The sequence below is a fragment of the Benincasa hispida genome, chromosome 10, assembly GCF_027475165.1.
Source record: "Benincasa hispida cultivar pf3 chromosome 10, pf3_genome.v1.1, whole genome shotgun sequence".
Lineage (NCBI taxonomy): Eukaryota > Viridiplantae > Streptophyta > Magnoliopsida > Cucurbitales > Cucurbitaceae > Benincasa > Benincasa hispida.
This window is the reverse complement of record NC_143487.1, coordinates 21,839,154-21,911,242: the sequence shown is the minus strand read 5'-3', so window position 1 is coordinate 21,911,242 and position 72,089 is coordinate 21,839,154. Positions and strand designations below refer to the sequence as shown.

At 39.5% G+C, this 72,089-nt stretch overlaps 1 protein-coding gene across 1 annotated transcript; it reads left to right on the top strand.

The window, feature by feature from the left end:
* Positions 1–51,028: 51,028 nt before the first annotated feature.
* LOC150033189 (uncharacterized) lies at positions 51,029–54,773 on the top strand. Its single transcript, XM_090306311.1, has 5 exons — positions 51,029–51,233; positions 51,331–51,413; positions 51,525–51,735; positions 52,129–52,265; positions 54,345–54,773. The coding sequence occupies exons 1-5, from the start codon at positions 51,029–51,031 to the stop codon at positions 54,771–54,773; spliced, it is 1,065 nt and encodes a 354-aa protein (XP_090162437.1).
* The last annotated feature ends 17,316 nt before the right edge of the window (positions 54,774–72,089 follow it).

Here is a 72,089-nt window from a genome sequence, read left to right as displayed (position 1 = left end):
AAAAGGCAATCCGAAATAACATGTTACTCATTTCATCGAAACCTATGGAAATGTAGGAACTGTAGGAGACCAGCTAGTCAAGCAGTTCACTCATACCTTAAAAGGAAATGCCTTTGATTGGTATACTGATCTAGAGCCGGAAGCGATTGACAGCTAGGAACAGTTGGAAATAGAGTTCTTTAACCACTTTTATAGCATTAGGCATATCGTTAGCATAATGGAGTTGACAAGCACCAAGTAGTGAAAGGGAGAGTTGATTATCGACTACGTCAACCGATGGAGAGCTCTAAGTTTGGATTGCAAAGATAGACTCACTGAATTATCTGCAGTGGAGATGTGCACCCAAAGCATGCATTGGGAGTTTCTCTACATCCTACAAGGAATTAAACGTCATACATTTGAGGAGTTAGCGACATGCGCTCATGACATGGAGCTGAGCATCACCAACAGAGGAACTAAAGATTTCCTAGTCCTTAAAGGGAGAAAACACAAGAATGAAACTAAGAGCATTAAAAAGATCATGAATAGTGTCACCAAAGATTCTATGGTCATTCATGCAATCTTGCTGGAATTTTTCTCCAAAGGAAAAGAAACAAAATTTGAAAGAAAACATAATAAGGGCGAGAAGCGTCGCCTAACTCCTAAAAAAAGACAGGAAAAGGTTTATCCATTCCCTAACTCTGATGTTGCAGACATGTTGGAGCAACTATTAGAGAAAAAACTCATTTAATTGCTAGAATGCAAGCGACCAGAGCAGTTAGGAAAAATAGATGATCCTGACTACTGCAAATATCACTGGGTTGTTAGCCACCTAGTTGAGAAATGTTTCATGCTAAAGGAGCTAATTCTAAAGTTGACTCGTGAAAAGAAGATTGAGCTGGATATTGATGAAGTAGCACGGACAAATCATGTTGTAGTAGAGCTTGATGAAGTAGCTCAAACAAATCACACTGCAGTAGCGAAGATTTCAAGTGTTCCAATGCCGTCCGCATCTTATGATCAAAGAGAAAGCCTGATCCAGTTTGGAACCTTCGAGCCTATAGTTGTTCGGTTTCAACAAGAGATTCAAACCATATACTACCAAAAGAAAGATGATTCTGTTGAAGATAACGACAAAGGGTGGATCCTTGTGACTCGTTGAAAGAGAGGAAAGTTGAATTCCACCTAAAAGAAGTTGCGCTTCTATCAAAATTACAGAAGAGGAAGTAAGGCCAAGAGATAGAAAAGAAAAAAGAGGACATGGAAGCCTAAGCATGCTAAGGAAGAAGACGGGGACTTCCTTCAATGTCGATGACCAGTGACTTTGGCAGAATTATTCCCAAGGAGCTTCCTCGATAATCAGCTAGAGGAAGTGTTAAAAGTTATTGCATGTCATGCTGTCAGCACAGTGGAAGTCGACAACAATCATGTAATTGTTGAAGAAGTCGGTGACTCAAAAGAAACTAAGCAAAGAGCTTCTGTCTTCGATTGTATCAAACCTTCAACTATTCGATCTTTGGTCTTCCAAAGATTAAGTAGGGCCACAATAGAAGAAGGAAACCAACGTCCAACGTCTACTTCCACTCGAACTTTAGCTTTAAAAAATTAAGTATCTCCATATAAAAGAAAGATTGACTTCAACATTTGCTTTTGATCGTCTCAAGATGACAAACGATCAACATAAAAGGAAGATGAAAACCTTGAAGGCAAGGCCATTCCATGAAGAAAATAACGACAAAATGATTCACAGTCGTGCCCCTTCACACATGAGGAGGAAATTTTCTGTTGATATAAATACTTAAGGTTCCTTAATAATGAAGCCAAAACTCATCATATTGACAAATCCTACAAATGAATATGATGATTAAAGCATTGATGAAATAAGAGCTTCTGATGTTTAAATGTAGAAGCTCCTCATCACAAGAGCCTAAATTGCATGTTGCTCCTGACCTGCATGAGTTTAAAAGGTGAACGACCCAAAAAAAAAAAAAAAAAATCTTACGAACTACGTTATGACTTGATCCCTATTTATTATAAAGGGTACATAGGCAGCTTGAAGGAAACTTTAAGTTCAGTCCAAACAAAAAAAATTCTTTTCGAACTACGTTATGACTTGATCCTATTTATCATAAAGGGTACATAAGCAGCTTGAAGGAAACTTTAAGTTCAGTCCAAAAAAAAAAAAAAAAAAAAAACTCTCAGCGAACTACGTTATGACTTAATCCCTATTTATCATAAAGGGTACATAGGCAGCTTGAAGGAAACTTTAAGTTAAGTCCAAACAAAAAAATCTCTCTATGTACTAAGTCATGACTTGATCCATTTCTTCAAGGTTATGTAGGCAACTTCAAAAAATTTAAGTCCAGTCCATAAAAAGGGTGCAATAATCGCCCTACATGTGATGCTACACAACAAATTGAAGATGTTCATCCCTACTGAGGGCAACGCAACAAATTAAAGATGTATGTTGTCTGCATGATGCTACCCAGGTTGGATGTGTACAATAAGGTTCTCGCTAGAAAATTCAATCATCTTATCACTCACTTAAATAAATAAGCAGTGTTGGATGTTGCTTACTTCAAGTTTGAAGCATCACTCTTCTATAGATTGACTCTTCATCTTCAACTGTAGGTGTTCTTCAAGATCAAGTTTAGAAGTTTTGCCAATGCTTCTTTAAATTTAGGTTCAGTGGCTTTGCTAATGCTTCTTCAAATTTAAGTTCGAAATATTTGTCAATGCTTCATCAAATTTAATCTCAAATATTTCTTTGATGCTCCTTCATCTTCAAATTTAGAGGCTTTGTCGATGTTCCTCAATCTTCAAATTCAAAGGCTTTGTTGATGCCCCTCCAACTTCAAGTTCAGAGACTTCGACAATGCTCCTCCATCTTTACGTTCAGAGGCTTTGTTGATGCTCCTTCATCTTCAAGGTCAGAGGTTTCGTCGATGCTCCTCCATCATCAAGTTCAAAAGCTTTGTCGATGCCTCTCCATCTTCAAGTTTAGAGGCTTCGTTGATGCTCTTCCATCTTCAAGTTTAGAGGTTTTGTCGATGCTTCTCCATCTTCAAGTTTAGAGGCATTGAGGCTTTATCGATGCCCTTTGATAATGGGCAGAAATGCACGTTATCATAGTGCTAAATTCTTAAACAATGCTGGCTTGCATTGATAAAACATGTTAAATTGCGTCCAAAAAGCATCAAATTCATAATATTGCGGTCGCATGCGTTCATCGCGTAGGAACAGTTGATTTTAGTATTTTTGTGCAGAAAATGCGTTGCCGAAAGGCGGAAATTGCGATCATAGGAAATCATTGGTCGAGTGCAGCATTACCGCAAGGCTTTACGGTGATTGTGTTCGCAACATTTGCTCAAGAAGGATTGTCGTAACCTGGTTAACGTAACTTGGTGGGCGCATTTGGGTGAAAGGCATAATTAATCACGATGGGATAGAAAGCTGATGGCAGTCGAATCCGAATTAAGTTGATAGTCGCTAACGATAACAAGTACATTCAACTTTTCGGTGACAAATATTCGGCGCATTAGTCAGGGAATTAAAGCCGTCTCATCTGTGCAATCATGAGAGAGAAGCCGCCTTTCACCCTGGAAGTCCTATAAATACCAAAGGCATCCTTCAGAAAAGGGGTTCACCTATTCACGAATTTGAGAGCTTAGCTCGTCTTTGTCCATAGTGTTTCCTTTTTATTTTAAGGCGGAGCACGAGAAGAGTAAAGACGCCAGAGATCGCTCAGGGCAACTCGAGAGAGAACCTTGAGGTGTAGAAGTAGAGAGTGAGCCGACTCTCGCGAGAGCGAGATTATGTTTTGAACACGAGTAGAAAAACAGTGTAAAAGCCTGGGCAGCAAGAGATTGATACCAGACTCTTTATTCTATACTTGCATTGTTTTTTTGTACTTCATCTTTATATTTATATAATGGAAGTTCTTATTCTACATTTGTTCACTCTCTTAGCACGCATGAGTAGCTAAACTAGTCGAATAGGTTGAGAAGAACTAAGTTAACATGACCTAGGAAGTTCATTGCTCACGATTATCTTGTGTTATGCTGTGCCAAATACCCCTTTAGAGCTACTCGAGAGAGAGTTTGAAGAAATAACCTAAGACTCGAGAGAGCTAGGTTAGAATCTAGACTCGAGAGAGCAAGATTAGAACTACATAAACAAGAGATAGGGACTTAGAGATAAGCTCTGTTTGTCAACTTGCATCGCATGCATCCTAGAGATGGGAATGATATTATGTGGTCGCCTTATTTGTGTGTGTGTCATTTTGTCATCGCATAAATAAGAATAGAGGCTTATGTGTAGGTCCTATAGACTTAGCGCATATATCGCATGCGTTCTAGCCTTAGAAGCCGTGGCATTCGTACCGAGAGGTGGTTTACTGTTGTATACATGTTGTATGATCGCATAGCATGAACGCATCCTAGGAAGTGTTAGCCGAAACTTTTCTCATCCCGTTCACCGCATACTCATCGCATCTTCCATTTAATCAACTCTTTTCAAACTCCATCGCATTTATTTATTTTTCATCATCGCAATCAACAACAAACCCACAATTAATTGAGTTACCGATTACCGCAAAGTTTTCATAAAAATTACCATCGCAATCTGTTTTTCCAAGTCCCTGAGTTCGACCTTGGACTTACCAGAAAACTCAGTGGAGTTTACACTTGGATTCCGTTGAGGAAACTTGAGTGCTCAACACAATTTCATCATCGCATATCATCATTAATTTCATTTCATAAAATCAAGCATTAGCTGACATAGTCAACTATCTGGTATGCAGACAATTTTCGGAAGATTATATCTACCACCAATAGAGGAAGCTCAAACATGAATGCAAATATTATTACTGGGATGAGCCAAATCTGTATAAAAGAAGGGCAGACCAGATCCTGTGACTATGCGTACCAAATGCTGCTCAACAACGCATATTATTGCAATGCCACGACTCACCATATGGTGGGCACTTTGGAGGACAGCGCACCGCAGCCAAGGTTTTACAGAGTGGATTCTTTTGGCCAACATTGTTTAAGGATGCAACTGACTACGTAATGAAGTGTGATCGGTGCCAACGTATAGGTAACATTTCATGGAAACATGCAATGCTGATGAATACCATCCTGAAGTTTGAATTGTTTGACGTGTGGGGTATTGATTTCATGGGACCATTCCCTCCCTCGAATGGTAAACATTATATTTTATTAGCCGTCAACTATGTATCCAAGTGGGTAGAGGCAGTGGCGTGCGCTGCAAGCGATGCAACGGTAGTCTCTCAATTCCTGAAGAAGAACATTTTCACTCATTTTGGCACCCCACGTGCCATAATAAGTGATGAGAGGTCTCACTTTGTCAATCATACTGTTAAGGAGCTGCTGCGCAAATAGAACATTCTCCACAAAGTGGCCACCGCATACCATCTGCAGACGAATGGTCAGGCCGAGGTGTCCAATCGGGAGATTAAACTGATACTCGAGAAGGTAGTAAGGCCTTCGCGAAAAAATTAGGCAACAAAGCTCGACGATGCGTTGTGGGCATATCAGACTGCATTTAAAACACCCATAGGTATGTCCCCATATGCGTTGGTATTTGGTAAGGCATGCCATTTGCCTCTGAAGCTGGAATACAAGGCAATGTGGGCGGTGAAGAAACTGAATTTTGATTTGAAGAAAGCAGGAGAAGTGCGAAAAATGTAACTGGTCGAGCTAGAAGAATGGATGATTAACGCATATGAGAATGCAAAGATTTACAAAGAGCGCACCAAGCACTGGCACGAAAAATGCATATGCGATAAGAACCTCCAAGTCGGGCAGAGGGTCTTACTATTCAACTCACGTCTACGGCTCTTCCCAGGAAAATATAAACTCACGTTGGTCCGGACCATTCGTAATTACACAGGTATTCCTGCATGGCATGGTTGGATGATCAAATGATGACAGAATCAACATATTCAAAGTTAATGGGCAGCGAGTAAAGGCATATCATGGAGAAGGCTGGCATCGCCAAGTCGACTCCGTGGAACTAAGGAACTTTGAATAAAGAAGGAGGTAGGTGGTCCCTGCGTTATCAGACGATCGAAATCCATCAGGGACGCAAGTTTTGGGAATCATGGAATCTTCAATTCTTCTCTACTACTCAGAATTTTCAATTCACTATATCTTTTCAGTCTTTATCTATTCTTACTCTTATTATTATTTTTTTAAAATTTGCGGTAAATGAATGTTGTTTTGTTTAAACTTATTTGACCCTCTCTCTGTTTTTCTTGCAACGATCGAGGCCTTGGATTGCGGAGATGTTACATGAAGAAGCAACTTATCTTATTCCGTCAACGCAATCCAAAGAAGATAGATCGCTGCAAAGAAGGATGCATCAATAAACAATGCGGGCGACAACGCAAATTTGGGGATTGTATTCTTCCTTATCTTTATTTCAAATTTTGCACTATCGCATCGCATTTTAGTTTTAAAAGTTTTATCACTGCATCCTCTTTGATTACCGCAATCATTTGACATGGATAAATTTAGTAAGTTACCGCATGTTGTCTCTTTGCCAATTATGATTTCAATGATGAAAAACATGCTTCTATTTATTTCGTATATACTAGAGTCAACTTAACTTTACGATAGTCACCTCAGAAATATTTCTAGAAGTTAGGGTTTGCTAGCTTTCTTTCAAACTCTCTTTACAAAGCATTTTAAGAACATCGCATGACTTATTTCAATCTTTTGGCAATGAGGACATTGCCGCATTTTAATTTTGGGGGTGAGGTATTTTGAGGTATTTATTTTCGACCTTGCTATTTTGAATTTTTTTTTTTGAGAATAACAACTCCACTGTCAATGTAATGGGAAACCCATGTTGATAAGAGTTAAGTTGTGAAGGGCATTTACCCGTAGTTGGATGTTCGCATGACACACGTGGAGGCAAGCCAAAACGAAAGTAAGTTATTAGGATAAACGTATAAATAAATGACCATAACTTCGCTGCCAAGTAGGTATGAGTTTAGTCTGAGGAAGAGCGCATTACTCGTAGTTGGATGTCCGCATGACACACGTGGGGGCAGGCCAAAATGAAGGCAAGGCATTTGGATCAGCGCAAGGTCAGAAAAAAAATAACAATGTCAAGAAATATGCAAGGATAAAATCATTTGACACCCCGGTGGAAAAATTTTCTTTTTGAAATAAATCATGCGATGTCTCGGAAGTTAGTAAAGTCTTTTTGAAAGTTAAGCTTGTGGTCCCTAGGTCTTAGAAATATTTTAAGAGGAGACTTGAACAAGACTTAAGGAAATTTTGGTATATAGGATTTGAATGAAGTATCCTTCAGAAATCTAGGAAAAGAACATTGCGGTTGACTTGCTAAAGGAAATCTTTAGCATATGCTTGAGGACAAGCATTGTTTAAATTTGGGGGTGTGATAATGGGCAAAAATGCACGTTATCATAGTGCTAAGTTCTTAAACAATGCTGGCTTGTGTTGATAAAACATGTTAAATTGAGTCCAAAAAGCATCAAATTCATAATATTGCGGTCGCATGCGTTCATCGCATAGGAACAGTTGATTTTTGTATTTTTGTGCAGAAAATGCGTTGACACAAGGCGAAAATTGCGATCATAGGAAATCATTGGTCGAGCGCAGCATTACCGCAAGGCTTTGCGATGATTGTGTTCACAACATTTGCTCAAGAAGGATTGCCGCAACCTGGTCAGCGCATCTTGGTGTGCGCATCTGGGTGAAAGGAATAATTAATCACGATGGGACAGAAAGCTGATGGCAGTCGAATCCGAATTAAGTTGACAACCACTAACGATAATAAGTACATTCAACTTTTCGGTGACAAATATTCGGCGCATCAGTCAGGGAATTAAAGCCGTCCCATCTGTGCAATCATGAGAGAGAAGCCACCTTTCACCTTGGAAGTCCTATAAATACTAAAGGCATCCTTTAGAAAAGCAGTTCACCTGTTCACGAATTTGAAAGCTCAGCTCGTCTTTGTCCATAGTTTTTTCCTTTTTATTTTAAGGCGGAGCACGAGAAGAGTAAAGACGCCGGAGATTGCCTAGGGCAACTCGAGAGAGAACCTTGAGGCCTAGAAGCAGAGAGTGGGCCGACTCTCGCAAGAGCGAGATTATCTTTTGAATGCGAGTAGAAAAACATAAAAGCCTAGGTAGCAAGAGATTGCTACTAGGCTCTTTATTCTATATTTTCATTGTTATTTTGTACTTCATCTTTATATTTATATAGTGGAAGTTCTTATTCTATATCTTTTCACTCTCTTAGCACGCATGAGTAGCTAAACTAGTCGAATAGGTTGAGAAGAACTAAGCTAACATGACCTAGGAAGTTCATTGCTCGCGATTATCTTGTGTTATGCTGTGCCAAATACCCCTTTAGAGTTACTCGAGAGAGAGTCTGAAGAAATAACCGAAGACTCGAGAGAGCTAGGTTAGAATCTAGACTCGAGAGAGCAAGATTAGAACTGCATAAACAAGATATAGGGACTTAGAGATAAGCTATGTTTGTCAACCTGCATCGCATGCATCCTAGAGATGGGAATGATATTATGTGGTCGCCTTATTTGTGTGTGTGTCATTTTGTCATCGCATAAATAAGAATAGAGGCTTCTGTGTAGGTCCTATAGACTTATCGCATATATCGCATGCATTCTAGCCTTAGAAGTCGTGGCATTCACACCGAAAAGTGGTTTACTGTTGTATGCATGTTGCATGATCGCATAGCATGAACGCATTTTAGGAAGTGTTAGCCGAAACTTTTCTTAACCCATTCACCTCATACTCATTGCATCTTCCGTTTATTCAACTCTTTTCAAACTCCACCGCATTTGTTTATTTTTTCATTACCGCAAACAACAACCTGAACAACTATTGATTTATTTGGTTACCGCAAACTTTTCCTAAAAATTACCATCACAACCTGTTTTCACAAGTCCCTGAGTTTGACCCTGGACTTACCAGAAAACTCAGTGGAGTTTACACTTGGATTCCTCTGAGGAAACTTGAGTGCTCAACGCAATTTCACCATCGCATTTCATCCATATTTCCACATCATAAAATAACGCATTACCCCTCCAGCTTCAGGTTCAGAGACTTCATCAATGCTTCTCCATCTTCAAGTTCATAGGTTTCGTCGATGCTCCTCCATCTTCAAGTTCAAAGGCTTTGTCTATGCCCCTCCATATTCAAGTTCAGAGGCTTCGTTGATGCTCCTCCATCTTCAAGTTCAGAGGCTTCATCGATGCTCCTCCATCTTCAAATTTAGAGGTTTCATTGATGCTCCTCCATTTTCAAGTTCAAAGGCTTTGTCGATGCTCTTCCATCTTCAAGTTCAGAGGCTCTGCTAATGCTCTTCCATCTTTAAGTTTAGAGGCTTCGTCGATGCTTCTCCATCTTCAAGTTTAGAGGCTTCGTCAATGCTCTTCTATCTTCAAGTTTAGAGGCTTCATCGATGCTCTTCCATCTTCAAATTCGGAGGCTTAACCACTTCCTCTTTGAATTCAGCTTCGCTTCTTCCCTAAAACGTAGGTGCAACTTTGCTTCCTCTTCAAAGTATTGGTGCAGCTTCCTTCCTTCTCCAAAATGTTAGTGTAACTTCGCTCCCTCTTCAAAGATGTTGGTGAAACTTTGCTCATTCTCTAAAATGTTGGTACAACTTTGCTTGCTCTCCAAAAATATTGGTGTGGTTATGCCTCATATGCGAGATCAAGTTTGGTCTACCTGGCTCTATGTTATTCGCGAGATCAACTCTAGTCTGCCTGGCTCCACCTCATACGAGAGATAAACTCTGGTCCGCTTGGCTCTACCTCGTCTCCGTAAATCAAGTTTGGTCCGCTTGGCTCCGCCTCATATGTGAGATCAAGTCTGGTCCTGGCTCCGCCTCATACGTTGGATTTGTTGGGGTTGACGTCCTAAATCTCGTAGGGTTCTGTAGTTTTTAAACACATGTATGAACAAACCTTTGTGATTTATAATATATGATATTTTATTCACTTAAGTCTATGAAATATGAGATATTTTAGTTGCATTAACCACAAACCAATAAACTAAGATTCATGGTTATCATTGTTGAAGGAACTCTTATCAAAGAGTATCTTTGAGCGGAAGCAAGATCGTTCCAAATTTATTGTGATAGAATAAACGCATTCACAATCAAACAGGCTAGTTATGCAATAACAACAAATTACAGGCATGCTTTGAACTTTAATAACAACATGAGAATAAGAAACATACTAGTTGAAGAACCCTTATTCGCCTTAAATCTCGTTCTCGCCAAAAGACCGCTCTTCTCACTCTCGCTGAGAACGTCCAAGCAATCGTCCACCAAATAATTTACCAACGGACGACCTCTTCATGGACATGGCAGTAGGGAAGACACCACCACTTGGAATCCTCGGTATTCTCGGTGTGAAAATCCAAGAGGTGTGGGCTCTGTTGGATTTGGTAGAGGGAAGGAGGAAGAGAACAATCGTATACCACGACCAAGCAAGTGGGTGAAGGCAGAAGTCTATCATATAGACGATGCTTGATCGTTTAGTAAAAGGGCCGCGATCGTATAGACGATCGTTTAGTAAGACGCTCTGGTGTGCGATCTTTTAAAAAGAGCTAGAAGATTGTGTAGCAAATCCTATGCGATCGTTTAGTAAACCGTGCACGTGTATACGATCGTTTAGAAACGTTGAGCTGTCATGTATGCTCTCAGTTTGCTATGCGATAGGCAGTATACACAAAATGTGAATGAATTTCTGATTCGTAGCAAAATGAAAACTATTTTCATTTTATCCTTCAGTTACGAAAATTGAATGCAACCTCCCACTATCATTCGGTTACAGAGAAAAAGTCGGGCAATAATTATCCTATAATTGTCAAAATTAAATAATAAATATAATCATATTATATTCATTAACTTATAGTTTAATATCACATCAAATGCAACATATGACCATAGTCTTTTCTCCTCTACTAGATATAAATCATATTTATATCCATTTTCCTCCAAAAAATGTATCTCATACATAATGTCAATCATATCATATATAATTGACCCTTTCAATTATATCATATATAATCAAACTCCCTCTAGTCAATTTGAAAACTTCAAACTGACCCAAAAACTGATTCTCAACTTGAATCCATTGAGCTACCAAGGGGACCTTATGGACCTATGGCTCGAAGCTCCAACAGTACGTGAATAGCTGACTAAAATCTTTAGCCACGAGATCCACCATTCGTTAACTGCCAGAAATTCCACTAAAGACCGATAGCTGCACTTTTCTCACCATAGATATATTTCTGTGTCCATTGGATATAACCAATCAATAGTACAATAACCCTTCACAGATGCTCGTAAGTACAGTTGGGTCAATTTACTGTTTTGCCCCCGTAGTTACATCTATCTCCTTAAGTACCACTGATCCCTTTAATGAACAATACAACACAGTCCTACTATGTGTGGACACCTCTCGGGCCATGATCAGGTGTGTGGGGCCACATCGTTCAAGCCCCGAAATTAGCCCTTAAAGGATCAATCTATCTACTTACCCCTGCTTTGGGAAAGGAGTGAATTCCATTTTGTGTAGCTGAGTTCCCAACTCCCAAATCAGACGAACAAAGTAGTAGGTTTGAGTCGGTGATTTGGCCACTCGCACCCATGCAAATCAAATGGTCGCTCTCAAAAGCAGGAGTTTCCAACTCACTCAGGATTGAGGTCATGTTACCTATGGTCATCCTCAGGTAGGACATGTTCCGTAAAACCAATTATGCTCATACAACCAGTTACCAACGTTCATCGGTTGTAATCCCCAGGTAGGAGGTGTTATGTAGACCGTCAACTTAAGTACCCCCAGCCTTAGACAAGATTATATACCAGTTGAGTTTGTAACTTGAGTTTGATATGTTTTAACTATTTAAAATAGACGGTCAACCTATGTGAGCATGCAACTGTTTTTTATGGATTTTAAATGTCTAACCCAATTTTATAACAACTTATAAAACTTTAGACATGCTAAACATCCATAACATACATAAAGACATTCAATATTTAATATAACACTTATATTAAATCAAGAAACCCTAACATGCATATTATATATTATAACAGATTATAACATACTTCAAATGCATGTAACATGCTTCCTATGGTAGGATTTAAAATCTAAATGACATACTATATGCACATATAAGATTTATTTAATTATAACATACCTCAAATGCATAAATAATTAAACACAGACTGATATGGTTTTTAGTTTTGGCATAAACAAGCAAATAGAAGCCTAACTATTACAAACAGCTTCAAAACCGTCTTTGAATTGCTCGAACCGCTCCGAACTGAATCCATGCATCTTGAACCGGACTGGATAAGTCTGAACCAAACCAGCAAAGTCTGAATCGGTCCAGCCAAAAACTCTTTGAGGCTGAACCGGATTGGACTTCGAGAAAACCGGTCGAATCGGCTGCTCTTGGTTCAAACTCAAAACCTCGCTAAAGCTGATTGTGTAGCAGTGAAAGAAATCGTCTAACACCATCGCCTTGTGTTGATAAAAGGTACACAATCGCTTAGTGTCTTCTATCTATCGCATAGTGCAATCGCTTAGCTCTCGAGGAGAACTACACGATCACTTAACACCATCGCCTAGCGCTTCATGTCATCGTTTAGTGTCTGCCGCAGCTAAACGATCGCTTAGTTCCATCGCGTAGAACATCATCGCGTCATTCAGCACCATAGCTACACGATCGTTTAGTTCCATTCCATAGAACTTGAACGTATCGCTTAGCGCTGCAGCTAGATGATTGCTTAGCACTATCGCTTAGCATTTCATAGCTAGACGATCGCTTAACGTTAGAGGTTAGCACTTCATCGCATCGCTTAGCTCGCGCCGCAGCTACACGATCGTGTAGTGCCATCGTATAGCACCTCCAACGCATCGTTTAGTTCCCACGTAAAAGCTAAATGATCACGTTGTGCTATCGTATAGCATATCAACGCATCGTCTAGCAACCCTAGGTACACGATCTCTTAGCATCCAACATCACAACGATCAACACCTATTGCTATACGATCGTCTAGCTTTTCTTCACATTATGTAATGCCTGGAACTAAACAATCGTTTAGCAACTGAACCTCAACAACGATTTTGAGCAGAAGCTGAAAAACTGGTACAGCAGCTTGACCATCTTCACTTGTTTCTTCAATTTTAACTTAATTTCAACTCTAATAACTCCAAATAACTTACAGACTATTAAGAACACATATAAGCTTATCAAACAAGAGCTAATTACAAATTTAATTAGAAATCAAAGAGAAATTAAATGCCAAAACTCAAAAAACCATATAAGTACATCGGTTTCATCTAACTCATATAAAACACCCACCACACCAAAATTAAACTGAATTGAATGCTTATATAATGTTTTGATGCCAATTGCAGGATTGTATCAGCAATAGCGGAAGCAACAAGGATCATTAAGCACTATAATTTATTAATTTTGGCAAAATATAAAGCATGCTTTTGCAGAAACAAGTGAATTTCATAACATACCTTTGTAGAACTTCTTCAAAGCTCGATCTTCAGCTGCAATCTTCTTCGAATCTTGTTGCAGACCACCTCAAGATCTTCCCACTATTCTAGGGTTGGCAAAATTCCCCACGGGACAGGGAATCCCCAGTTTGACCAGGGATGGGGTTAAACCGGGGAATTTTTTTGGGGCCCCGTCTGGGGACGGGGATGGTATCCTCGCCCCGACCCCGACCCCGACCTCGACCCTGACCCCGATTAATCCCCAACCCTGATTTTATATAGTTATATTTTAATATTTTATAAATATATATATTTATAATATATAAAATAACTTATTTATATGTATGTTTATAATGTATACTATAGACTTATAGTGTTGTAAGCCCAATATTGAATATATAAATTCTAAATTTAAGCCCAAAAGTCAAGCCCAAACTTAAAAAATTAAAAGAAAAAAAATGAAAAATCCCCGCGGGGATCTAATAGGGGATTCCCCGTAGGGAAACGGGGAATGAGGCTCCGCGGGGACCCATTTCCCCGATGGGGAATCCCCATCCCCGTCCCTACCTTCAAATGGTGAGGAAGGGGGTGGGGATGGGGGGGAATTTCCCCCATGGGACCGGGGACGGGGGATCCTCCCCTGCCCCGGCTCGGCCCCGTTGCCAACCCTACACTATTCTCTTGGTGCTCTAGATTGAGTTATGGGACTCAAAACAAGCTTGAATAAAGGGATTATGGAGAAACGCTCACAACAATAATCTTGTTGAAGAACACTTTCTTCACCATGGATTTTTAGATAAAATTCTCTTGATTGCATGCCTCAAATTCTCTCCAATCTCTTCAATATATTGTAGACCATCATGCAAGGAAGAGAGCTACATGAGTTGCAGCTCATGCTTGGAGTCAATGAAGAAGAGGACATGGGTATTGTATGAGCATGAAAAAAAGATGGATAATGGAATATCTCAATATTCCATTTGTGCATTTCCAATTTTCCAATTTTATCTCAAAATCAAAAATTGAATTTTAAAATCTATTTTGATTTAAAAACTGAAAAATTTAATTTTTATAAAATTAATTTCATAAATTAATTTTTAAATAAAACTAATTAATTTAATATCAAGTATTAAATTAATTTTTACACATATCCATCTTCATATATTTAAATCATATTTAAATATAAATTCTCTTCTTCCGTTTAATTCTCAAATTAAACATGTAATTATATCTCATATAATTACTAATTCCTTTAATTCTAATTTGAACGTTTTAAATTAACTTATCACGCTACTCTAGAGCTAATCCATTACGAGCTAGTAAGGGGACCTCGCAGAACTACAGATCATGGGCTCCAACGATCCGAGATTAATTGGCTAAACTTATTAGACCAAATTAACCCTCTTTTGTTAACTAATGGGTCACTCCACTAAAGCCCATAGTTGTACTCCCCTTCACTGTAGATATATTATGTCCACATGATTTAACCATAATCAGGAAATCGACCATTCACAGGTTGTTCGTAATAACGGCTGGGTCAAATATATGTTTTATCCTCGAGATTACGTCTTATTCCTCAAGTTTCTACTAATCCTCTAATGAACAACTGGTTTGTGATCCAATCACTAAACCAAACTCTCTAAGCCCAGTGAGAGGGTGGGGTCCCTTGTTCAAAACCTGGATTCAGTACTTGAGAGAACAACCTTTCTTCTATCCCTTAAATCGGGTAGGCGTGAACTCATCTTGCTCCCTATGTCCTTAGCTGTATATTAGGTCTTACCCATGAAATGGGAGGCTTATTGAGCCAACCCTCACCTATTTAAATCTAAGGATAATCCCAAATAAAAAGAAGTTCATACTTAGCTCAGGATTAAGATTGAGTTACCTAGGTCATCTAAGCAAAATAGTTAGTCTTATACAGTTAACAACGTTATAAAGTAAGAGTGACTTATTTCTTAGTTCGATCTTATACAAACTCATTGCATAGGACGCCCCCATTCCTCATGTCATAGTATGTACGAATTAGGATCACATCGTATGTAGCACTTTACAACTCTTTGTAACAACTACAGAGTAGGCCACATCCAATAGTGTTACCAGAATAAGGTACCCAACTTTATTCATGTACTATAGATCATTTTGACTATTTACTCGAACCTGATCCACTCTTATGTCTCCACATAAAGTCCAAGTACTCATGTAATAGTCATGAGTCTTTTTTTATTGGATTTAGATTTCCATGTATACAATTTATAAAATGAATAATAACTTTATTAATTCTAGAAAATGTTTTTCATTTTACAAACAACGAGTTTTTAGGACATAAAACCCAACAGTACTCCCACTTGGACTAAAACTCCAGTGGGTCAATATATACAAATATATACAATGTTGAGTTTACATAGAGAGAATAAAATGTACAAATACAATAAACTAGGGCATTACAATACCCATAAATTCTCCTACTTACCCTAGTGATACAAAACTCGTAGACCTAGTCCTACTAGGTGACCGTCGAACTCTTTAGCCGAGAGGGCCTTTGTAAACGGATCAGCTAAGTTGTCTTGTGAAGCAATCTGGGTAACAGTTACGTCTCCCTTGTGTACAATCTCCCTGATGAGATGGTACTTTTGCTCGTGGTTCCTTTGAATTTGCAACTGCTCCCCTGTTGTCACAATAGAGAATGACAGGCAGGTGCATATTTGGAACTACTTCCAAATCCGCTAGGAACTTTCTGAGCCATACTGCTTCTTTTTCTCTTGACTTGCAGCTACATACTCAGCTTCCATAGTGGAGTTAGCAATACAACTCTGCTTGATGCTTCTCTATACAACTGCTCCTCCATTTAGAATGAATACTGACCCCAAAGTTGATTTTCTCGAATCAATATCGGTTTGAAAGTCAGAATCAGTGTATCCAATAAGGATCAGATCCTTAGCACCATACACGAGCATATAATCCCTCGTTCTTCGAAGATACCTGAGAATGTTCTTAACAACAGTCCAATGACCATATCCACGATTGGACTGAAATTTTGCTGACTATTCGTACGGCATAGCATATATCGGGATGAGTACACAACATTGCATACATTAAACTCCCTATTGCTGATGCATATGGAATTCGATTCATCTCCTCAACCCCTTGAGGTGTCTTAGGACTCTGTTCCTTAGACAGGTAAATTCCATGTCTGAAAGGTAATAATCCTATAATGACTCGACCCCCTAGGACTTAAGTTAGGCCGTTACTAAAATACATGCATGCATGGCATTTAAAACAACACTTCTTTATGTTGAAATAAATGCTGAATAGATAAGGAAGTTTAAAAGTTCTTTATTAAATGCAAACGTTAAAACATGAATATGGTACCCATAAATCATAAAGGTTAATAAATAAATATGAAAGAAAAAATTCTCACTAACAATTTTCAAACATCAAAACTAATATTAAGAGAAATATGAAAAGAAATTTAAATCTCATTATGTAGAAGCGTAAAAACTAGCTCTAGTGGCTCGATCACGAATTCCGCTTGTCCATCGCCGGTGCATCTCTACCTTTACCTAAAACAACAACATAAGAAAGAATGAATATAAAATACTCAGTAAGTAACCCCACTACTGGGGTCAGGCTGGGCATCTATGTCCTCTAGATACCCGCCTATGGAACATATACACATGAAACAAGAAGATGGCTGAGTCCTATCCTACTGTAGTTAAGCATGCCCCCACCTCTGGTGAACCCCGAAGGAGACAAAAACTGGTGAATCTTGAAGGAAACATAAACTGGTGAATCCTGAAGGAAACACGAATTGGTGAATCCCGAAGGAAACACAAACTGGTGAATGCCAAAGGAAACACAAACTGGTGAATCCCGAAGGAAACATAAACTGGTGAATCCCAAAGGAAACACAAACTGGTGAATCCAGAAGGAAACAAAAACTGGTGAATCCTGAAGGAAACACAAACTGGTGAGTACCGAAGGAAACACAAACTCGTGAATCCCGAAGGAAACACAAAGTCTAATGGGCATCTAACTAATCAGTAAGGATAGTCACACGGTCTCAACATCAAAATTATCACCATATGAATCTATGACATACATGAAATCCTCGATACCATGGCTTTACCACATACACATATACCTCAACAACATGTTCTATTGTAATTTATTTGTATACCTTGTTAATAGTCAATACATTCAGAGTATATATTCACTCCACTTTTTGCCTGTGCCTTTTTCTTTATCTTCCTTTGTATTATGCAAAACTTCAATGTCAGCGCAAGGGAAAACCTTAAAAATATTCCCAACCTGATAAGAGTTTAGTTGTGAAAGGAGCCTGCTCGTAGTTGGATGTTCGTATGACACCCGTAGGAGCAAGCCAAAACGAAGGTGGGTTTCCAAGAACAATGCAGTATGAAAAAAAAAAAAAAACAAGAAAGAAACAAAAACAAAAACAAAAGAATGCAAGAGACAACTCCTCTGATTATCATGAGTTAAAATTGAAATTGGCACACAACCGTAGTTGGATGTCCGCATGACACCCGTGGAGATAAGCCAAAACAAAGAGTGTAACCATGATCTACAGTCTCTAAGTGAATAAATGACGCAAAGTTTTGCTCACCGCATATAGACACATCAAGTTGTTTTGACAAAGAAGAGATAAACATTCTATTTTGAAAAATAGAAAAGCATCTTTGAGCAGAATTTTGTCATATAAAAGAACAAAGTAGGGCTTGCTAAGAATTAGCAAGGAAACTGCGATGTAAGGTAATGTGCCTAAGTGCAGCATTCGAAGCAACCAATCGTCGCAAAAATAGAGGATAGGAATTGAGCATGATTTCCTTAGTAGAAGATATGCTTGAGGACAAGCATATATCTAAATTTAGGGGTGTGATAACTTGTAGAAATACAAGTTATTTATGCCACCTTATCTAGATATTGCGGCCAAAAGTTAGTAAATATGCGCCGATTGTATGAAAATTAGCCTAGTATTACAATAATTATAAATGTTTGCAATTACATCCACTAACACCATAAAGATGGAAGACAAGCCGAATTTTACTCTGTTTTGCAGGAGACCAAGTCACCGCTTGCGCTCAAGGCTCACGAGAAACTGATCAACGCATCTCTGTCACATTGCGCCCATCAGTTAACAATGAAGAGACGATTACCGCGATGATTGCATAATGCGACAGTCGATCCAGAGCTGTGTGCAACTGCATGCGGTAATAAAAACAACACCGCATGCGAATCCATGATCGAAAGATGCTACTGAGCAACGCAAAAGTGAAGGATTGAGACACATGTACAACTAACGGTTGTGCAAAATTGACGGTCTGATTGCATAACAGAAGGAAAAATATCCCTCCATCTTTGGAATTACCATAACCATCAGTGGGGACCACAAGGTCAGAGTCAAAGACCTGCACCTATAAATACCCCATAGATTTCAGAGAAAATTAAGGCTACGGGATACGGGGTAAATGCTGCAAAACTGTTGAGAGAAAAGGTTGAGCTGAGTGCTTAAGTGAAGAAATCCGGGAAGAAGACGAGATAAGGCCTAGAGGTGAATCTTAGATCTAACCTGCCAAACACCTGATTGAAGGCTCTGTGCAAAGATCCCTGCTACCGGTGGAGCAAGCCTGAGAGGGAAGCTCTTCCTACCGTCAAATCCATCCTATCCGGTAAACAGATCTCCATCGAATCAGTGCCAAGACATTGACACCTATTTGTATCTGTTCTATCTCTTTCATCGTTGTATTTCATGTTTCCTTTATCTCTTCATTCACACACCATGTATCAAATGCTTAATAGCGATATTAAATGTTTCGATAGCTTTCATTTATCATTTTCTGTCTATTTTCGTTCACCCGTCAATCACTTTCTTCATGATGTCTTCTTAATTCCCTGATAAGCAATATGAATTAACCAAGTACTTAATCTGTGTTAAAGATATAAAATGCGTTTAGCTAAGGCATGATAGACGACATCTTCACCTATGAGAGCAGAAGTGAAGATGCCATTTTGATCTATCGAGAGAAGGTTAGAAGAATGCGTTAACCAAAGTGAGTAGTACTTCCAGACATGGAAGCAACCTTGCGTTCATTACGTTAGTCTTTGTTTCACCACAGACATGTGGGAGCGCGGCCGATCACTGAAAGGTGTACACTAAGAGAAGAGCGGAACAACATTTATAGCTTCAACGCAATTGAGAACTTGCGTTGTTTATATTATTTGTCTTTCTCTTTCTATTCTATTCATAAGACTTGCCTCCGCATTCCAAGCTTTCACAGCCAGCCTTGACCTCATCATCTTGTACATGAATCCTGTATCTTGTGTCATCTAACTTAAGTTTATTGTATTTCATTTTATTATCGCATCTTTACTGCTTTACTTTATTTTATCACAATTTATATACCTGCACAAACACATTTTTAAAGATTGAAAACCTGATCACATATATCATGAACATACCACAATAACCTAAATCAGTCCCATGTTCGACCTCGGATCACACCGATAAACTTGCGGTGGAATTACACTTGGTTCCATCGTAAGGAAACTTGTAACAACGCATGGCATACTACATGAACATCCATAATTAATGCATATTTAGAAGTAGTATCGCATCATTTCGAGCATAGAACATCATCAATCTTACCTATCAAAACCTGCGTTACAAGTTTATGGCGCCGTTGCCGGGGACTTGGTTAACGATTTATTATTTGAGTGTGTTTTTGGTATTTTGTAGGACAAATCTCATTGTACTGGCTGTTCAACGTGGAGAGCAGCCTGACGGTTTATGAGTCCTGGTGCTGAACCGAAATTCGTAACTGACCCTGAGATCGAGCGAACTTTTCGCGTAAGGGTACGTCAGAACCAAATTAGGCGAAAGATGGCAACCAGCATGGCGGACAATAACGATAACACGGTACCAGTTGTGAACCAAGGGGCTATTCGACCGACTTAGGATCCTGTCTTCCTGGCAGCTGATCACAACTTCCTGATGTGTAATTATGCGGCACCCAATTTGTATGATTTTTCGCCTGGAATCTCGAGGCCGACTGTGGAGGAGAACGCGCGTTTTGAGATTAAGCCGGTCATGTTGCAGATGATTCAAAATGCCGGGCAGTTCAGAGGTCTGCAAGGTAAAGACCCACATGCCCATCTGACCAGCTTTGTTGAGATGTGCAACAATTTTTCCTTACCTAGCGTGACCCTAGAAAATATAAGATTGTATCTGTTCCCTTACACCTTGAGGCACGAGGCTAAGAGGTGGGCTTACTCACTGGAGCCAAATAGGATCACTTCATGGGAGCAATTGGTGGAGCAGTTCATGAAGAAGTTCTTCCCACCTGCTATCAACGCAAGGTGATGAAAGGATATGTTGAACTTTGAACAGAAGGAGAATGAGACCCTGAGCACCGCCTGGGTGCGATTCAGGAGACTAGTGAAAAACTGCCCGCATATCGGGATTCTCGATGCATCTTTATGGAAACATTTTACAATGGCCTGAACAGAGTAACGCAGGCTGTTGCTGATGCCTCCACGGCAGGAGGTTTTATGGATAAGACATACATGGAGGCCAAAGTCATCCTTGACCGCATCTCGTTAAATATGGATGATTGGATCGATGATGGTTATGGAGGCCGAGGCGCCGATAGAAGGAAAATGAAACAACCATTGTCCCTGCGGAGATAATGACCATATTGGCCGCGTAGATGGCCACGGTGACCTTGATCCTTCAGTCAATGGCAATCAACCAAGGAGCCATTGCTCCACAATCAGCGCAACCCGCTGCACCGACTCAAGTGGCCGCAATCAGTTGCGTCAATTGTGAAGGGGCTCACGGAGCTGATGTGTGTCCATTGAACCTTCAACAAGTGTGTGCTATCCAGAACAACCCCTTCAGCAACACCTATAATTCGGGCTGGAGGAGCCATCCTAACTTTGGTTGGGGAGACAATCCCAACCTAGGGGGGCTAGTGAACCATCAAAGGGGCAGTAGAGGAAATCCCCCTTTTCACCACAACCAAGGGCAATCAAGATCGCATAACCAGCAACCATCATCGTCTAACACCTTGAGAGGCTCGTTAGAGACGCTGCTGAAGCAGTATATGGATAAAAATGATGCAGTGATGTAAGCACAAGTGTCCTTTATAAGGAATTTGGAGATCCAAGTGGGCCAGTTGGCCTCTGAGCTAAGAAGTTGAACACCGGGAACATTGCCCAACAATTCAGAAGCCCCGGGATCTACAGGGAAGGAGCAATGTCCTTAAGACATTGAGCATGCAAGCCTGACCGTCTGCAGAGATGTGGATTGCGATCACCCAGGACAACGCAATTTTTGGTCCATATCTCAATACTATGTTTATTGCTTTATTGAATTCCTGTCTCTTTAAATTCTGAGTTTTTTTTTCAATTCTTCATTTAATTCAATTTTGACTTTATGAATTTATTTCCTCATTCACTTCTCTGCATTTAATTTTGTCTCGTCTTTAATTCTTTGACTTTTTTTTTGTAATCAATGCGTCGTGCTTTAATTGGTAAATGATTGAGTAATAAAGAAAAATAACAACAAATATGCAAGGCAACAATGGATGCATATCAAACCAATCAGGAATGCTTTGCGTTCACCTAACTCAACTGTATTGAGTTGAGGGGTGTGTTGTGCTCGCATATGTCCTTTGCCCGTCCTTAGCCAAATGCACTATGTTGAGGTATCCTCCAAAAATGCGTTGGTTAAGGGGTGTGTGGTAGGGACATATGCGCTGTTGCCCGTCCTCTGCAAAGATACAATTGCATTGGTGAGCACAATGCGTTATTCTTTTTCATGCGTCCATTTAAATAAAATATTAAAGAAAAATTCGTTTGGCAATTTGGGAAGAAGTTCAATCGATTCGTATCCCCAAGCAATTATGACTTGGCAGACGAAAAGACACTTTTTCTGAAATTCCATAAATGAGGGAGGTGGAACGACGTGTCTGTTGAGCTGCTTGAGGCCAGTCGTCGAAAAAATCACGTTGGGCCCTACCACGACCCAACCTATAAATACGACCTCCTCCTTCATTGGAAACCCTTTACCTCACTTTGGCAAACTAGAAACCCTAAGCGTCTTGCATCCTAAACCTTTCTTTCTCCTCAGCAGCTCGAGTTTTTACCAGACCTTTCCAAGCTCGTATGCATGGTTGACCAAACCCCAAACCAATCGGCTTTACCTTCCACCCCTGATCAAGTAGCCATGCGAGAGGCAGCATTCCTAGCTACCAGTTGTAGGCTTGCCGCCCAAGCCCACACCATCCCCAGACTCATCGGAAGATCCTGAATAAATCCCTTGACCGTTAGGCCTCCTATGTTCAAGAGAGAAGAAAGCACCGAGAGCATGCCTACGCCAACACCTGCCGTTTCCACTGAAAGTGAAAGGAAGAGACGTGATGATACGGAGGTGTTTGGCAACATCCTAAGGACCTTGGAGCAAATAGGTGGACTGCCCGAGGCAAGGGTTGTAAGCCAACCACTGTGTACGGAGGAGAAGGCGACGGTAGTGGCGGATGAACCAGTGAAGGATGGAGTAGTGGTGGTGGAAGAAGTGGTGGTTGAAGAAGAAGAAAAGGAGAATGATGTTCTGGTCCCAGAGACTCAGGAGGCAACTGTCATCGCAGAAATTTATGACGAACCTCCAAGAAGAAAAGAAGAGGAAATTGCAATCAAGGAAAGAGACGCAGTCGAGGAGGCCAAGGAAGCGGAGGTTGCATTAGTGACCCCTGACATTGCGATGGAGGAGGTTGCAGGGGATGCGCAGTCAGAAGAGGCTGAGAAGGAAGATAAGAAGAGAGGGAAGTAGCCAGAAGAGGCTGAGAAGGAAGATAAGAAGAAGAAGAAGATCAAGGGAAAGAAGGCTGGAGGGGCGAAGTCTTCATGTCATCGCAAGGCTAGAAAGAACAAAGAGCAAAAGGATGATGATGAAGATGAAGAGGCCAAGAAGGAAAGGAAGAAGAAAGAGAAAGAGGAGAGAAGATTACGCCGACGTGAGAAGAGGCGCCTGAGAGAAAAAGTAGAAGCAAGGTAGAGGGCTACGAGCCCTGAGAAGGATGGAGAATCAACCTCCGTAAGGGAGGATGGGGGGGAAACGACATAGTTAATGGAATCGGCGCAACCCATACTAATGCAAATAGTTGCGACCGAAGAAGGAGAAAAAGTAGAGGGAACCCCTTTAATGCGGTGTCGCAGGGAGAATGCATCGCAAGGGTCCACAATTGTCCTTCAAAGATTAAATTTGGCATTGGAAGAGAAAGAGAGAAAAAGAAAAGAAGAGGAGGAGAAGCAAGAAAAGATGGAGAAGGGCAAGCTCATCATCGCAGAGGGGGATAGAAGAAGAAGATTGAAGTTTGAAAAAATACGACACAAGAATGAGCTTGCCAGATTTGAAGGGATCCGGAAGCGCGAGGAGGAACAACACCTGTTGCTGGCCTTTAAGCAATTCGAAGAAGAGTTTGCAAGAGAAGAAAGAGAAAAAGAAGAAGAAGAGAGAAGGAAGAATGAAAAAGAGGACAGATTATTGTTGGAGGAGAAGAGGAAGAAGTGCAAAACCAATAAGAAGCACTTATATAAGAGCAAGGGCAAAGAGCTTGCTGAGCGCAAGAAAGAAGAGCATAAGAGAGGGAAAAGAGAGAACGACAAGCAGCCCGCCTTGCATTGGCAAAAGGCAAGGCTATAGTAAAAAAAAGTGAACCCACGGCGGCTATGAAGCGATCATCAAAGAAAAAGGAGAACGATGATATGTTGATCGAGATGGGCTTCTATCCTATGCCGAATCCACTACCTGACCTCATCACGAGCGTAATTGTGGAGCATGGGTGGGACACATTCTTCCAGTGCCCATCCATCATAGTGCCTCAGGTAGTGCGAAGCTTTTACCGTGGGCGCTTACATGGAAATAGGGATGCAGTGACCTTTGAGGGAGAGACAATATCTTTCAACGCAAGGGACATCAACAAAATTTATCAAATGAAGGACAACCTTGATGCGCCAGGGAACAAGATTATTGATGATCCCACAGAAGAGCAGATGGAGGACGCATTGAAGATACTAATGCAAACGGGCACGAAGTGGTCGGTCTCGGTCAAAGGCATTCGCACCCTGGAGTCCAAGTCCTTGCTGCCGGAGGGAAGGCTCTGGGTTTATTTGGTTAAGAAGCGGCTGATCCCAACGACGCACGATAGAATTGTATCAAGGGATCGGGTCATGGCCGCATACTGCATAGCCCGCAGAATTCCTATCGATGTTGGGCAGTTGATTGCAAGGAAGATTAGAGCATTAGTGGGGCATGTTCGGGGGTAGTACTTCTTTCCGTGGATCGTTTCAAGTCTATGCCTGTCTATGGGTGTAGGCGTTGATGAGGAACCCATGCCAGAAGTCCATGACCTCATCAACATAAAAATCTTGAGAATGCTCCTAAAAAATTCTCCACACTGCCCCGAGCTGCCAGCAAAGAGGCCTGTGATCGATTTGAATGTACCATTGGAACCCAGACCAAAAAGAAGACGAAGAGAGGATAAGGGAAAAGAGAAGGTTCAGGAGTCACCAACGCAAAATCCTGAACCTATGGACCCTCTTCCCTTAGTCATCCAGCCTCCAAGCCCTTCAAGCGCTCCGAGCCTGCCAGCGCAACCCTCTTCCCCCTTACACGAGCATTTTACAAACCTTCTTCTTGTCCCCAACTCTCCTTTTTATCCAGCAGCCCTACCTTTACCATTAGTATCATCACCGTAACCCACCATTCCACCGCCGCAAGTTGATGGCCCACACGGTTTGGGTAAAGGCACCTCTGCCCAACCCCAAAACGATGCTGGCTAGACATCACAGGCACAATCCTCCATCACCTTCATGGCTGCTAGTTAGCAGAAATGAGATCCCTCTTCTTCTGACAATAACAACTCTTCTCTCAACAACAACACTTTTTCAACAAGCGATTTGAGGTAGTAATGGAGCACATTGATGATATGAACGTAGTGCCGCCACATCAAGAGAGGTGCTGATCAACATGCAGCACAACATCTATAAAATCCATATGCACTAGAGAATGATTGCGGAGCGTAATCAAGAGTATTTCAACTTTCTCACCGCATATCTTCATGGTCCAATGGTGTCCTTACATCTCTAGCAACACTTAAATTTCGAAGGAGCGCCTTCTGGACCACCTCAAAATCCATCTGATCCCCCTGCTCCTTAACCTTAATATTTACACTTTCTTCCAATATGATTTTTTATGCGGCCATTCTTTATTTTTATTCAATTCATTTATTATTTGTAACGTAATCAAATTCTTTTACTCTTGTACAGGCAATAGAAAATTTTGTAATACGTTCAATTGTAATTTATTTGTATACCTTGTTAATAGTCAATACAATCAGAGTATATATTCACTCCACTTTTTGCCTGTGTCTTTTTCTTTATTTTCCTTTGTCAATTTTTGTAATGTTCTAAATCTCTTCTTTTTACGATCTTGATTGCGTTGCTATGATGTATTACATGTTTATACTTAGAAACATTTCCTATACTTAGTAAATTCTGACTAACACTTAGTTAATTCTTAGTTTAGTAGTACTTTACCTTTTATCTTTCAAAGTTCTGCTCAAACTTTATTTTTGAAATTTTCTTCTAAATGTTTGTCTAGTCTATCCAAACAATGCAATGAGGACCTTGCTCATATTTAAATTTGGGGGTGGGGAAGGTCTGAGCATATGAGATCAAGATTATGTTGTAGTTAAGAAAATGTGTCCATTTTCAATTAAAAAAAAATTTATGCAAAACTCCAATGTCAGTGCAAGGGAAAACCTTAAAAATATTTCCAACCTGTTCAAACCCATCGTTCTTAAATAATAAAAATAAAACAAAACAATACGCGTCCATAAATTATCCCAACACCAACTTAGTGGGCATCCAAAATCTTTCAAGAAATCTAACCACCAAAATATATCTTACCAAAATCTAAAGAGTAAAGCTTCTGGAAGACGGCGCGGCACGCGACGGTCAGAAGGCTGGATCGGCGGTGGCGCACGGTGGTCAGGGGGCTGGAGTGACGGCGACGTTCGTGGCTAGGAGTGGCGGTGACTCAGACGACTCTCCGGCCATTAATTTTCAAATTGAATTTAAAAAAATTGAATAATTTTCACATCAACACTTAAATTCTCGCACTTATACTTCAAATCCAAAATTCCAAAAATGCCCTCCAACTAAGGACAATTACTAAATTTCCAAATAATAAAGTTACTGAAAATTACATTATTATTAAATAAAAATGTGCGAGGTGTTACAAATCCTTTCTTGGAATTTTGCATTTTATACCTAGACAACATCTTGTCTATATAAGATGTTTGAGATAATGATAATGTTCTGTTCTTGCGATTTCGAACTATTTGGATTCCAAGAACATACTGTGCTTCTCCCAAATCTTTCATTTGGAATTGCGAAGACAACCATCTCTTAACGCCATCTAGATATTCTACCTCATTCCCAACGAGTAGAATATCATCAACATACAACACCGAAAAAGCAATAGTTTTGTTAACGATTTTCTTGTATACACAGGGTTCGTCAACATTTTGTTCAAAGCCATAAGATTGATTGCAGTGTCAAATCTCATATTCCAGGATCTAGAAGCTTGTTTCAATCCATAAATGGATCGATTAAATTTGCAAACCTTTTGCTCTTGATCTTGCTGTATAATCCCTTCTAGTTGAGACATATAGATACTCTCTTCAAGATAGCAATTCAGAAAAGCTGTCTTGACATCCATTTGCCATATTTCATGATCATAAAATGTAGCTATGGACAAGACTATTCTAATTGACTTTATCATGGCAACTGGAGAGAAGGATTCTTCATAATCTACCCCCCTCTCTCTGGGTAAACCCTTTTATCACAAGTCTAGCTTTGAAGGTCTATACCTTACTAGCTTGGTCTCGTTTTCTTTTGTAGATCCATTTGCAACTGATGGGTTTTACCCCTTCAGGTTGATCCAAAAGATCCCAGACAAAATTGAAATACATAGATTCCATTTCAAGGTCCATGGCATTGATCCATTGGTCTTTGTCCACATCATTCATTGCTTGGTTAAAAGATAATGGATCCTCTAAACCATCATCTGGGATGATGACTTGAGCTTTAATTAAACCCATGTACCGGTCAGGCTATTGCACAACCCTCCCACTACGGTGAGACATTCTCAACTCTTGAGAAGGAAGTGAATTCCCAGTTTCATCAACAACTTTTGTTGATGGACCTGCTCTATCAACAACTCTTGTTGAAGGACCTACTCTATCAACAACTCTTGTTGATACATTTGTCGTTTCTCTGGACATTTCTTCTATTAGTAGCCTACTGTAAGGTTGATGATTCTTGACATAGTCTTCCTTCAGGAAGGTTGCATTTGTTGATACAAATACCTTATCTTCTTGAGGATCGTAAAAGAAACGACCTTTTGTTTCTTTTGGGTAGCCTACAAGTAGGCATACTTTTGAACGGTGTTTCAACTTTTTAGTATTATGCACCAACACATGTGCTGGACAACCCCAAATCCTGAAATGACTTAAATTTCCTTTACGTCCTTTCCAGAGCTCGTAAGGCATTTTAGAAACACTTTTCGAGGGAACCATGTTCAAAATATACACTACAGTCCCAACTGTGTCCCCAAAAAGAATTTGGTAATTGAGCATAACTCATCATGGAACGAACCATGTCCAATAATGTTCTATTTCTCCTTTCTGCCACACCGTTTTGCTGAGGTGTGCTAGGGGCTGTGAGTTGAGACTGAATTCCATGTTCTATCAAATAGTTCTGGAATTCTAAGTCCATATACTCACCACCTCAATTCAATTGAAGCGTTTTAATCTTTTTACCTAATTGGTTTTCAACCTCAGCCTTATACTCTTTGAACTTTTCAAAAGTTTCAGAATTTTGGTGCATTAGGTAAATATGCCCATACTTAGAATAATCATCTATAAAACCGAAATATTCATACCCTCCTCTTGCTCTAACATTTAGAGGCCCACAAAGGTCTGAATGAATTAGCTCTAGGGGTTCTTTGGCTCTAAGACCTTTTCTAGAAAAATATTTTTTTGTCATTTTACCCTAAAGACAGGACTCACATGGTGGTAGTGAACTGTTTTTCAACTTATTGAGATGACTGCTCTTAATTAATCTCTCAATCCTGTTAAGATTTATGTGACCTAGTCTCAAGTGCTAAAGATAGGCATTTGGAGAAATCTTCATTTTCTTATGAGTCACAGTAGTTTTAAACATCTCTATGTTCAATACGGCATTAACCTCATCTGGTTTTAACATATACAAGTTATTTTCTAATTTTGCGGAGCAAATCTGTTTACTTCTTGTATTGATGAACACTTCATCATTTTCGAAATAAACTTTATAATTTTGTTCTAGCAAAAAAGAAATAGATATTAGATTCCTTTTCATAGAAGGAATATAATATACATTTTTTAAATAATTATACTTATCTCTGATAAATAACCTCATATTTCCCACTGCTTTAGCTGAAACAACCTCCCCGGTCCCTACCTTAAAGATTGTTTCACCTTCTGTTAACTATCTCCAGGAACTTGTTTCCTGTGAGATAGTACAAACATGATTGGCGGTACCTGAATCAATTATCCGAATTTTATTATTTTCCACTAAACATGCTTCGATAACAAGTAAATCATATTTATCTTGTTGTTTGAATTCTGCACTCTTATCTATATAATTCAAAATTTTAGATGAGTTGGGAGATAGAGGATAATCCTCTGTTAAAACTCTTTTCATGTAATCAACCGCTAGTAATTTGTTTGTTGATTTGATTTTACTGTTATTTAATTCAGAAATGAGTATTCTAGAAGAATTCGACATGCTGATAAAATTCAAACAAATTCTTATTAGCAAATTGTAACTAAATCCAAAATCAAGTTTTAGCAAAAAGTAATAATATACCCATAACCATTATTTATTTGCAACGATACTTTAGTGAGTTAGAATACGTGCTACCGAGGGGCAGTCAGATACTCATTCACTAAAGCAAACAATTTTGACCAAACACTATCTCTGGAACAACTCTTATTCCTATTGTCTCTGGAATAACTCTTATTCCTATAGATGTTTAGTTATCATTTTCAGTCAAGATCTTTATTAAAAATTAGTAATTCTTGTAAGTGTGACTCGCCATTTTAAGATCTTATAGGACGATATGAATATACCTCCGAAATAGAAGACAATATCCAAGACGGAATTATAAGACCCTATTCATTTTACTGAAGCCTGGGTTGTTCCGAATCCTATGTTACAACCCTCCGAGGGGATAGCCATCGTTAAATGACTAGCAAGGGCCGTCTAAAGCAAACCAGAAGGTGCAACATAGGAATCTCATGGTTCAAACTAATGGAGGAGACCGTAGGACAATGTTGACACATTTCCTTCACCCACTTACTATGAATTAATTCCTCCGTTTACCTTGTTATTGACTCATACAAAATACTTTCCGAATGGAGGTCACTTCCAGGGTGACACAAAGCGTCATATGAATCTCATGGTGTAAACTATCATGGAGAAGTGGTAGTTAAAATATATATATCATATAATAGACTTTTATTTGAACAACTTCCCCTTATTCACTGCAATCTAGATTTAAGCTAAAAAAATACTTTTCGAATGGAGGTCACTTCTAGGGTGACACGAAGTACCGCTTAAATCCAGATTGTGAACTCTTAGGTACGCGAGAGCTAAGAATAACATATCATGTATATTATTAATCTTCCACTGAAGTTTTCTAATAACTCTATCATATAAGAGTTATTGAAATGCCACTGAAGTGTTCTATTAATTTGGTAAATTTATACTTGGGTTCTTTTAAGCTAATAAAACAACCCTAAGTCTATGTGGTTTATCCAAGTATAACGCTTATAATTGGATTTTTAACCTACGATGTCTACGTGATAAATCCTTTTATTACCTCACTGTGAGGATAAAAATTAATTGTTTTAGCATATGGACAATGTAAGGGATACGAATGGAGTGTTATGCTGTGTTATGTTTTGTATCGCTTATACACACTACTGATGGATGAATGTAATACAAGCTCATGTTGCCATAAACTTGTAACGGTGAAAATGGAATGTTATCTTTATCTATTGCGCTGATGAATGAATGAATGATGCTCTATATGCACTCACATGATTTGCGATAAGTAAATTTTATGCGATACTAAGTTCTAAGTGTATGTGTTGATAGTGATATGCTCGTAGAATGCGATGAAGTAATGCGTGTCTCAAGTTTCCTTATGCTGAAACCAAGTATAATTCCAACGAAAGTTTCTCAGAGTGATCCGAGGTCGAACACGGGGATTGTTGTCGTTAAATGTGATACTTATGTGATACATGTGACCAGTTGTAATAATGGATAAAGAATTTTAGTTTGTACAGAAATATAAATTTCGCTAAAAGTAAAAATGTGTTGTAAATAAAATGCGTTGATAAAGTAAAATCCTAGTCTACTATGATACATGATACATGATACAGGGGTCGAGGACTGGCTGTGAAGTTATACAAAAGAATCGATGAATGCGATGGCAAGTCTTATGAATGAAGCAGAAAGAGAAAGAGTAAAGAGTAAAAACATCGCAAGTTCATCAATCGTGTTAAGGATGCAACTAAGGTTCCGCTTTCCCTTGGCGTACACCTTTCAGTGATCGGCCGCGTTCCCATACGTCTATGGTGAACCAGAGATGAACGTGATGAACGCAAGGTTGTTTCCATCCGTGGAAATACTTCTCACTTTAGTTAACGCATTCTTCCAACATTCTCTTGATAGGCGGAATAACATCTTCACTTCTGCTCTCACAGGTGAAGATGCCGTCGAGAATGCTTTAGCTAAACTTAAGTGATTCCTTGACACAAATTAACTCACTCGCTTAATTCTCGCTATTTACACTGGGGATTAAGAACACATCATGGAGAAAATGGATGATAAATGTCACAGTAAAATTGATTCCTTATTAATGATCCATGCGTTAATGGACTCAATTCATACAATACTACTCCTAGATATGCATTATTAATGGATGCTCTTATAGTATGCTGTACGTTGTCACAAGTTTCCTTGCGTTGGAACCAAGTATAATTCCACCGCAAGTTTCTCGGTGTGATCCAAGGTCGAACACAGGGACTGTTTGAGGTTATTGTGTTAGGTTTATGATACACGCGACCAAGTTTTTTTTTTTCAATTTAATAAAAGTATTTGTATAAAAGTATATAAAGTTGCGATGAAGTAAAGGAAAGCAGTAAAAATGCAATAATAAAATAAAATGCAGTAAACCTAAGCTAAGATGGCATAAGATACATGCGACATGTTCTAAAATATTGAGGGCAAGGCTGGCTGTGAAGATTATACACAGATCATGTGATGCGATGGCAAGTCTTATGTATGAAGCAGGAAGAGCAAGACAACTAATATAAACATCACAAGTTCCTTAATTGCGTTAAAGTTATAAGTACGATAGCGTTTTTCCCTTAGCGTACACCTTTTAGTGATTAGCCGCGTTACCACATGTTTGTGGTGAAACAGAGATGAACGTATGAATGCAAGGTTGTTTCCATCTTTGGAAGTACTACCCGCTCTAGTTAACGCATTCTTCTAACCTTCTCTCGATAGATCAAAATGACATCTTCACTTCTGCTCTCACAGGTGAAGATGCCGTCTAGCATGCCTTAGCTAAATGCAATTATCTCTCTAACATAGATTAAGTACTCGTTTAATTCATATTGACTACCTGGGGATTAAGAACACTTCATGAAGAAAACGATAAACGGAGGAGCGAAAATAGATAGAGAAGGGGTAATGAAAACGATCGAGACATTCAATATATCTATTTAGCTTCTGATACATGGTGTGTGAATGAAGAGATAAAGAAGATGAGATACAATGATGAAAAGAAATAGAAACAAATACAAATAAGCGCCAACGTCTCAGCACCGTATTGGATGGAGATTTACTTGCCAGAATGGATGGATCGTGTGGACGGATGAGCTTCCCTTTTAGGCTTGCTCAACCGGTAGCAGGGATATGAGTATAGAGCTTTGCGGTGAGGATCTGGCAGATTAACACTGAGACTCACCTCTCGGCCTTGCCTCTTCTTCTTCTCGGTTTTCTTTAGTTAAACACCCAGCTTAGCCTCTTTCTCAATATAATAGCATCAATTAGCCCCGTATCGAGTAATCTCTTTTTCTGTGAATTCTATGGGGTATTTATAGGTGAAGATCTTTGACTCCGGCCTTGTGGTCCCCACTTGTTGTTATGGAAATTTCGAAGATGGAGGGATATTATTCCTTCTGTTATGTAATCAAACCGTCAAATCTGTACAACCGTTAGGCGTACACGTGGAAAAATCCTCCGCATTTGCGTTGCTCATCTGCATCTTTTGATCGGATGCTCGCATGTGGTGTTGTTTTTATTACCGCATGCGAGTGAAAGTCAGCTCTAGATCGATTGTCGCATTGTGCCGTCATTGCGTTAATCATCTTTTCATTGTTGATTGATGGGTGCAATGTGTCAAAGATACGTTGGTCAGTTTATCTTGAGCCTTAATCGCAAGCAGTGACTTGGTTTCCTGCAAAACAGAGTAGAAATCTCTTCTTCTTCCATCTTAATGATGTTAGTGGGTGTAATTGTGATAATTTAGAATTATTGTATTTCTAAGCTAATTTTCATACAATTGGCGCATATCTATTCTCTTTTGGCCGCAATATCTAGATAAGGCAGTATAAATAACTTGTATTTTTACAAGTTATCAATAAATGTATGGAAAGAGACAGAGAGATGATAACAATGACGATGATAATATTTAATTCTAAAACTAAGCGTTTGATACATGTTTGTGAATGAGAGATTAAAGAAGATAAACACAGAAGATGAATTAGATAATAGAAACAAATACGCAAAGAGTGTTAACGTCTTGACACAGATCCCAATCGGAGACTTGTGCTTGCCGGTGTATGAATGTGGTGGAGAGGAAAGCTTCCCTCTCAGGCTTGCTTTCTCGATAGAATTGATCTTTTTCATAGAACTTCAGCTTCGGGAATCGGAAGAATTCTTTGCTCGAAGACTCGCCTTTCGGTCTTGTCTCGTAGTTCTCCCGGATTTACTCTATAAAGTCGCTTCAGACTAGTCTCTCTCTCCTTTTTTAGTATCAGTATATCATGTGTGAATTTGAGGAAGCTATTTATAGGCGAGACCTTGGCTCTTTGAATTTGTGGTCCCCACTGTCTAATTATGGTAATTCGTGCAATGGCAGAATGAAAAATTCCTTTCTGTTCCACGATCAATCCGTCAGAATTGCACAACAGAAAGCTGCACACTTGTCAGAATCGCCCGCGAATGCGTTGCTCTTCACATTTTCGATCTATCGCCACATGTGGTGTTGTTTTTGATTATCGCATGCGGTTGAAATGCGTTAATCGCTAAAGCTCTTGATCTATTGTCGCATGCGCCGTCATTGCGTTGATCATCTCTTCATTCTTGATTGATGGGCGCATGCGATGTAGATGCGTTGTACATTTTGTCTTCGAGCCATTAACGCATGCGGTGACCTATTTCCTGCAAAACAGAGACTGAAACATTCTATTTCGCCATCGCAATGGTTTTAGTGGATGCGTTTACGATATTTCATAATTTTCGTATTTCTCAGCTAATTTTTATACTATCGACGCAACTTTCCATTCTTTTTGCCGCAATATCTAAATAAAACAGCATAAATAACTTGTATTTCTACAGGTTACCACACCCCCAAGTTGAGATATATGCTTGTCCTCAAGCATATCTTCAACTAAGGAAATTTCGCTCAATTCCTATCCTAACTTTGCGTCGATTGGTTGCTTCGAATGCTCCACCTCTACAACATTACTTAACAATGAATTTTCTTCTATTCTTTAACAATTCATCAACATGCTCTACTTTATTCTTTTATACAACAAACCTCTACTAAAAAATTCCCTTCTTGTTTTGAGAAGAATGTTTACCTCTTCTTGCAAAAAAAAACTAGGTGCGTCTTTATGTGGTGGTCTGTTTTGCGTCATTTTATTAGAGACTATTGATCATGGTTACACCCTTCGTTTTGGCTTGCTCCCACGGGTGTCATACGAGCATCCAACTATGGTTGTGTGCCAATCTCAACTTCAACTCTTGATTTTCAGCTAAGTTTTACTTTTGCTGGTCAGAGGAGTCATCTCTTGTATTCTTATTTTCTCTCTCTTTTTTTCTTTTCATATTGCGTCGATCTTGGAAACCTACCTTCGTTTTGACTTGCTCCTATGGGTGACATGCGAACATCCAACTACGAGTAGGTTCCTTTCACGACTTAACTCTTATCAGGTTGAGATTTTCCTTTGTGCTGACATTGGAGTTTTTATGATTTTTTTCTTTATTTTTTATTTTATTTTTTGATAATATAATGAATGCATTTTTCTGATAATGACCGCATCTGCTTGATCGCATCTGCTCAGACCTCTCTCACCCCCAAATTTAGAGATGCGTAAGGTCCTCATTGTGTTGTTTTGGACAGAAAAGACAAAACACTTAGTCAAAATTTTGAAAAGAAGGTTTGAGCAGAGTCTTGAAATAGAAATGGTAAAGCAATGCTATTGCTATGAATTATCTAAGAGTTAGTTAGAAAGTGCAAAGTATAAGAAATATTGCTAAGGGTATGCATATTACTTATCATGGCAGCGCAATTAATAACGCAAAATACAAGACAAGAAATATCACAATATTTGACAAAGGATGATAAGTAAAGAGGCTAACGCATATGGAAAGAATAGTTATTCAGTTGTATTAAAATTAACTAAGTATACAAAGAATTACAATTATCGCAACACAAAATTTAAGCATGTACAAAAAATCAAGGTATAACTTCTATATAAAAATAATGAAATGAATTTATACTTTGTATTTTATTCGGACGGGCGCAAGGTTAAAGATTAATGCAATGCATCCATTACCGCAAATGCATATTTGTAGAGGACGGGCAACAACGCATGCATTAGCGTAACACACCCCTCAACTCAGCGTATTTTTGGAGGACGGGCACACGATATTTCTATAGGCGCAACACTACCTCGACATAGTTCATTTTCGCTAAGGACGGGCGCAGAACACATACGCGCGTAACACACCCCTCAGCGCAATGCATTTTTGTAAGATGGATGCAAAGTGTATCTTGTCAGCGCAAGATGCACTCATCACGCAATGCACACCGAATGTTTATTAAAATTTATTATTATTAATATTTTATTATTATTATTATTATTTTATTTTTATTATTTTTTTGCATCAACAACGCAAGTCGCTAAGACTTTACGGTGTTCATTTTCTTTTAGTCAGTCATTCACAGAGATTTAAAAACAACGCAACTAATGCAGAAAAGTAAGTAAATTGAACAAGGTATGGAAATAACGCAATTGAATTAAATTGAAAATGAATTCATAAAGCAGTAAAGGCTATTTTAAGAAAGCAGTAAATAACGCAATACAGAAAATAGTAAAGGAAAGCTGTAAAGAAAGCAATTAAACATAGATTTTAGGGATGCTGATTGAAAGAAATTTCTCACGATTACCGCAATCCACACCCCTGCAGGCGGTCAAGCTTGCTTGCTCAATGTCATCAAGGACATTGTTCCTTCCCATGAGATTCAAGGGCTTTTGAGTTACTTGGCAGCGTTCCCGGTGTTCTGTTGCAAAGCTTGGCTGGCAATTGCCCGACTTGGATCTCCAAGTTCCTTATTGAAGACGCCTGCGACTGCATGATAGCATTGTTTTTCTCAATATACTGTTTCAGCAGGGACTCCAATGATGACAAATTTACAGAGGTGTTTGATGAGGACGGTTGGTTATGCGGTTGCCTTTGATGACTTTGATTCTGATTCTGGTGAAAAGATGGAGGATTTCCTCGATTCCCCGAATTGTTGTTCTGATGGTTACTTTGGCCCCCTTTGTTGTGATTCCCTCCCCAACTGATGTTAGGGTGATTCTGCCAACCTGGATTGTAAGTGTTGCTGTAAGTGTTGTTTTGGATAGCAAACACTGACTGCGGGTTCGATGGGCACATCTCTGTAGCATGGCCCTCTCCGCATTGGACACAACTTATTGTGGCTACTTGTGCTGGCGCATGGGGTTGCGCTGAACTTTGAGAGAGGGTACCTTGATTAATTTCCGTTGTTTGAAGAAGAGAGGTCACCGCGACCATTTGTGCGGCCAAGGTTGTCATTGTATCCGTTGGTACAATGGCGTTTTCAGTTCTTTTTCTCTCGGGGCCTCTTCCCCCATACCCGTCATCCACCCAGTCATCTGTGTTTCGAAAAATGCGATCAAGGATGACTGGCTTCCATATAAGTCTTATCCATGAATCCTCCTACTGTGGAGGCGTCAGAAACGTTTGGCGTTGATCGATTCAGGCTGTTAGAAAATGTTTCCATCAGAACGCAATCGGGAATCTCGATATGTAGACAAATTTTCACCAACCTTTTGAAATGCACCCAAGCGGTGCTTAGAGTCTCATTATCCATTTGCTCAAAATTCAACACATCCTTTTGTCTCATTGCGTTGACGGCTAGAGGGAAGAATTTCTTCATGAACTGTTCCACCAACTGGTCCCATGACATGATTTCATTTGGCTTCAACGAATGAGCCCACCTCTTTGCCTCATCCCTCAATGTGTACGGGAAGAGGTAAAGTCTAATTCCTTCAGGGGTGACGCTAGGGATGGAAAAAGTGTTGCACATCTCCACAAACCTGGTTAGATGGGCGTGCGGGTCTTCACCTTGTAGATCTCCAACTTGCCCTGCATTTTGTATCATCTGGAGCATGACCGGCTTTATTTCAAATCGTGCATTCTTCTTAACCATTGGTCGTGAAATCCCGGGAGAGAATTCGTAAAGATTTGGCGCTGCATAGTTTCTCATGCGGATATTAAGGTCAGCAGCAAGAAAGACAAGATCTTGCATTGGCCGATTTGCCCCTTCATTTCCTTCGGGCCTCTTGTTATTGTTTTCCATGTTTACTCTTCTTCGCCTGATTCTGTTTTGGCGTGCCCTCTCGCAAAATGTACGCTCGATCTTTGGGTCAGCTTGGAATTCTGGATTAGTTCTAGTACTCATAAACCGTCAGCCTGCTCTTCGCGATAAATAGACAGTACAATAGAGATCTGTCTCGCAAAATACCACAAAAGTATTCAACACTAACCGTTACCAATCCCCGACAACGGCGCCATAAACTTATGAGGATGAAAATTAATTGTTTCAGCATATGGACAATGTGAATATGGACAATGTAAGGGATACGAATGGAGTGTTATGCTGTGTTATGTTTTGTATCGCTTATACACACTACCGATGGATGAATGTAATACGAGCTCATGTTGCCATAAACTTGTAACGATGAAAATGGAATGTTATCTTTATCTATTGCACTTATGAATGAATGAATGATGCTCTATATGCACTCACATGATTTGCGATAAGTAAATTTTATGCGATACTAAGTTCTAAGTGTATGTGTTGATAGTGATATGCTCGTAGTATGCGATGAAGTAGTACGTGTCACAAGTTTCCTTGTGCTAAAACCAAGTATAATTCCAACGCAAGTTTCTCAGAGTGATCCGAGGTCAAACACGGGGATTGTTGTCGTTAAATGTGATACATGCGACCGGTTGTAATAATGAATAAAGAATTTTAGTTTGTACAGAAATATAAATTTCGCTAAAAGTAAAAATGCGTTGTAAATAAAATGCATTAATAAAGTAAAATCCTAATCTACTATGATACATGATACATGATACAGGGGTCGAGGATTGGTTGTGAAGTTGTATAAAAGAATTGATGAATGCGATGGCAAATCTTATGAATGAAGCAGAAAGAGAAAGAGTAAAGAGTAAAAACATCGCAAGTTCGTCAATCGTGTTAAGAACGCAACCAAGGTTCTGCTTTCCCTTGGTGTACACCTTTCAGTGATCGGCCGCATTCCCATATGTCTATGGTGAATCAGAGATGAACGTGATGAACGCAAGATTGTTTCCATCTTTGGAAATACTTCTCGCTTTAGTTAACGCATTCTTCCAACCTTCTCTCGATAGGCAGAATAACATATTCACTTCTGCTCTCATAGGTGAAGATGTCGTCAAGCATGCTTTATCTAAACTTAATTGATTCCTTGACACAAATTAACTCACTCGCTTAATTCTCGCTATTTATCCCGGGGATTAAGAACACATCATGGAGAAAATGGATGATAAATGCATGGAAAGAGATAGAGATATGATAACGATGACGATGATAACATTTAATTCTAAAATTAAGCGTTTGATACATGTTTGTGAATGAGAGATTAAAGAAGATGAACACAGAAGATGGATTAGAGAATAGAAACAAATACACAAAGAGTGTCAATGTCTTGACACAGATCCCGATCGGAGACTTGTGCTTGCTGGCGTATGAATATGGTGGAGAGGAAACCTTCCCTCTCAGGCTTGCTTTCCCGGTAAGCTTCGGGAATCGAAAGAATTCTTTGCTCTATAAAGTCACATTAGACCAGTCTCTCTCTTTCCCTTTTCAGTATCAGTATATCCTGTGTGTGAATTTGAGGAAGCTATTTATAGGCGAGACCTTGGCTCTTTGAATTTGTGGTCCCCACTGTCTAATTATGGTAATTCCTGCAATGGCGGAATGAAAAATTCCTTTTTCTTCCACGATAAATCCGTCAGAATTGCACAATAGAAAGCTGCACACTTGTCAGAATCACCCGTGAATGCGTTGCACTTCACATCTTTGATTTATCACCGCATGCGGTGTTTTTTTTGATGACCGCATGTGGTTGAAATGCGTTGATCACTAAAGCTCTTGATTGATTGTCGCATGCGCCATCATTGCGTTGATCATCTCTTCGTTCTTGATTGATGAGCGCATGCGATGTAGATGCGTTGTACATTTTGTCTTCGAGCCATTAACGCATGCGGTGACCTTTTTCCTGCAAAACAAAGACTAAAACATTCTATTTCGCCATCGCAATGGTGTTAGTGGGTGCGTTTACGACATTTCATAATTTTCGTATTTCTCAGCTAATTTTTATATATCGACACAACTTTCTTTTCTTTTTTCTGTAATATCTAAATAAAATAGCATAAATAACTTGTATTTCTACAAGTTATCACTCACATCGCTCACGTATGCTCATAAAATCAGTTACCAACGCTCAATTAATTCTGCTATAATCCCTAGGTAGAAGATGTTTCGTAAACCGTCAATTTAAGTACCCCGAGCCTTAGACAGGATTATATACCGGTTGAGTTTGTAACCTGAGTTTTATAAGTTTAATTATTTAAAACAGGTGGTCAACTTACGTGAGCATGCACATGTTCTTTATGGATTTTAAATGTTTAACCCAATTTTATAACTACTTATAAAACTTTAGACATGCTAAACATCCATAACATACATAAAAGCATTCAATATTTAATATAACACTTATATTAAATAGAAGAAATCCTAACATGCATACTATATATTATAAAAGATTATAACACACTTTCAATGCATGTAACATGCTTCCTATGGTGGGATTTTAAATCTAAATGGCATACTATATGCACATACAAGATTTATTTAATTATAACATACATAAAATGCATAAATAATTAAACACAGACTGATATGGTTTTAGTTTTGGCATAAACAAGCAAACAGAAGCCTAACTATTACAAAAAGCTTCAAAATCGTCTTTGAACCGCTCCAAACCGAACCCAAGCATCTTGAACCAGACTGGATAAGTCTGAACGGGCCATCAAAGTTTGAACCGGACCAGCCAAATACCGTTTCAGGATGAACTGGATTGGACTTCGAGAAAACCTGTTGAACCGACTACTCTTAGTCTAAACTCAAAATCTCGCTAAGGCCGATCGTGTAGCACTGAAGGCAATCTTCTAACACCATCGCCTTGTATTGAGAAGAGGTACACGATCGCTTAGTGTCTTCTATCTATCGCATAGTGCAATCGCTTAGCTTTCGAGGAGAACTACACGATTGCTTAACACCATCGCCTAGCACTTCATGTCATCGTTTAGTGTCCGCCGCAGCTAAATGATTGCTTAGTTCCATCACATAGAACATTATCGCGTCATTCAATGCTGTAGCTACACAAACGTTTAGTTCCATCGCATAGAACTTGAATGCAGCGCTTAACGCCGCAGCTAAACGATCGCTTAGTGCTATCGCTTAGCACTTCATCGTATCGCTTAGTGCGCGCCGCAGCTACAGATCGTGTAGTCCATCGTATAGCACCTCCAATGCATCGTTTAGTTCCCAAGCAAAAGCTACACGATCGCTTAGCATCCAACATCACAACGATCAGTGCCCATTGTTATACAATCATCTAGCTTTTCTGCACATCGTATAACGCCTTGAACTAGACGATCGTTTAGCAACTGAACCTTAACAACGATTTTGAGTAGAAGTTGAAAAACTGGTCCAGCAACTTGGCCATCTTCACTTGTTTCTTCAATTACAAATTTAATTGAGAAATCAAAGAGAAATTATATAACAAAACTCAGAAAACCATATAAGTGCATCAGTTTCATATAACTCATATAAAACACCCACCACACCAAAATTAAATTGAATTGAATGCTTATATGATTCTCTGATACCAATTCTAGGATTGTATCAGCAACAACGGAAGCAATAAGGATCATTAAGCACTCTAATTCATTAATTTTGGCAAAATATAAAGCATGCTTTTGCAGAAACAAGTGAGTTGCATGATATACCTTTGTAGATTTCTTCAAAGCTTTATCTCTAGCTGCAATCTTCTCAGAATCTTCTTGCAGACCACCTCAAGATCTTCCTCACTCTTCTCTTGGTGCTCTAGATTGAGTTGTGGGACTCAAAACAAGCTTGAATCAAGGGATTATGGAGAAATGCTCACGGTAACAATCTTGTTGAAGAACACTTTCTTCACCATGAATTTTTAGCTAAAATTCTCTTTATTGCGTACCTCAAATTCACTCCAATCTCTTCAATTTATTGTAGACCATCATGCAAGGAAGAGAGCTGCATGAGTTACAGCTCATGCTTGGAGTTAATGAAGAAGAGGAAATGCGTATTGTGTGAGCATGAAGAAGATGGATAATGAAAAATCCCAATATTTCATTTGTGCATTATTTTTCCAATTTTCCAATTTTATCTCAAGACCAAAACTTGATTTTTACAATCCATTTTGATTTAAAAACTGAAAAATTTAATTTTTATAAAATTAATTTCATAAATTAATTTTTAAATAAAACTAATAATTTAATATCAAATATTAAATCAATTTTTACACATATCCATTTTCATATATTTAAATCATATTTAAATATAAATTCTCTTCTTCCGTTTAATTCTCAGTTAAACAAGTAATTATATCCCATATAATTACTAATTTCCTTAATTCTAATTTGAACGTTTCAAATTAACTTATCACGCTACTCTAGAGCTAATCCATTACGAGCTAGTAGGGGGACCTCGCGGACCTACAGATCATGGGCTCCAACGATCCGAGATTAATTGGCTAAACTCATTAGACCAAATTAACCCTCATTCGTTAACTAAGGGTCACTCCACTAAAGCCCATAGTTGCACTCCCCTCACTGTAGATATATTATGTCTACATGATTTAACCATAATCAGCAAGTCGACCCTTCACAGGTTGTTCGTAATAACGACTGGGTCAAATATCTATTTCACCCCCGAGATTACGTTGTATTCCTCAAGTTCCTACTGATCCTCTAATGAAACTGGTTTTTGATCCAATCACTAAACCAAACTCTCTCAGCCAAGTGAGAGGGTGAGGCCCCTTGTTCAAAACCTGGATTCAGTACTTGAGTAAACAACCTTTCTTCTATCCCTTAAATCGGGTAGATGTGAACTCCATCTTGCACCCTATGTCCCCAACTATCTATTAGGTCTTACCCTTAAAATGGGAGGCTTATTGAGCCGACGTTGTTGAGCCAACCCTCACCTATGCAAATTTTAGGATAATCCTGAATAAATTGGAGTTCATAGTTAGCTCAGGATTAAGGTCGGGTTACCTAGGTCATCTAAGTGAAATAGTTAGTCTTATATAGTAAACAACGTTATAAAGTAAGAGTGACTTATTTCTTGATTCGATCTTATGCAAACTCATTGCATAGGACGCCCCCACTTCTCATGTCATAGCATTTACGAATTAGGATCACATCGTATGTAGCACTTTACAACTCTATGTAACAACTACAAAGTAGGCCGCATCCAATAGTGTTACCAGAATAAGGTACCCAACCTTATTCATATACTATAGATCATTTTGACTATTTACTCGAACCTGATCTACTCTTATGTCTCCACATAAAGTCCAAGTACTCATATAATAGTCATGGGTCTTTGTTTATTGGATTTAGACTTCATGTATAAAATTTATAAAATCAATAATAAGTTTATTGATTATAAAAAATGTTTTTCATTTTACAACTGCGAGTTTTTAAGACATAAAACCCAACAATACTCCCACTTGGACTAAAACTCCAGTGGATCAATATATACAAATATTTACAATGTTGAGTTTAAATGGAGAGAATAAATGTACAAATACAATAAACTAGGGCATTACAATACCCATAAATTCTCCCACTTGCCCTAGTGATACAAAACTTGTAGACCATGTCCTATTAGGTGACCCTCAAACACTTTAGCCAAGAGGGCCTTTGTAAACGGATCAACTAAGTTGTCTTGTGAATCAATCTGGGTGATAGTTACGTCTCCCTTGTGTACAATCTCCCTGATGAGATGGTACTTTCGCTCGATATGCTTTCCTCTTTTATGGCTTCGTGGTTCCTTTGAATTTGCAACCGCTCCACTGTTGTCACAATAGAGAGTGACAGGCAGGTGCATATTAGGAACTAGTCCTAGATCCGTCAGGAACTTTCTGAGCCATACTACTTCTTTTGCTGCCTCACTTGCAGCTACATACTTAGCTTCCATAGGGGAGTTAGCAATACAACTCTGCTTGACGCTTCTCCACACAACTGCTCCTCCATTTAGAGTGAATACTGACCCCGAAGTTGATTTCCTCGAATCAATATCGGTCTGAAAGTCAGAATCAGTGTATCCAGTAAGGATCATATCTTTAGCACCATACACGAGCATATAATCTCTCTTTCTCTGAAGATACTCGAGAATGTTCTTAACAGCAGTCCAATGATCATATCGACGATTGGACTGAAATTCTACTGACTATTCCTTTGGCATAGCATATATCAGGACGAGTACACAACATTGCATACATTAAACTCCCTACTGCTGACACATATGAAATTCGATTCATCTTCTCAACCCCTTGAGGTGTCTTGTTCCTTAGACAGGTGAATTCCATGTATGAAAGGTAATAATCCTTTCTTGGAATTTTGCATTTTAGACCTAGATAACATCTTGTCTATATAAGATGCTTGAGATAATGCAAATGTTTTGTTCTTACGATTCGAAACTATTTAGATTCCAAGAACATACTGTTCTTCTCCCAAATCTTTCATTTGGAATTGTGAGGCAACCATCTCTTAACGCCAACTAGATATTCTACCTCATTCCCAATGAGTAGAATATCATCAACATACAACACTGGAAAAGCGATAGTTTTGTTAACGATTTTCTTGTATACACAGGGTTCGTCAACATTTTGTTCAAAGCCATAAGATTGATTGCAGTGTCAAATCTCATATTCCAGGATCTAGAACTTGTTTCAATCCATAAATGGATCGATTAAGTTTGCAAACCTTTTGCTCTTGATCTTGTTGTATAATCCCTTCTAGTTGAGACATATAGATACTCTCTTCAAGATAGCAATTCAGAAAAGCTGTCTTGACATCCATTTGCCATATTTCATAATCATAAAATGTAGCTATGGACAAGACTATTCTAATTGACTTTATCATGGCAACTGGAGAGAAGGATTCTTCATAATCTATCCCCCCCTCCCTAGGTAAACTCTTTTGCCATAAGTCTAGCTTTGTAGGTCTGTACCTTACCAACTTGGTCTTGTTTTATTTTGTTGATCCATTTGAAACCGATGGGTTTTACCCCTTTAGGTTGATCTATAAGATCCAAGACAGAACTGACTATATGATTGCGGAGTAAATCGCGTGATAAATCATTTACCTTTCGCCTGTTGAGTGATCGTTTAGACGATCAGGCTTCGCGGCCTCGTTGTTGTCTAAGTGATCGTTTAGAATTCACACTATTGTCTAGTGTGCGCTATATGATCGTTTACCTGGAGGTGTTTACTACACGAAGGGAGCTTCACCTGGTGGTTCAAGACCCGGTTCACCTGTGAACTGGTTTTCTCGGTGGAAAAATGTAATAGATAGATTTTTTCATTTCGGTTTTTGATGTGGTTCATCCCGGTCCATTAATCTATGTTGTAATACATGAGATGTATGTTTTATTTATATGTCATATAGTATGCACATATAGAAAAATCTCACCTTTGGTTATGCATTGGTCATGAATTATCTCTTTATTATAAGTGTTATGATTTAGAGAAGCATGATTTAAATTACGTAAGAGCAAGCTCATGCTTCATATAATATAAGAGTTATATTTATGCATGCATAAAGAATTGACATGCATCATCTTTATTTTATAAATGTTATAGTATAAGGGTGTATGGAAAACATGTATGCTTGGTTGTTGCTAGTATATAAAAGTTACGTATAGTAATGACCAGACATTGCATGAAGCATGACACATAGGTTAAATTTATAAGCGTTATAAATACCTAGTTATGTAGCAATGTATATTTTTTAGTTGTTTCTTTTATAAAAGTTATACAAAGAAATTAGAACTAAAATCAATAAGAAAGACATGCATGCTCACTTAGGTTTAATTCATGGTTTTAAAATGTTTAAAACTTGGATGAGATAGACGTAAGATCATGGTTCTAATATGATTAGCAACCTTAGGCTTTAATCTTTTAATCAGTTTAATAGGATTAAATTGACTAATAAAAGGTTAAAGTGTAGCAAATCTATCTATAAGGGACCTTTTGTTTAAGGCGGGTTCTGTCTAGGCTGGGGTATTTAAGTTAATGGAAACGTAGCACCCCTACCTGGGAACCTACCTGGAAAGGTGAATTAGATAGATTTGATGCATGCATGCAAGTTAAGGACAGTCCATTAAAGAGTTTAAATGTGACTACTGTTGGGGTTGATGCCCTAAAGTCTCGTGTCCTGTAGTTTGTAAATAGTTTGTACGAACGCTTGTTTAATATATGATATTTACTTCACATCTTGAATTTTTGCTCATTTACTTGTTTTATTTGCTTTACCACAAACCAATAAACGTAAAATCCCTGGTTATCTGTATGTGACTTAAGCATGTATATGGTGACATATAAGTGGATCATGTCTTGAGTGATAACCAAAATGGTCTGTAGTATATGGATATAGGAGGGAAACCTTATCCTGGTAACACCAAGGATGCGGCCCGCTTTGTGGAATGGTCACAAGTGTTGTGACTTGTCAAAAATGGTATGATCCTGATCATTTGTGTTGGGGACATGCGAGCGGGAGCGTACTATAAAAAGAGTTTGTATAAGACCTGACCACGAAGTATTAACATCTCGTTATATAATACCGTTCATGACAAAGACTTCACTTCACTAGGATGACCATAGGTAACATGACCTCAATCTTGAGTGAGTTGGGAACTCTTGCCATTAAGGGTAGTCCTTTGATTTATATGGGTGCGAGTGGCCAAGTCGCCGATTCAAACCTACCATTTTGGGGATTCGTCTGATTTGGGAGCTGGGAACTCAGCTACACAAGATGGAATTCACTCATTCCCTGAGGCAGGGGTAAGTAGATAGATAGCTCCCTTAAGGGATGATTTCGAGGCTTGAACGATGTGGTGCCACACACCTTCTCTTAGCTCGAGAGGTGTTCACACATAGTAGGACTATGTTGTATTGTTCATTAGAGGAATCGGTGGTACTTAAGGAGTGAGATGTAACTACAGGGGCATAACGATAATTTGGCCCAACTGTTCTTACGAGCATTTGTGAAGGTTCATCGTACTCATGATTGGTTATATCCGATGGACACAGAAATATATCTGTGGTAAGAAGAGTTCAGCTGTTGGTCTTTAGTGGAATGCCTCACAGTTAGCAGATGGTGGATCTCGTGGCTAAAAAGTTTAGTCAGCTATTCATGTACCGTTGGAGCTTGGAGCCACAGGTCCATTAGGTCCCCTGGGTAGCTTGGATAAAGTCGAGAACTAGTATTTGGGTTAATTTGAAATGTTCAAATTGACAAGAGGAAGTTTGCTTATATATGATATAATTGACAAATGTATGAGATACATGATTTTGAAGGAAATTAGATATAAATATGATTTATATCAAGTAGAGGAGAAAATACCATAGTAGATATGTGATGTCAAACTATATGATATAAATATAATGATTATATTTATTAATTAATTAATTGGTTAATTATAAGATAAGTATGCCAAATTTCACGTTCGGACGTGGGTTAGTGGGTAGTGTCGGTTATTGTAACCAATGAGTTAAAATGAAAATTGTTTCCATTTTTAGATCATCTGTCATTCGCCCAAAAAAATTTCGTGAAGCGCGCGTTGGAGATTTCTAAGCGATCTTTTAAGAAAATCGAGAGACTATACGATAGCTCTTATCCTCCTAAACGATCATCCACCTCGTGCTAAAGGATCACACACTCTCGCCTACACAATCGGATAGCTTCTCTAAACTATCATATAGTGTGCCGATTTAACTAAACAATCGTATACCTTTTCCTAAACGATCATTCAGTAAATCTTACACGATCGTGTAGCTCCTCCTAAACGATAAGCACTTCTACTGTGGGATAGCGTTGTTTTCCCCCACTTGCTTATCGCCTACACGATTTGTGTTTCCTCCTTCATCTACTAAATTCACCAAAGCCCACCATTTGGGTTTTCACTCCGAGAATACCTGGGGCTCTTTAATGATGGTGTCGTCCCCGTTGTGGTCGTGAGTTTGCGTTGTTCGTGCTGCTACAGTCGACGTTTTCACTAGGCATTGGTAGATCTCGTGGAGGTTTTTCGCTGCGTTGGAGTTTCGAAGTGTGAAGATTGTCTTCAACTGGTATGGAACTCTGTCCCTTTGTTATATAACTGTATGTGTTGAATGTATATTATTGTATTTCGGTCACTGTGAGATCGGAGCGATCCGAGCGCACTCATGGAACTCTTAGATATGAGATCCTTCAATTGGTATCAAAGACAAGTTTTGATACTCCAATTTCATCTGTTGAAATGAAATGAAATATACATTCATGGTGGGTGCATTTCTACGCTATTTAATTGTTAAATCTGCTGTGGATGTGCGGGATTAATGGATGTTTTTAGGATGATTAGCCTCGGTTTGATTTAGATCCTTTTACATTTGTGATTGTTTGTAAAGGCCCTTGCGTTTTTTAGCATTAATAATTGTTATTAAGTCTGTATTCAAAGTTTGTTTGAAGTTTTGAGTCGTTTGTCGAAGTTCTGGGCAAGCGTTGCGGCTCTTCGAGGAAGGAGGCGATCAGGGTTGATCGCATAGTGCAGAAGATGTTCAACGTGATCGCTGTTGATCGCATCGTAAAGATGAAGGAGTACGCGATCGCTGATGAACACATCGGTTAAACGATGGTGTAAACCCCATACTCTAAGTTTCCTAAACAAGCATGTTTAGCCAAGGAAATGTTATATTAAATATTTGATAAGTGGAGATTCATGTTTATTTATAGGAGTATGAAGGAAGGGAAGGAAAAACACATTAAATGAAGGAGCTCACAAATTGGTTTTGCCTGGAAGCATTAAGTGCAGGGTGATGTGGCGGTTTAATCATTGAACTTGGGAGGCTGCTAGAAGAATAAAAGAAAGCAGAACTTCAAAATCTTGGTTTCGACAATTGGCATGAGCAAATTAAGTGAAACAATGCCATTTGAAAGTGCGAGAATCTAGTTTTCGAGGTTGTCTTTACGAAGAAAGATTTCAGGAGGAGAAGAACAAAAAGTGCAGAAGAGGCAGAATCTCGGATTAATTAGAGCTCGAGGTGAAGATTGAGAGTTCCAGGCCACACTACAAGTAATTTTCAGCTTATATTTTAAGGTAAGAAATCTAACTCAATTCTAAACAAGTTTGTAGAAGGAAGTTTCTTGAAAAGAGTTATGGATTTTGTGTTATGAATTTTTGAAGTTGAAACATAAAATCTGTGCATAAACAGGCAGCTGCTTGGGAAGATCAAGCAAACAACTCACTGTAGAGAGCGAGAGCGAGATAAGGAGGATGAAGATCTCACTGATTTTTGTGCTAAATCTCACTCAAGAAGGAAATCTTGCTGGAACTTTGGGCTGAATCTCATTGGTGAGGAAGTAAATTTAGCTAGAGGAGGTAAGTCTCGCTAGGTTGAAGACTTGCTAGTGAAATGCTTGATCTCGCTCATGAGGATGAACTCGCTCATGATGATTATCTCGTTAGTAATGCTGATTTTGTTGATGAAAGTTTCATTAGTAAACGAACTATATGAGGTATTTTGCTGAGAATTCTAAGGAATTTAATCGGGGATTATGTCCTTTCAGGCCAAGAAGAGCTAGGAGAGGCGTATAAACTATTAAGAGCCCCGACGAGCTATGAGTGACTAAATGAACCTAATGCTTTCAATACTTATGCATAAAAGACCATGCAAGTTATAGTGATGTTGATGATGAATTTATATTTCCTCAAGCAACAAATGTTTAATGAATAGCTTAGTGTATCTCCTCCGCCTTGTATATGTTTTAACGCAGGCCAAGGTATGTTGTGAATTTATACAAAAGTTAAGTTTCTAATGTTGAAGCATGTGTTCTGGAGGAAGGCTATGATAGAGTGAGTCCTTGTGTAAATGGCATGCAATGAAACTTAATTGATGGTAGGAAATAACCCGGTACTAAAGGACACGGAGAAGGTATCTGGGTAATAGTACCTAAGGATTGACGGTACTTAGAAAACTCCACGTGCACGTAGGTAGTTCTGAATGAGAGGCTGAAGTATGGGTCTTCTAAGCCATATACCACCAAAGGGAGGCCGAAGTATGGGTCTCTTGGCTGGTAACAGACGTTGGGAGCTAGAGCGATGTAGGCTCGTTCTCAACTAAGGAATAATGATGTTTAATGATGTAAAAGGAATGGTTATCCATGTTTATGTTTAGGGGAAGTTGCTTGAGATGCTCATCGATATATTTACTTGTTTATAGTGATATAATGCATGGCGTAATATGATTCTATAGTCACTCACTGGGCTACTAGCTCACAGATTTTTTATGTTTTCTTTTTCCAGGTAGCGATTAGATTCCTCAAGATTGATCCTACTGCTGCTTGCCATTGAAAGGCCCGACTTGTTAAGAAGAACTTAGGTTGATGGTCTGTTTATGTACACATGTTTTGAGAGACTAGGGCTTTGTTAGTGATGTTTGGGCCCAACTGTGAATATTTTTCCCGTACATATTATGTCAGGACTATTTGCATGTGTTTATTTAATCTTATGTAGAACCTTATGGAGGCATGCTGTATGCATAGATTATTAATGTTTAACAGGTTGGTATTTAGGTTAGAAGGCTAAGGTGGTGAGTGCTGGAAGTAGGGCTAGTAACTACCACCTTCATATGCTCTTCCAGATTAAGAGGGTAATTTAGGAGGGGGTGTGACAATTTGGTATCAGAGCATAAGGTTTTGGGGATAAGAGGGAAAGTTCATGCATAAGTCTAAGTCCCTAAAGTGTGAGTTCCTAATATGTGTACATTGTAATAGGTGAAATGTCGAGGCAAAGTGGCAGACAGAGTAAGTAGATAGGAGGAAGGAATATTGATCCTACCAATAAGGGCCCGGAGGTTAGAAAGAACCCACCGGGTGGGAAAAGAAGGTGAACGATCCAGTGGGCCAGGAAACGACGTCTGAGGGAGAGTCTAGTTCTCCCCAGGCAAGGGCAGATTCTCATCTAGAAGATATAGTTTTTGACAGGATAACGCAGAGGTTAGCCGCCAGTGTGGGCTCAATATGAGCTGACCCAGAGAAGAAATATGGTATTGAGAGGTTTAAAGCCCTTGCGGCTGTGACATTCGATGGTACAACAGACCCAGCTAAAGCCGAGTTATGGCTGGATGTAGTTGAAAAATGTTTCAATGTTATGAGTTGTCCAGAGGACAGGAAGGTAGGACTAGCCACCTTTCTACTACAGAAAGGAGTGGATAAATGGTGGAAAGTGATATCTGCCAGACGAGCCAGTACAGATGCGAAGTTATGGCTTGAGTTCAGGATGGCCTTTGAAGACAAGTATTACCCCTGCTCGTTCCGAGATGAGAAAAGGGATGAGTTCCTCAGACTAATGTAGGGAACGATGTCAGTGGTAGAATATGAGCAGAAATTTACAGAGTTATCGCAGTATGCTCTGCCGATTATTGTTGAGGAAAGAGATAGATGCAGGAAGTTTGAACACGGTTTGAGGAAAGATATTAGAACTTCGATGACATCTACGGCTAATTGGCTAGACTTTAACCAATTAGTAGAAATGGTGACACGAGTCGAACGAAGTTTGGTAGATGGTGAGTAGTTGCAAAGGGGCAGTGAGGCTGTAGTAAGGCCCAGAGATAGGGGATCCCGACCTCCAATTGCAATTCATACTGGTGGAAGCCAATTCAGGGGTACGAGTTGGCAGGGATCCAAGAAAAGGAAATCGAGACCCTTGGCCAGTGCAGTTAGCCGACCAGAGATGCCACGAGCTGGTGAGTCAATAGCCAGCACAGACAGGAAACCGATGTGCCCTAGTTGTGGCAAGAGGCATCTTGAAGTATGCTATAGTGGCAGAGGGGTATGTTTCTAATGCGAACAAGCAGGGCATTTCAAGAGAGGCTGTCCCCAAATGGGCAGGGAAGCCCCAGCAGCACAGCATACAATCTCCCAGACAGTTAACCAACCGAAGGGCACTGGAAATCGAGGCGAAAAGTGGTGCCAAGCAGAAGAGTGTCATAGGTCGACCCCAGCAACAGGGGCGAGTGTATGCAGTGACACATCAGGAGGTAGCGAAGTCTCCAAATGTTGTGATCGGTAATGTCATATTATGTAGACAATCTGCATATGTTTTATTTGACCCTGGTGCCACACATTCATTTATATCCAGCATGTTTGTATCTAGTATAGATAGGTTGTTTGAGCCTATGCCTGAAGAGCTGTATGTCTCTACCCCTTTGGGAGATGTGATAATAATAGATAAATGTTATAATCATTGTGAGATGCTGATCAATGGTCAAGACTTTTATGTTGATTTACTTACTTTGGAGCTGTTAGAGTTTGATGTTATCCTAGGGATGGATTTCCTAAGTAAATATCGCGCTTCAGTGGATTGCTACAAGAAAGAAGTAGTATTCCGAAAATCAAATGGCCAGGATGCAATACTGATAGGAAGCAAATGATTAACTACGGGGAATCTGATATGAACAGTGGAAGCTAGGAAGCTGCTGAGCAAAGGATGTAAAGCCTATCTGGCTCACGTAGTGATTGCTCAAGGGAAAGAGCTGAACCCAGAAGATGTTCCCGTGGTAAATGAGTTTCGGGATGTATTTCCTGAGAAATTATCAGTATTGCCACCCGATAAAGAAGTGGAGTTCACTATTGACTTAATTATAGGAACAACTCCTATATCGCAGGCACCGTATAGAATGGCGCCAACTGAGTTAAAATAATTAAAAGTTTAGCTTCAAGAGTTAATGGACAAGGGATACATTCGACCTAGTGTATCACCTTGGGGAGCTCCGGTGTTATTTGTAAGGAAGAAAGACGGTACATATTGACTGGCTTTTAGATAGGTAAGGATGTATGATGTTCTACGCTCATGATGATACGATATTGCTTCTGAATATGCGTTAATTATGGATGTTCATGTAGTATGCCATGCGCTGTCACAAGTTTCCTTACGATGGAACCAAGTGTAATTCCACCGCAAGTTTCTCGGTGTGATCCAAGGTCGAACACGGGGATTGGTTTAGGTTATTGTGGTACGTTCATGATATATGCGACCAGGTTTTCAATCTTTAAAAGTGTGTGTGTACAGGTATATAAATTGCAATAAAATAAAGTAAAGTAGTAAAGATGCGATAATAAAATAAAAATACAGTAAACATAAGCTAGATGATACAAGATATAGGCTTCATGTACAAGATGCTAGGCTCAAGGTTGGCTGTGAGAGATGTGCAAAGAGATAGTATGCGGCGACAAGTCTTATGAATAGAATGGAAAGAGAAAGACAAATAATATAAAGAATGCAAGTTCTTAATCGCATTGAAGCTATAAATACTGTTCCACTCTTCTCTTGGCGTACACCTCTTGGTGATCGGCCGGCTCCCACATGTTTGTGGTGAAATAGAGACTAACGTAATGAATTCAAGGTTGCTTCCATGTCTGGAAGTACTACTCGCTTTAGTTAACACATTCTTCTAACCCTCTCTCGATAGATCAGAATGGCATCTTCACTTCTGCTCTCACAGGTGAAGATGCCGTCTAGCATGCCTTAGCTAAATGCATTTTATATCTTTAACACAAATTAAGTACTTGGTTAATTCATATTGCTTATCAGGGAATTAAGAAAACATCATGAAGAAAGTGACTGACGGGTGAACGAAGATAGACAGAAAATGGTAAATGGAAGCTATCGAAACATTTAATATCTCTATTAAGCGTTTGATACATGGTGTGTGAATGAAGAGATAAAGAACAGTGAAGTACAACGATGAAAGAGATAGATAGAAACAAACAAGTGCCAATGTCTTGGCACTGATTCTATGAAGATCCGCTTGCCGGATAGGATGGTGTTGATGGCAGGAAGAGCTTCCCTCTCAGGCTTGCTCCACCGGTAGCAGGGATCTTTGCACAGAGCTTTCAATCGGGTGTTTAGCAGATTAGATCTGAGATTCACCTCTCGGCCTTATCTCGTCTTCTTCCCAGATTTCGTCTCTTAAGCACTCAGCTCAGCCTTTTCTTTCAACAATTTTGTAGCACTTATCTTTTATCCCGTAGCATATTTTTTCCTCTGAAATCAATGGGGTATTTATAGGTGTAGATCTTTGACTCCGGCCTTGTGGTCCCCACTTGATCGTTATGGTAATTCCAAAGATGGATGGATATTATTCCTTCTGCTATGCAGTCAGACTGTCAATTTTGCACAATCGTTAGTTGTATACGTGTCTCAATCTTCTGTTTTTGCATTGCTTAGCTGCATCTTCCAATCATGGGTTCGCATGCGGTGTTGTTTTTATTACTGCATGCAGTTGAAACACAGCTCTAGATCGACTGTCATATTGCACCGTCATTGCGGTAATCATCTCTTCATTGTTGATTGACGGGCTCATTGTGACAGAGATGCGTTGATTAGTTTCTTATGAGCCTTTAGCGCAAGCGGTGACTTGGTCTCCTGCAAAACAAAGTAAAATTCAGCTTGTCTTCCATCTTTATGGTGTTAGTGGGTGTAATAGGCTAATTTTCATACAATCGGCGCATATTTGCTAACTTTTGGCCGCAATATCTAGATAAGGTGGCATAAATAACTTGTATTTCTACAAGTGATCAGTACACTTAGATTGTGTATCGACTATAGGCAGTTGAATAAGGTAACGATTAAGAATAAATATCCATTACCGCGCATTGATGATTTGTTTGATCAGTTAAGAGGAGCCACAGTATTTTCAAAAATAGATCTGAAATCGGGTTATCATCAATTGAAGGTGAAGGAAGCTGACATTCCTAAAACCGCATTTAGAATAAGATATGGACATTATGAATTTCTGGTAATGCCATTTGGACTGACAAATGCCCCTGCAGTATCCATGAACCTTATGAACAGAATATTTCATCCCTATTTGGACCAGTTCGTGATAGTATTCATTGATGATATATTGGTATATTTTGGTAGTAGGGAGGATCATATAACTCATCTGAGGATAGTATTGAAGACGCTACGAGATAGACAGTTGTATGCGAAGTTCAGTAAATGTGATTTTTGGTTAGATCGGGTTGTATTTCTCGGGCATGTTGTTTCAGCAGATGGTATCAGTGTAGATACTCAGAAGACGGAAGCAATAGTTAATTGGTAACGACCGACGACAATGTCAGAGATACGCAGTTTCCTAGGTTTGGCAGGTTATTACCGGAGGTTTGTGGAGGGTTTCTCTAAGATAGCCCTTCCATTGACGAACCTGACCAGGAAAGGCGTGAGGTTTGAGTGGTTTCGGAGTGTGAGCATAGTTTTTAGGAGCTGAAACATAGGTTAGTATCAGCACTAATGCTTACTTTGCGTATTCCAGGTAAGGAATTTGAGATTTATTGTGACGCATCCCGACAAGGATTGGGATGCGTATTGTTGCAGGATGGGAAAGTAATTGCATATACTTCTTGTCAACTTAAGAAGCACGAGAGCATTTATCCTACACATGATCTCGAGCTGGCAGCAGTTGTTTTGACTTTGAAGTTGTGGAGACCCTATTTATTTGGAGAGCGTTGCAGAATATTCACAGATCACAAGAGCTTAAAATATATTTTTGATGAAAAAGAGTTGAATTTGAGACAAAGAAGATGGATTGAGCTGATAAAAGATTATGACTGTTCCATTGAGTACCACCCGGGTAAGGATAATGTTGTAGTGGATGTGCTAAGTAGGAAATCCTCTGGATCCAAGGCCATTATTGGCTCAATGAGAGGAATGCTATTACAGTAATTCAGGAGTTCTAGAACCACCTTATTAGTGGGACAGTTAGGAGGAGTGATAGCTACATTCCAGATAAGGCCTACCTTAGTAGAAGACCTTAAGCAGGATTAGTTGAAAGTGATCTTCAGAAGATTGCTGATGATTTAAGTAAGGGCATCAGAGTTGACTTTCAACTGAGAGCAGATTATGTACTAGAAAAGGAAGGAAGAATGTGTGTGCCTAATAAGCTACAGCTTAAAGCAAGCCATTCTGGAAGAAGTACATAGTTTCGCTTATGCTATGCATCCAGGGAGCACCAAGATGTATAGAACTTTGAAGAGATCTTACTGGTGGCCTGGGATGAAGAAAGACATAGCAGGATATGTGGACCGATGTTTTGTAACACCCCGTATGTTTTTAGTAGTATTAATGTAATTTTAGTATTTTTTTTTTACTAATTGAGGACATTTTCGGAATTTTCATACATTTAAGTGTAATTGTTGGAATTTAAATCATTTAAGTTGAAATTAATATTGGAAATTAATTTCGGAGTTTGGTGTTGGAAATCAAGGGCAAAATTTGTTGTTTTAAAACTGGAAAGAAAGAGAATGGAAAAAATAATAATAAAAATAATAAAGGAGAATAGGAAGGAAATAAAATAAAATAAATTTTATTTTATTCATTTTCTTTTTCTAGTATTTATATAATCTTATGTAGTTGCATGTGTTTATATAATCTTATGTAGAACCTTATGGAGGCATGCTCTATGCGTAGATTATTAATGTTTAACAGGTTGGTATTTAGGTTAGAAGGCTAAGGTGGTGAGTGCTGGCAGTAAGGCTAGTAACTACCACCGTCATATGCTCTTCCAGATTAAGAGGGTAATTTGGGAGGGGTTGTGGCAGATGGGGAATGCGATCAAGAGTTGGTCACATCGAGTTGACGATCGGGTACATTATCGCTGAATATCTTTTAAAGCACGTGATGTTTGATTTTGTGAAGTGAATTATGGATGATATGCAATAGTGAAATTGCATTAAGCACTCAAGTTTCCTCAGCAGAATCCAAGTGTAAACCCCACTAAGTTTCCTGGTAAGTCCAGGGTCGAACTCAGGGACTTGTGAAAACAGGTTGCGTTGGTAATTTTTAGGAAAACTTTACGGTAACCAAATAAATAAATAGTTGTTGAGGTTGTTGTTTGCGATAAAAAAATAACAAATGCAGCAGAGTTTGGGAAGGGTTTCGGTTAACACTTCCTAGGATGTTATCCTCCCTTCTTCCTCCCTTCTTCCTCCCTTCCTCCCTTGCCTTGAAGGAAAATTCTCAGGAGATCACCCAACATAGGATTGCTCCAAGCTAAGCACGCTTAACTTTGGAGTTCTTATGATTGAGCCACCAAAAAGGAAGGTGCACCTTGTTGGTATAGGTAGTAACTTTCAATTCTTTTAAGCCTTTTCTTAACCATAATTTCATGTCCTCAGGATCCGTTTCGTTCGGATATGATACCGGTTCATTCATGTACCCCTGTTGAACTCGAGTCGTTACATGCCCATCAGCTTCCGCTTGGTTCGTCCCCGGACCACATCTTACTGGGAGAGGTTCCGCTCTAATACCATCTGTAACGACCCGATCCCCTAGGACTTAAGTTAGGCCGTTACTAAAATACATGCATGCATGGCACTTAAAACGACACTTCTTTATGTTGAAATAAATGCTAAATAGACAAGAGAAGTTCAAAATCCATTTATTAAATGAAATTGTTAAAACAATAATAGGGTACCCATGATTCGTAAAGACTATTAAAAGTATAAAAAAGAAAAAAACAATCCTTCATAATAAGTTTCAAACAGTAAAACTAAACATTAAGGGAAAAATAAAGACTCTAAATTTCATGATGCGGAAGCGTAAAAACTAGTCCCAGTGGCACGATCACAAATTCCACTACGCCATCGTCGGTGCATCTCTACCCTTACCTGAAACATCAACATAAGAAAGAATGTGCATGAAATACTCAGTAAGTAACTCCACCACTGGGGTCAGGCTAGGCATGTATGTCCTCTAGATACCCACCTATGGCACATATACACACATGACACAGGTAAGAGACTAAGTCCTATCCTACTGTAGTTAAGTATGCCCACTACCTCTGGTGAATCCCATAGGAAACACAAACTGGTGAATCCCGAAGGAGACACAAACTGATGAATCCCGAAGGAGACACAAATTGGTGAATCCCGAAGGAAACACAAACTGGTGAATCCCGAAGGAAACACAAAATTGGTGAATCCAGAAGGAAACACAAAACTGGTGAATCCCGAAGGAAACACAAAATTGGTGAATCCCGAAGGAAACATAAAACTGGTGAATCCCGAAGGAAACACAAACTGGTGAATCTCGAAGGAAACACAAACTGGTGAATCCCGAAGGAAACACAAACTGGTGAGCATCTAACTAATCAGTGAGGACATTCACACAGTCTCAACATTAAAAAATCAACACTGTACGAATCTATGATATACATGTAATCCTCGATACCATGGCTCTACCACATACACATAATCCTGAACAACATATTCTACAACATTCATGTATACCTTAACATCATAGTTCCACAACATACAAGTATGCCTCAACATCAGCAGAACAGATACCAACATATGGAAACACATACCACCTTATACTAACAATCAAGTGCCTAGGTGTATATGTAAACAAATCAGAACTCGTGCCAGAACATACTTTGATTCAAGTCATACTATCAATCAACATGCTAACATTTACCATAACATACATTCATCATGCTAGCATACAACTAAAGCCTGGCCCATGGGCAGTTCCAGTGGTAAGATTACTCACCTCAGAATTAAATCCAAATAAACCCAAGCAAGTTTATTTTCTTCTTCCAAGCAAGACCTTGAAGTAACACCGTATTTGTGGCTTGGTCCAAAATAAATTTTAAAAACCCAATTCTGTTGGCTAACCAACTGCAATAAAATCAATCCTTTGTAATGTCGGACAGTACACTTTGACCTTAAAATTCCTCCAAAGCTCGAATCTATGGTCCAAACATAATGGGTAAGCATTAAAAGAAACCAACAATTTGATTAGCATTCAAATGAAAACCCACACATTTACAAAATCTTATCGAAATCGACGGCGATGACACTGAACTGACGGCAACGGCGTGCAGGACCAAGTGGATGAATGACTCTCGACGGAACAGGGCGGAGGATCGGCTCACGATGAGAGTTTCAACGGCTGGGCTGGGTCGTTCGACTTTAGACCTTGGCAGACAGTGCGGCGCGGACGCGAATCTGACCGGCTGGATGAAATCGACGTGCGGAGAGGTGTGCGACAAAGGAGATCTGGAAGATCGCTGCTTGCTGACGAAGTCGAGCTAACCTGCGCAAACGACAACCACGAACGAACAATTGATGAACTGGTGGCAGCTCGATCGGACGCATGTTGCGAATGGAGAGAAGATGGTCGGCGGCTGCTAGGGCACATAGAGAATGTCTTCACGTTGGGGGGGGGGGGGGGGAAGAAGAAGAAGGGAGAGAAAATAGTTTTTATTTTTTATTTTCTTTTTAAAGGAAAAAGGTTATTTTAATAAAAAAAATATATTTTATTCCATTATATTCTATTTCACTTTTATTTTAACCTTTCGCTCATTACACAAATATATTTAAATATATATATATTCTTAAAACTCTTCCCCTTTTCTCTTCAAATTCCAAAATCAAAATCAAATTAATTTCCCCAATATAAATTTAAATTCTCAACATTAACTTAAAATTAAATTAATGTGACATAAATCAAAATCTCCCATTCAAACAAAACTGAACTTCGAAATTAACAAAATTGTCCTTGAATTTTATGAAAATACAGAATTTGAAAAATGAAAAACTCGGGACGTTACAGTCTCGCTCTCGTGTGAGTCAGCCCACTCTCTGCTTCTTCGCCTCAAGGTTCTCTCCTAAGCTGCCCTGACTGATCTTCCAGCGTATCGGCTCTTGCCTTGCTCCGCCTTAAAGATAAAAGAAAAATATGGACAAAGACGAGTTGAGCTCTTAAAACTCGTGAACCCCTTTTCTGAAGGTTGCCTTTGGTATTTATAGAACATCCAGGGTGAAAGGTGGCTTCTCTCTCATGATTGCACAGATGGGACAACTTTAATTCCCCGACTGATGCGCTGAATATTTTTCACCGAAAAGCTGAATGTACTTGTTATCGTTAGCTGCTGTCAACTTAATTCGGATTTGACTGTCATCCGCTTTCTGTCCCATCATGATTAATTATACCTTTCACCCAGATGCGCCCACCAAGTTTGACTGACTAGGTTGCGGCAATCATCCTTGAGCAAATGTTGCAAGCACAATCACCGCAAAGCCTTGCGGTAATGCTGCGCTCGACCAAAGATTTCCTATGATTGCAATTTCCGCTTTGCGTCAACGCATTTTCTGCACAAAAATACAAGAATCAACTGTTCCTATGCGATGAATGCATGCAACCGCAATATTATGAATTTAATTCTTTTTGGACGCAATTTAACATGTTTTATCAATGCAAGCCAGCATTGTTTAAGAACTTAGCACTATGATAACGTGCATTTTTGCCCGTTATCACACCTCCAAATTTAAACAATGCTTGTCCTCAAGCATAAGCTAAAGATTTCTTTTAGCAAATTAACCGCAATGTTCTTTTCCTAGATTTCTCAAGGATACTTCATTCATCTCCTATATACCAAAATTTCCTTAAGTCTTGTTCAAGTCTCCTCTCAAAACATTTCTAAGACCTAGGGACCGCAAGCTTAACCTTCAAAAAGACTTTACTAACTTCCAGAACATCGTATGCTTTATTTCAAAGAGAAAAGTTTTCCACCAGGGTGTCAAATGGTTTTATCCTTGCATATTTCTTGACATTGTTATTTTTTCTGACCTTGTGCTAATCCAAGTGCCTTGCCTTCGTTTTGGCTTGCCCCCATGTGTGTTATGCGGGCATCCAACTACGAGCAATGCACTCTTTTTCAGACTAAACTCATACCTATTTGGTAGTGGAGTTGTGGTCATTTATTTATGCGTTGATCCTGGTGACTTACTTTTGTTTTGGCTTGCCCCCATGTGTGTCATGCGGACATCCAACTACGGGTAAGTGCCTTTCACAACTTAACTCTTATCAATATGGGTTCCTATTGCGTTGACAGTGGAGTTGTTATTCTCAAAATTTTCCTTTTTTTTCCCTTTCAAAATAGCAAGGTTGAAAATAAATACCTCACCCCCAAATTTAAAATGTGGCAATGTCCTCATTGCCAAAAGATTAAGATAAGTCATGCGATGTTCTTAGAAAGCTTCGGAAAGAGAGTTTGAAAGAAGCTAGCAAACCCCTAACTTCTAGAAATATTTTATGAGGTGACTATCTTAAAGTTAAGTCGACTCTAGTATATACGAAAGAAATAGAAGCATGTTTTTCATCATTGAAATCATAATTGACAAAGAGACAGTATGCAGTAACTTACTAACTTTATCCACGTCAAATGATTACAGTAATAAAAAAGGATGCGATAATAAAAACTTTTAAAGTTAAAATGCGATACGATAGTGCAAAATTTGAAATAGAGATAAGGAAGAATACACCCCCAAATTTGCGCTGTCGTCCGCATTGTGTATTTACGCATCCGTCTTTGCAGCGATCTATCTTCTTTAAAGTTAAAATGCAAGGAGTAAGATAAGTGGCTTCTTCGCATAACATCTCCGCAATTTCAGCGCCTCGATCGTTGCAAGAAAAATAGAGAGAGGGTCAAATTATTTTAAACAAAACAAAATTCGTTATTGCAATCTCCCTTTTCTTTGTATAAGAACAGATAAAGCTAAAAAGAGATAGTGTAATGAAAATTCAGAATAGTAGAGAAAAGTTGAAGATTCCATGCTTCCCAAAACTTGCGTCCCTGATGGATTGCGAATGTCTGATAACGTAGGGACCACCTACTTCGTTCTTTATTCAAAGTTCTTTTAGTTCCACTGAGTCGACTTAGCGATACCAGCCTTCTCCATGATATGCCTTTACCCGCTGCCCATTAACTTTGAATATGTTGGTTCTGTCATCATTTGATAATTCAACCGCGCTATGTGGAAATACTTGTCTAACTATGAATGGTCCAGACAAATGTGACTTTAGTTTTCCCGAGAAGAGCCGCAGACGTGAGTTGAATAGTAAGACCCTCTTCTTGACTTGGAGGTTTTTGCCGTATATGTGTTTGTTGTGCCAGTGCTTGGTGCACTCTTTGTAAATCTTCGTGTTCTCATATGCGTTAATCCTCCATTCTTCTAGCTCGACCAGTTGCATTTTTCGCACTTCTCTTGCTTTCTTCAAATCAATGTTCAGCTTCTTTACCGCCCATAATGCCTTATATTCTAGCTTCAGAGGCAAATTACATGCCTTACCAAATACCAACGCATATGGGGACATACTTATTGGTGTTTTAAATGCAGTCCAGTATCCCCACAATGCATCATCAAGCTTTGTTACCCAATCTCTTCGCAAAGGCCTTACTACCTTCTCGAGTATCAGCTTAATCTCCTGATTGGACACCTCGGCCTGACCATTCATCTGTGGGTGGTATCAGTGGCCACTTTATGGAGAATGTTGTATTTGCGCAGTAGCTCCTTGATATTATGGTTGACAAAGTGGGACCCTTCATCACTTATGATGGAACGGGGAGTGCCAAAACTAGTGAAAATATGTTGCTTCAGGAATTGGGAGACGACCGCCGCATCGCTTGCGGCACATGCTACTTCCTTTACCCACTTGGATACATAATCAATGGCTAATAAAATATAATGTTTACCATTTGAGGGAGGGAATGGTCCCATGAAATCAATCCCCCATATGTCGAATAATTCAAGCTCCAAGATGGTGTTCATTGGCATTGCATGTTTCCATGAAATGTTACCTGTGCGTTGGCACCGATCACACTTCATTGCGTAGTTAGCTGCATTCTTAAACAGTGTAGGCCAACAGAATCCACTCTACAAAACTTTAGCTACGGTGCGCTGCCCTCCAAAGTGCTTACCATATGGTCTGCCCCCCTTTTATACAGATTCGGCTCATCCCAATAATAATGTCTTCATTCATGTTTGAGCTTCCTCTGTTGGTGGTAGGTGTAATCTTTAGGAAATTGCTTGCAAACCAGATAATTGACTATGTCTGCATACCAAGGAAATTCTTCAATATGAAATAGCTACTCGTCCGGGAACATCACACTCACCTCTGATTCATTGCGACCAATTTCAGGGTTTTCCAATCTAGACAAGTGATCCGCAACTTGGTTCTCTATCCCCTTCCGGTCAGTTATTTCTATGTCAAATTCTTGAAGGAGGAGAACCCATCTGATCAGCCTCAGCTTTGCGTCCTTATTTGTCATTAAGTACTTTATTGCTGAATGATCAGTATGGATGAGTACTTTCGTCCCCAGCATGTATGCTCGAATTAAGTTACTGCGCATCGCCTCGAGGCACCTTGGGAGTGTCCCCCTAAAGGATGGCAGTTTTGCGTGTTTCTTTATTTGATCTCTTGTAAGAGGATAAGGTAACTTAGTCTCTTGTCCTAATCTACTTCTTCCATATGGTGGGCTCATTAGGGCAGGACACTGGCACAAAAAACGAGGGCTGACACTTACGCGGAATAGTTAAAGTTAAAGATTCTGGACCAAAAAATGGTGGCTGTTAGGTTCAGTTCCAAAAGTTGGTTCTGCCTAATGGTTGAGAATGTCTCATCCCAGCGAAGGGGCAACTGATCTCCCGACCGGTGGCATTTGTCCTGCCTCACTGGGGCATCTTTGCAAAATAGAAGCTAATAACTTAGGGTACTTGAAATTTTTTTGCAAAACTGATTGGTTTAAAAGTGGTTTAGCAAAATCTAATAAATTTTTATTCCTATTTTCAGCAAAATTTTCAAAATGGCAACAACCATGTGGGCTTTGTTAAGCGCCGATAATTTCACAACATAGAAACACATGATCACGACGTCCTAATCATCGAGGATCTCATGTTCGCTCTCACGGAGGCTTGTCCTCCTATTCCAGCTCCTAATGCCGCTCGAAATGTTCGGGAGGCATACGAGCGATGGACAAGGGCGAATGAGAAGGCCCGAGCCTACATCTTGGTAAGTCTTTCTGAAGTCTTGGCCAAGCAACATGAGCCTATGGTCTCAGTGCATAAGATCATGGAGTCCCTACAGGGGATGTTTGGACAACCGTCTAAACAGCTTATGCATGAGGCTCTTAAATACATATTCAACTCCAAAATGCAAGAAGGCACCTCTGTTCATGAACATGTGCTAAACATGAGGGTCCACTTTAATGTGGCGGAGTTGAATGAGTCTACCATCGATGAGGACAGCTAGGTTAGCATAATCATGCATTCTTTGCCGGAGAGCTTCCTGCACTTTGTTAGCAATGTGATTCTTAATAAAGTGAAATATAAGCTTACAACTCTCCTCAATGAGTTATAGACATACCAATCTTTATAGAAAATTAAGGAGAGGCAGAAGGGTGAGGCAAATGTTGCTTCATCCTCCAGGATGTTCTATAGAGGTTTGACCTCAGGAACGAAGTCTGCACCTTTTGCTTCTAACTCTGCAAAGGGGAAGAAGAAGAAGGGTGGTGAGGGTAAAAGGAAGGCACCTACTAACCTATCGCTTGTCGCCCCAAGAAGGCGTCCACAAGTTGCTAAGGGAAAGTGTTTCCACTGCAACCAATATGGACACTGGAAGAGGAACTATCCTCAGTATCTGAAAGAGAAGAAAGTAGCCAAGACTAAGTCCAAGGTGGATAAAGGTAAATATGATTTACTTGTGCTTAAAACTTGTTTAGTCGAGAATGATGATTCCCCCTGGATAATTGATTCAGGTGCCACTAACCATGTTTGTTCTTCTTTTTAGGGGATTAGATCTTGGCGACAGCTAGAGGCAAGTGAGATGACGATGCGAGTAGGCACCAAGCACGTTATCTCAGCTGTGGCAGTGGGAGGACTCCAGTTAGCTTTACAGAATAGGTTTCTTATTTTAAATGATGTATATATTGTCCCTGAACTAAAAAAGGAACTTCATTTCTGTAAAGTGTTTATTGCAATGTAAATATACTATCTCTTTTAATGTGAATAAATCGTTTATTCATAAATATGGTGTTTTTATTTGCACAGCAAATATGGAATCAAATTTATATATGCTAAGGCCGTTAGCCATTAATTCCCTCCATAATACTGAAATGTTTAGAACTACCGTAACTCATCATAACGTCGACAAATTTCTTCAAAAGAAAATGTCCAACTTTGGCATCTACATTTAGGGCACATCAATCTTAATAGAATTGAGAGATTGGTGAAGAATGGACTTCTAGGTGAGTTAGAAGAAAATTCTTTACCTGTGCGCAAATCTTGCCTTGAGGGTAAGATGACTAAACGACCTTTTACTGAAAAAGTTTATAGAGCCAAGGAGCCTCTTGAGTTAGTATATTTTTGACCTTTGTGGTCCTATGAATGTGCGGGCCCAAGGTGGCTATGAGTATTTTATCAGTGCTGATGATTACTCCAGGTACGGGTATGTTTATCTTATGCAACGAAAGTCTGAATCCTTTGAAAAGTTCAAAGAGTTCAAGGCTGAAGTTGAAAATGCATTAGATAGATGGATTAAAATACTTTGATCGGATCGAGGTGGAGAGTTTTTGGACTCGGCATTCCAGGACTATTTGATAGAACATGGAATCGTTTCCCAACTCTCAGCACTAGGTACACCTTAGCAGAATGGTGTAGCGGAGAGGAGAAATAGGACCTTTTTAAACATGGTTCGCTCGATGATGAGTTACACTTCCTTATCGAGCTCGTTTTGGGGTTTCGCAGTGGAGACTGCGGTGTACATACTCAACTGTGTTCGCTCTAAGAGTGTTGCAAGAACACCTCTGGAGTTGTGGAATGGCCGTAAAGCTAGTTTACGTCACTTCCACATTTGGGGTTGCCCTGCACTTGTGCTTGAGGCTAATCCCAAGAAGTTGGAACCACGGTCAAGGTTATGCCTCTTTGTAGACTACACTAAAGGTACACGAAGGGGTTATTTTTATAATCCGATGGAAAATACGGTATTTGTTTCAACAAATACTACTTTCCTGGAGCAGGATCATATAAGGGAGCACAGTCCACAAAGCAAAGTCGTGTTACGTGAGCTTTTCGATGAAACTATTGAAACTTCAACAAGAGTTGTTGAAAAGCCTGCTACATCAACAAGAGTTGTTGATGAGAGTTCATCCAGTAGGTCGGTTCCACCTCAAGAGTTGAGGAACCTTAACATATTGGGAGGGTTGCGAACCCACCCGTTCTCTATCTGGGTTTCACGGAAATCTTTGTTATAGTAGTAGATGGCAACGTTGAGGATCCATTGTCTTATAAGAAGGCAATAGAGGATGTTGACCGGAATGAATGGGTCAAGGCCATGGATCTCGAGATAGAGTCGATATCCTTCAACTCTGTATGGGATCCTATAGATCAGCCTGATGGGGTTCGCCCTATCGATTGTAAATGGATCTACAAGCGCAAACGGGGTGCTGATTGAAAGGTACAGACCTTCAAGGCTCGACTTATGGCAAAGGGTTATACCCCGGTATATGGAGTCGACTATGAGGAGACTTTCTCACCTATTGCCATGTTAAAGTCAATCCGCATCCTCTTGTCCATTGCAGCTTATTATGATTATGAGATATGGAAAATGGACGTCAAGACGACCTTTCTGAATGGCAATCTTGAGGAGACCATTTATATGATGCAGCCCGAAGTATTCAAGACGTTGACACTCTTCTGTATTTGTTTCTATCTCTTTATTATCACTTGTACTCATCTTCTTAATCTCTATCATTCACACCATGTATCAGACGTTTAATCTTAGTATTGAATGTTATGATCATTTCCATTATCATTTCTCTGTCTATTTCCGTTCACCCATAATCCATTTTCTCCATGATGTTTTCTTAATCCCATGGGTAATTAGCAAGAATTAAACAAGTAAATTAATTGGGTTAAGGAAATAATTAAGTTTAGTCAAGGCATGCTAGACGACATCTTCACCTGTGAGAGCAGAAGTGAAATGCCATTCCGCCTATCGAGAGAGGGTTGGAAGAATGTGTTAACTAAAGCAAAAAGTACTTCTAGAGATGGAAGCAACCTTGCATTCACCACATTCATCCCTTTTTCACCATAGAGATATGGGAACGCGGCCGATCACCTAGAGGTGTACGCCAAGGGAAAGCGGAACCTTAGTTACATCTTTAACGCAATTAACAAACTTACGACGTTTGTACTAATTATTCTTTCCCCTTTCTGATTCATCCATAAAGACTTGCCATCGCATACCACGATCCTTTGTATAAACTTCACAGTCAGTCTCGAACTCAGTATCATGTATATCATGTATCTTGCATCACATTAGCTTAGGTTTATTTTCATCGCAATTTATTTTATTAACGCAACTTTAGTTTATCTGCAGAATTTTACTTTACCGCAATTTACTTTTCTGTATAAACACACAATCTTTATTAATTGTAAAAACCGGTCGCATATATCACACATGTAACACATTAACGACAATAATCCCTGTGTTCGACCTCGGATTATTCTGAGAAACTTGCGTTGGAATTATACTTTGTTTCAGCGAAAGGAAACTTGTGACAACGCATACTACAAGCATTTCATTAATAATGCATACATTTAGAAGTAGTATCGCATAAAGTGTAAATAAGCATAACACAACATTCACACTCCATCTCCATCTTTCCAAGTCATCAAGTTTATGGCAACATGAGCTTGTATGATTCATATTCATCATTGTCCATATCCATATATGCTTAGAGAATCAATTTACGAGTCTACAAGTTTATGGCGTCATTGCCGGGGACTGGTAACGGTTAGTGTTGAGTACGTTTGTGATATTTTGTAGGACAGATCTCTTTATACTGGTTGTTTATCGTGGAGAGCAATCTGACGGCTTATGAGTACTGGAGTGATCCAGAAATTCTAAGCTGACCCAGAGATCAGGTGTATTTTTCACGTAGGAGCACATCAGAACCAGATTAAGCGCCAGAATTTCAAGACCTACGGTTGCGGAGAATGCAAGGTTTGAGAAATGTGCAATGCATTCTCCATACCTGTTGTGGTTCCCGAAGGAAGTAGATCATATCTCTCCCTGTATACTTTGCGGGATGAGACCCGGAGGAGAACAATGTCTGTGAAGACATTGGACAGGCAAGCTCGATCGCCTGCGGAGGTGTGGATTGCGTTCCTCATGGAAAATTGTCTTCCAGTCCATATCTCAATTCTATGTTTACATGCTTTCTTAATTATCGTCTTTATTGCTTCATGAATTTTGTTATTTATGACTTCCTTAAACTTGCTTTCAATGCTTTATGAATTTATTTCTCATTTATTTCTCTTGCGTTTATTTACGTGCTCTCTTTAATTTCTTTTCTGTCATAAATGTGTTATTCTTAAAACTTGGTGAATGATTGTTTAATAAGAAGAGAATTAATACCGCAAGGTCCTTGTGACTTGCATTGATAAAAAAAAAAAGAAAATAATAATAAAAATAATAAAACAATCAACATCATTATGCATTGCGATGATGGGTGCATCTTGTACCAACAAGATACACTTTGCGTTCATCCAACTCAAAGGCACTGCGCTGAGGGGTGTGTTGCGCTTGTATGTGTTCTTTGCTCGTCCTTAGCAAAAATGCATTATGTTGAGGTAGTGTTGTGCTGGTAGAAATACCGTGCGCTCGTCCTCCACAATTGTGTTGAGTTAAGGGGTGTGTTGCGGGGATACATGCGTTATTGCTCGCCTCTGCAAAAATGCATTTGCGTTGATGAATTCATTGTGTTGATTCTTAACCTTGTGCCCATCTGAATAAAATAACAAAGAAAATTCTTTTTGCAAATTGAGAAGTCTAATCTCTTCAGCTTCCAAGGACATGATGAATCTGCAGACGAAAGGATGTATGACTCTGTAAATTCATAAATGTGAGGCGCGTGGTGGCAGGCTTTTTGAGTACCTCGAGGCCTGCCACCACAGAATTCGCATTGGACCCATCAAGGCCCAACCTATAAATTCTATCTTCTCCGTCTTAGGTCATTTACTTGCTTCATTTTGCAAACAGAAACCCTAGAGCCTTTGCATACCAAACTTTCTTCCTTCCCAAAACCCTAAAGAATTTCCCAGTGTTTTTACTCCGGCAGCCATGGCAGACCAGTCTCCCAAACCATCTTCTTCACCCTCATCACCCTCGAAAGCCCAACTCACTACACGAGAGGTGACATTCCTCGCGACAAGCCATCGTCTTGCCGCCTAGTCATAAACCATCCCTCGAGTCGTCGAAAAACCTCGGTGAAAGCCTGTAGCAGCCATACCACTCTAGTTCAAAAAAGGGCAGAGCTCAGAGAGTACCTAACTCCCAACATTTTCCTCTGAAAGTGAAAAGAAAAGAAGGGACGATAAGGAAGTGTTTAAGAGTATACTCAGCAACATGGAGAAAGAAAGAGGACTGCTCGAAGCTGGGGTTGTGAACCAGCCACTGCCTTTAGAGAAGGAGATGGAGGAAACATCAAGGAGAAGCGCTCTGACAATCTTGGATCCTAAGGAAACTGCTAACGCAGAGTCCTATGAGAGACCCATCAGGGTCGCTTTGGAGGAAGTGGTGACGGAGAAGCAGCCTGAAGTGGCTGAAGAGAAGAAGAAGAAGAAGAAGATCAAAGAGAAGAAGGCTGAAGGAGATGAGGAAGCCCATTTAATCAAGAAGAAGGAAAGGAGGACAGATGAGAAGAAGGAACACAGACGGGAGGAGAGGCGCTTGAAGAAAGAGGAAGAGAGGAGAAAGAGGGCTGAGAGCCCAGAACTGGACGAAGAATCCACCTCCGTAAGGGGGGATAAGAGGGAGTCAGCGCAACTGAGAGAATCAGTGTAATTGGAGGAGGAAACAACGCAAGTAAGATTGGTTGCGACTGAGGATGGGGAAGATGCACACATCACCTTCTTGACGTGGCGTCGCAAGGAGAATGCACCGCAAGGGTCAACAGTTGACCCACCAATTTTGATAGACGCGTTAGAAGAGCACAAGAGGAGAAGAAAAATGGAGGAAGAAAAGAAAGAGAAAATGTTGCGAGCACAGCTAATCATCGCAGAAGGTAGTCGAAGAAGAAAATTACATGATGAGGAGGTGCGCCACAACAATGAGATATCTGCAGAAGAGGAAAGGAAAAGGCTCGAAAAGGAACAACGTATTTTGCTGGCCTCTAAGCAGTTTGGAAAAAAATTTGAAGAAGAAGTGAGAGAAGAGGAAGAAGAAAAAAGGAAGAAGAAGGTAGAAGAGGAAAGGAAGAAGAAAGAAGAGAAGAAGAAGAAACTTCAAGCAAACATTCAGCGCTTAAGAGAGAAGAAGGGCAAGGAACTTGCTGAACGGGAGAATGAGGAACAACAGAAGGAGAGGGAAATGAAATAAAAGCAAAAATCTTGTCTTGCGTTGACCAAAGAAAAGGGCAAAGTAGTTGTAGAAAGAAAGGAGCCCGTGTTGGCTAAGGGGCATCCATCGAAGAAGAGAGAAAACGATAATAAGCTGATGAAGATGGATTTTTCCCCGCACCAACGCCACTACCAGACCTGATTACAAGCATTGTACTGGAGCACAGATGGGAAACATTTTGCCAGTGCCCAGCTATCATCATTCCAGAGGTAGTGAGAAACTTCTACAATGGACGGCTACATGGCACCAAGGATGTGGTGACCATAAAAGGGAAAATGGTGTCTTTCAGCGCAAAGGACATCAATGAATTATACTTGATGAAGAGCAACCTAGATGCACTGGGTAACAAAATCGTTGATGATCCTACTGAAGAGTAGATGGAAGATGTGTTGCAAACATTAACGCAATCGGGCACTAAGTGGACGGTTTCATTAAAAGGCATCAGAACTCTGGCATCCAAGACACTGCTTCCCGAGGTGCGACTTTGGGTATATTTGGTAAAACGACGACTCATCCCGACTTCCCATGACAAAACAATTTTGAGGGATCAAGTCATGGCCGCATTTTGCATTGCGCGCGACATTCCAATTGATGTATGCCAGTTGATCGCAAGAAAAATTTGAGGTTTTGTGGGGCACATAAGAAGTCAGTATTTCTTCCTGTGGACGGTTTCAAGCTTATGCCTATCATTGGGTGTAGGTATTGATGAAGAGCCAATGCCAGAATTTCATGGCCTTATAAACATCAAGATTTTGAGGTTGCTTCTCAAAGATTCCCCACACTGCCCCGAGCTCCCATTGAAGAGGCCTGTGATTGATTTAAATGCACCGCAGCAACCCAAGCTAAAGAAATAGTACAAAGATGAAAAAGGAAAGGGGAAAGTCCAAGACTCACCAACGCAAGAACCAAAATCCGTAGACTCTTTGCCTTTGATAATTTGCCCTCAAAGACCTCTCGCACAACCTTCTTTCTCACTTTCTGAGCATTTCACCAACCTTCTCCTTGCCCTTGATTCTCCAACCGCATATCCAGTAGCTCCATCCTCACCTTTATCATCATCACCGCAACTTCCCCTTCTACCACCGCATGTTGATGACCCACATGATCTGGGTGAAGGCATTTCTGCCCAACCCCAAAATGTCGATGGCGAAACATCGCAGACACAACCTACCATTGCCTCCTTAGCTACTGAACAAGTCGATATGCGAACCCTTCTTGCCCAACAACAAGACTTTTTCTGCCAGAGAATAGATGCGGTAAATGAGAGTAGAAGATTTACAACGCAGTGCTGCCATGACAAGGCAGGTGATGATCAATATTCAACGCAACATCTATACGATCCACCTGAACCAGAGGCAACTAGCAGAGCGCAACCATGAGTACTTCAACTTCTTGACAGCATATCTTCATGGTCCCATGGTGCCTCCACATCTCCAACAGCATCTACACTTCAAAGAAGCTCCTTGCATACCTCATTAGAATCCTCCACCAGAACCTCCTCCTCTTCAATAACTTTACATTTTTTTTTATGTTGTGGTCATTCTTTTATTCATAATTTCATTCATTATTTTTCTAGGTAAAGAAGCTGATTCTTTGATTCTTTGTATATGATAAAAAAAAAAAATTTATATTGCGTTAATTGTAATTCCTTGTATACTTAGTTAATTTTTAATACAACTAAGTAACAATTCTTTATCATCCTTTGTCATTATTTGCGATATTCTTGATCTTTTATTTTGCGTTATTCATTGTGCTGCCATGATGTATAATATGCATACACTTAGTAACATTTCCCACACTTTGTATTTTCTAACTAACACTTAGTTAATTCGTAGCTATAGCAATGCTTTACCTTTTATCCTTCAAAATTCTGCTCAAATCTTATTTTTGAAATTTTGCCTAAGTGTTTATCTATTCTGTCCAAACAACGCAATGAGAACCTTGTGCATCTCTAAATTTCGAGGTGGAGAAGGTCTGAGCAGATACGATCAAGTGTTGCGATCATTAAGAAAAATGTGTTTCCATTGTCAGCGCAAGGGAAAACTCAAAAACAATCCCAACCTGATAAGAGTTAAATTGTGAAAGGAGCCTACTCGTAGTTGGATGTTCGCATGACACCCATGGGAGCAAGCCAAAACAAAGGTGGGTTTCCAAGAACAACGCAATATGAAAAGAG

What these genes read in the sequence shown, in the direction of transcription:
- LOC150033189 (XM_090306311.1), top strand. Translation starts at nt 51,029, where the DNA reads ATGTCAGTGGTAGAATATGAGCAGAAATTTACAGAGTTATCGCAGTAT. An exon ending in CGAACGAAGTTTGGTAGATG is followed by an intron (nt 51,234 to 51,330) that starts GTGAGTAGTTGC and finishes AAGCCAATTCAG; the next exon opens with GGGTACGAGTTGGCAGGGAT. An exon ending in TATTTCCTGAGAAATTATCA is followed by an intron (nt 52,266 to 54,344) that starts GTATTGCCACCC and finishes TTGTTTGATCAG; the next exon opens with TTAAGAGGAGCCACAGTATT.